This window comes from Choloepus didactylus, chromosome 6 (genome assembly GCF_015220235.1).
Source record: "Choloepus didactylus isolate mChoDid1 chromosome 6, mChoDid1.pri, whole genome shotgun sequence".
NCBI classification, from domain to species: domain Eukaryota; kingdom Metazoa; phylum Chordata; class Mammalia; order Pilosa; family Megalonychidae; genus Choloepus; species Choloepus didactylus.
Window position 1 is genome coordinate 18488415 of NC_051312.1, and position 72089 is coordinate 18560503.

The 72089-nt window shown below is 37.7% G+C and overlaps 1 protein-coding gene and 1 long non-coding RNA gene across 4 annotated transcripts; one reads left to right on the plus strand and one right to left on the minus strand.

The window, feature by feature from the left end:
* The first annotated feature begins 5287 nt into the window (after positions 1-5287).
* GLYAT (glycine-N-acyltransferase) lies at positions 5288-28379 on the plus strand. 3 transcript variants are annotated; one of them, XM_037838336.1, is made up of 6 exons: positions 5288-5434; positions 6977-7071; positions 12036-12143; positions 23982-24108; positions 25926-26097; positions 26549-28379. In XM_037838336.1, the coding sequence occupies exons 2-6, from the start codon at positions 6994-6996 to the stop codon at positions 26949-26951; spliced, it is 888 nt and encodes a 295-aa protein (XP_037694264.1). In that variant the 5' UTR covers positions 5288-5434; positions 6977-6993; the 3' UTR covers positions 26952-28379. The 3 variants fall into 3 exon arrangements, with proteins under 3 accessions (XP_037694264.1, XP_037694265.1, XP_037694267.1); XM_037838337.1 differs by having other exon boundaries at positions 5389-5457; XM_037838339.1 differs by lacking the exon at positions 5288-5434 and adding an exon at positions 5563-5802.
* LOC119535951 lies at positions 8897-14309 on the minus strand. The gene is made up of 3 exons (XR_005217319.1): positions 14260-14309; positions 14104-14174; positions 8897-8967 (listed from the first exon to the last, which is right to left on the minus strand). It is a non-coding gene; the product is annotated as an uncharacterized LOC119535951 (long non-coding RNA).
* Positions 28380-72089: the final 43710 nt, after the last annotated feature.

Here is a 72089-nt window from a genome sequence, read left to right on the forward strand (position 1 = left end):
AGACATCTGAAAAATACTGTCATGGAACATTGACAGTGGCCTTTTCAGGATAATCTTGTCTATGAGTACAGCTGTTAAACTGCAAAGAAATAATATTCTGATACATGTTTCTAAACTAAAATGGCATGACTCATCCATAATTTAAAATATTTGGACCATTACATTCATTAGAAATCTTAAAATGAAGTTTTCCAGAGAACCTCTTGTCTTAGTTTGCCAGAGCTGCTGACAAATCCCATATAATGGATTAGCTTAAACAACAAGAATTTACTGGTTCACTAGAGGCTAGAAATCAAAAATCAAGATGTCAGCAAGGCCATGCTTTCTCTCAGAGACTGAAGCATTCTGATGATGGCAGTCTTCCATCGCATTGCAATGTCTTTGGTCTCCTCCTGTGTGTTTCTCTGACTTCTGGATTCTTTTTATAAGGCCTCTGGTGATAAGGATTAAGACCCACACTGATTTAGTTGGCCATACCCAAACAGGGTCTTCAGAGATCCCAATGATAAATGAGTCAACACCTTGGTTCGCTTGGACATATTTAAAAATGCATTTACAAATGGGTTTACAACCACATCGATTAAGACTTATTCATATCTTTTGTGAGGTATGTGATTCAATCCCCAACACCTCTGAAAGTGGACAGTCCATAGAAATTGATTGCAGATCCAAGACACCTACAACGTGCAGGTGAGCTAGAGAGACTCCACCCAGAACTAGATTATTCCAGGTGCCTGGAACCACTGATTGTCATAGTCTCCTTTCACACTTTTGGTTTTTATCCTTTAAGTCTTTTTTCCTCTTTTATGGGTTTAGCATTACGCAATTCTAATTTATCTTCTAATGTTACTCTCACTAATATTAATGACCTTGATATAGCTAGTCTATAATTTAGATATCCAAAGCTATTGCTATTAAAGCAAATTTAGAGAATTATTAAAAACCTGTATTAATGCCAAACCTACAATAGATGCTTTTAAAATGAATTTTGATCAAGGATATTGTACTAAAAAATTGTCTTTGGATAATTATAGATACAGATTCTGGGTAGGGTTGCTACCACTCCACATATGTAAAGACTATGATTCAACCTTAACATATGAATCAATCCAACTTCAAAATATATTTCCCTGTTGTCAGTTGCCAATAATGATTTCTTTTTAGTAATACTGTACATCAGATAACAAAGAGACTCTAATGTTTGAAACCATGAATTATTCCTAACAAAATAAAAAGATGGTCAACAATTTAGGCACATAGAAAACTGGGGATTGGATAATGGTGTATTACACTCATATCATCAAAATGTTACTTCTTGTAATTAATATATTAATGAAGCAAACATCCTTGTGCTGAAATTGGGAGACACACATATTCTTGGGCTATAACTAAGACTATTACTATGTCAAAACCCAGACAAAATAAATCTACAGCTCTACTAAAATTTATCACACCTCTTGTGGAGTTCCTGGCTTCATTCCCTTGTGGGAATCTGACTCTTTTGCACCAATCAAGATTGAAGGTTACTTGCCCTTTGGGGATGTTATTTACACCATTCTAAGTCTTTGGCTCTCCTACACCCTTTAGTGGACTATTTCTCCTTAAAAAGAAGCTGAAGTGAAAAACCTTTCTGGGGTTATAAGTTAAAACTGGTGGAATGGATAATTTACAATGGGTGATGCTACCCATAGGAGATGGTCATGTAAGATGGTCATGTTATAATTATCTTTCAACTTAATTGGCATAAGTAACTCAGGCCATACCCTGGGAGCCAAAAAAATCAGTTTAAATTATTCAATACAAGTAGTTATGTAATGGAACTGTCTTGAATTTTCTTTCGACTGATCATTGCTAACACTTCCTGTTTTATCTAGGTTAGCACCAAAAGTGAGGCGGAACAATGTATATCTATTAAATTAAGAAAAGGCAACCTTAGTTTTTCTTTTGCCTACAATTTAAAAAGCTGGAAAGAGCATTACTTCCACCCTAATGATGAGGAAAAGATGGAAAAATGACAAAATCATAAATTTTCTTTAACTCATTAGAAATCTGAGATTACAGAGCAACCAAGAAGCCTGAATTCCAAGAACAGACTGACCTGTTCAAGGTAAGAAAGAACACACCAACTGGCTCACCTGTAGCAGAGCACAGAAGGAACAAGGTGGCTCCCAGTCCAGCAAGTTAGAAGAAATCAGTTTAAATTTGATAGAATCGATAAGGTTGAGTGTGACCTTGTATGACAATATAGAATCCCTGAGAGCCCCAGACACAAAAGGAGTTCAATTGATTCACAGGCTCATTTCCATGCTTCTCTCTGGTGCTCACAATAAAGATTGGGGAGCAGGGCAGAAGACCAGAGAGCCCCTTCCTTGGTCATGCAGAGACCGTCACTGCAGGCAAGACATGACCCCCCACCCCTGCCTGGATTCTCTTCTCCAGTGGAACAAAACCCATAAGCTGTTGGGAGAGGGGCAACAAATCCTGCCACTCTCATCGCATGAGTAAAGAGTCCCTGTTGCAGGGAAAGGGTTAAATTTTAAAAGCCCTCTATTTCTGCAGAGGAGCAGAAAACTGTGCTGAGTCCAGGATCCTATTCAATGATTATTAAATGTAAACAATCACCGCAGGAATGTAGAGTGGTAGTTAACACTCTTCCATACAACTGCTATAGAGACAAGGCTGAGGTGGGCTGCCGTGGGGACAAGGAGCAGAGATGCTGAGAAAGCCCCTTCCCTAAGGCACACGGACCTGCCTAAGAGGGAAGTCACACCAGGGCAAGAGAGAATTGTACGTCTCCCGCTCCATCAACCTGATAAGCACCACACAGGTAACAAATAACACGGTTTTGTTTCAGATTCTAATTTGTGACAACTTCCTTCAACAAGTCTTCAAGAAACAAGAATTTTGGAAACTCATTTTTCTCACTTTCAAGGTTAGAACTCTTTTCTCTCCAGCATAGAAGGGAAAATATTTTTGAATATTTTGAAGAAGCAAACCTGTTCTATTTTTCTCATTTCTATTGATTTCCACAGGTAATACTGACTTGTACAATAGGAATACCTTCCACTTCAAAATCTGATTCCTGAGAAGATGGAGGTGTTTTGCCTCAATCCCTTTTTCCTTCTGTCAGGCATATGTTGGTATTTGGCTATCTGGCTACATTTTGATAATATTTCACTTTAGGGTAGTACTTATTTGTATCTATCTGGGGGTAATAGGAGTCCCAAACTGAGGCAAACTTCACCTAACACTGTGACATAAGTATGTATAGGATTATAGGATAAACTAAAGTCATGAAAAGTCCAAACTGAGTTAAAATGAGTAACAGATTTAATGAGGGTTTTTTGGTGGAAGATACACACTGTAGTATCATCTACTATCCATGCAGTAAGACAACACGGAATATTTTAAAGAAATCATTCTTTCCATCTTATGAGTATAAACCTTATGGAAAGAGACTGGACCTAAAACACCAGGGAAATAGTTTTTTCCATCAAATATTTTTACATATACATTTGTATGTACAAAATACCCTACATAAGATAATTCCTGATTTGTTTAATAAAATATTTATATATGCTTACCATATACCAGGAACTTAGCTAAACAATTCAAAAATAACTCATTTTCTCCTCAAAACACTACAAAGTAAATAATATTACCTACCCCCCTTTACAGACACAGAAACTGAGGCATGGAAAGATGAAATGATTTCCCAAGGTCACAGAGTACGTAAGTGGCACATTCAGGATCCTAACCCTATTGGTTTGGCCCTATTGTTCACACTCTGAGCTAATAGGCTATGGGGCTTTACCAACATTACGGATGTCTCGATCCATACTCTGGAGGACGGCACTTAGAATAAAGGCTGATGCCAGTGCTTCTGGATCTTTTCCCTTGTATGTGATCCCAAAGTATTCTAGAACCTTTAATTCTGTTAGCTCTTATAAAACAACAAGAATAATAACCACAAAGTCAAAGAAGAGCAGGAAAAATCCTTGGTTACCTGTATGGTGCACTCTTTTTACAGCGGGGGAGATTTCCCACAGTGGTTAAGAGACTACTCCAAGATAAAAGGGGGACAGAGACACCTGAATCCAGATCTTCTACTCCAAGACCTGAGGCCAGTACAATGTTTTGTGCCTGAGTGAGTATGGGGCTGAAGGAAGGAGGGGAGTAGGGGTCTGTTCTCTGCAATCAGGGCACAAGAGGATCCTTTTTTGTTGCAGTCATCCTTCGTGAGAAATGAACCCTTTTGGGGCCAAGGGATCCACTGTGATGAAGTGACAACACAACCCCCAAGGCCTTTGGCTTTGGAGAAAGGGTAATGAGGATCCTGATAACTTCAACCCCAGGAGAAAAGATTGAGCATTAATGTTCTAGGTGAGCCAAGACACCTGGAGAGGACATAGAAAAATATGTGCTAACTGTTGTGCACTGGTCCATTGATTGGAGAGCACATATGCTTTTGCAACTTTCTATCTAGCTGCTAGCTGCCCCTGTCTGATTTCAGGGTTACTTCTTCCCTCCAAAATGGACTTACGGACTAACCTGGTAAACAAGGCAAAAGGACATGATGGAAAGATCAAAGGCCTGGACACAACAGACTTCCCCCCTGGGTGTTTTCAAAGTGGAGTTGGGACTCAAAATATCTTTTCTTGTAATCCTCCTTTTTTGTCCAGGGATGGTACAGCAAGTGTTAATGTAGGATAGGAGGCACTGTGGAATGAAAAGGCTCTGGGTTAAAATATGGTCTTATTCATCCCCAGTGAGCTCAGTTTCCTCATCTAAAAAAGTGAGACTAAGAAGTGTCCTCATCGAATAATGTTTGTGTTATTTAACTGCAGCCTCACGATGGGCAGGGAAAAGGGTGCAAGTTAACCTAAAGAAGGAGACCCTAACAGCTTCAGTCACTCTATGTAACCAATCGCATATGTGTCAGAAAATAGATCAGATTCTCCAAATCAGATCTCATCTGAATCCTTAGCCACTGTCATTCTCCCTTTATAGGAACTTGAAAAGAGGAAGGGGTGGAAAGGGTGTTGCTTATGCAATCTGCCCCTCCTTCCCACTCTCTGGCCTCCTGGTGTCCCATGACTCTGGTTTGCATAGAATTGGCAGGGCCTATGAGGGTGGAGAGCAGAGGGCACACTGCTAGCCTCTCAAACTTGCAGAACCAGCTACCCGAACACAAAATTCAGAGGTGAACCACTGGATTCCGGTAGACCTGATATTCAGGAGTTTTGCCAGCTTAGTGCAAAGTCCACATTATAACCTTGCCTCAGCAATTTCTGGAGAAGATATACCAAAATGTATTCTGGTAAGACCCTGCTGAGCTGACTGCATCACAGGGAGATTACATCTTCTGGAAGTTTGCTGCTCTTCATTTGTTTCTCAGAATATATGTGAATATTCATTGGAGACAGCTTTCCAGGTGAGGACTCATCTTGAAAAAGGGTAATTTATGACACCCACTCCAAAATAGACAAATCAAAATGCTCTTATTGATTTATACTAAAGAATATGCCTGCAAATATTCCGAAAGTAAAGAAATAACTCCAATTTAAGAAACATAAATCTAGCATCTCCTCTGAGGAGGGCACTTTGTTAGATGTTATGAAAAATTCTTGGAGGTTTCCACCCTGAATCATATATTAATATGGAGGAATTATGTGCTTTTTGAAAGCTGATATGTGAACAGAGAAGGAAGGAGGCTGGTCCAAGTAACATTTATTTAGCACATACTGTGTGGAGACACTATGCAAGCATGATCTTAATTAATCCTTCTGGTTACATCTAAAGGTAGGTGCTTTGTTCCTGAATGACTGATAAGCAATCAAGTCAAGCTTAAAGTCAGAGAGGGAATAAGTACATGAATAAGGACAAAAATACAACCAGATTTATAGCTTATTTAAATCATATAAAAATTTATTTTGAAGATTTCATTTATACTACTATTACCCCAACCTGCTTATTTTTGTATTTTGCTGTGTTCTCTTTTATTTATGTTTATATATGTGGTATAGATGAACTGTTTTACTCCCTACCTTTTCCGATTTGATTTTAATGCTCTCCCACCCCTCTACATATACAGGTATTATATTAGTGCCTTGGAGTTGCAGCAGCATCATAGATTTTGTGCCAGACACATAGATTAATAATATAATCATTACTGGTGGCTCTTGAGAGCTGGGTGCAGTGGGAAATAGGAGAGAAAAATAGGATAATGTGGATACAGAGGATAATGGAGGGTGAAGAAGGAGGAGAATAAAAAGAGGAGAATTTATGTCCACGCACACATACTCGAGGATCATTTCACGGCTCAATTCCAGAGGGTACTGTTCATTATGGAAGTTAAAGATATATCCCATTCCTTCAATACAGAAGAATTGCAAGCCATTGGACTGATTTAAATCACAGTGTGGTTGACAGTCACTGAAGATGTTAATAGAAGGAGGAGTGGAAGTAGTGAAAAGTAATATATGTTTAGTGTTTACTGTATGGAAGATGCTCTTTAAAGCACTTTGCATTTTTAATTCATCTAATCCTAACAAAAATTCTGTGAGTTAGATAGTGCCATTATCCCATCCACTTAAGAGGAAACCAAGGTACACAGAGGCTAAGCAGCTTGCCCAAGGTTGTATAGCTTGCTGCCAGTGGAGCCAGGGAGTCACTGATAACAGCTTTAATTTCAAAAAATGCTATATATACTTTTAAGATGTGCTTGTTAATCTAAAAGAGAAAGTAATAGCTGAAATTCATCAAATGTAATATAGGGAACTGAAAAATTCAGAAAGAGACTCCTGTGCTTTCTGCCAGTCTCATTCTTCCTTGGCGTTGGTGAAGACTTCAGTGAAGATGACCTAGTGAAGAGATACTTAAAAAGGCCTGGTCATAAGCATAGATGATGCTACTCACGTTTCTAAATCTCCTCCATCTCTTCTCATTCCTGCCTGTTTCTTGGTCATCTCTCTAGGTAAGGTGTCCTTCAAAATGTTCTCATTGCAAGGTGCCAAGATGCTGCAGATGCTGGAGAAATCCTTGCGGAATAGCCTTCCTGAATCCTTAAAGGTGAGAATGGAAAATTCCGAGGGGAGTAAGGAACAACAGCTTCCTGTGAAAGAGGAGGAAAAGGGTCTAATATTTCTTGAGCATCTGTTCTGTGCCAGGCACTATTTCATGTTTTCTCTCATTTAATTTACATTATGTCTCTGTAAGGTGTTTGCAGAATGTGGAGAAAACGGACGGTCATTGAGTGATTTGCCCAGAATTTCACAAATAGTGAGCTGCAATGCTCTGAGATGGCTAGAAATATGCTGAGACAACACTGCTTTTTGTTCTGAGCTGACTCACAAACAAGTCCCTTGTTTCTTTACCAGAAATATTTCACAATAAACTAGAAATCTGTCCAGAGCTCAAAGTTGACTGAGAGTACATATTAATGTTTAGCTTATTTTCCCTGAAAGAACCCTGTCCAGGTGAGAGATTAACCATCACAAGACTGCTAGAAATGTGGTAATGGGTCAAATTCTATTTCATCAATCTTCAAAGGATTGTGCTTTATAAATTTGTCGCTTAAGGAGACTTCCAAGTGATTACAAAGTGCAGTTCTTTTCATTGCAACGATATGAGTTGCAAGGGGCTGGATTCATGCACAGGTGGTGTGTGTTTGTGTATGGGGGCGTGCATGTGCATGCATATGCATGTGTGTGTGTTTGTGTGTCAGCATTACCAGGGACACCAGCTTATTTGAAGTGCCTTCTTCAGCTAATGAAAATAGATGACTTTTCACAACTAACTACCCAGCTCCAAAACCAACCAGCTTCAGGTCCAGGCATAGCAGTCATGAAGAAGAAGTGGTAATATTGGCAAACATTTATTGCATAATACGTGGTTTCAGATACTGTACTAAGTGCCTTATATTCATTAGCTTATATAAGCATCAAGCCCTACAATGTGGGTACTACTCCAGTCCCCTGTGTTAAAGATGATGGATCTGAGGGTTAGAATACTTGAATAACTTGTCCAGTTGCTCACTGCTGGGCCAAGAATATAAACTAGAAAGCACATTTCAACTCTTTGCATACCTTACTGTTTTGAACAAAATGAGAATCAATATCAGTACCTATAAATTTTTAAACACTTATACTTGGAGAGGATGATCAACAGGAACAGATAGAAATGGCATAATCCATTCTTTTAGTCCACCTGTGTCACCATTCTGGGAGGTTCTCTTGGTCTGGGCACTCCCTTTATAATAAATGTTACCAGTTCTCTTGTACTGGAGTTTGACAGTGAGGTGGTCTCCCACTTTTCAGGATATCTTATTTTTAGGGAGAATTCCTGAGGGATTGAATTGGGCTTAACAGCATATAAATATCCCATGTCTGAGACCGGAGCTTAGACCTTTCATGGAGTCTCACATGAAGACCCTTGTCTTTCACAACAAAGTGAGCTTCTTGGCCACATTCCCAAGGCAATTATTTAAAAAGTGGGATGATGAATTTTCTGTACATATTTCCTTCTATGAGTGTTTAGATGCTATTCATTTAACAAGACCCATTTAATAAGAGAACAAATGAAGACGTTTCTCTCTATTATGAGCATACTGATGAATACATAATTGTCTCTGATCTATGATATAGTTTCAGCCAAATCATATTATCTGGCCTCTGAACTTCAGTATGATCGATGATTTTATTTTTCATAGGAAGGAAAATGATGACAATAACCCTCAATCCAGTACAGAAGCCATGCCCTTTGCCACTGTACTTTGATTTCCCTCACATAGTCTAATCCTTCCAAGCATGCTAATCTTTGATGGAGATGCACATAGATTATGAAAGGAAATCTGAACCTTCTAAAATTAATTCATCAATTGAGGTGTTACCTTACAGCGTCAGAATGTAGGCATTATGTGGGCAGGGACCTTTGTTTAGTTCTCAAGTTGTTCCAAGCACTCAGTCCCTGGAACACAATAGGGACTCAATAAATAAGTATTGAATTTTGAATAAAATCCATGTATAGACTTTCCTTTTTTCATTTCCTTGGAAGTAACTTTCCTCTATTCAGTCAGAAGCACCCACTCCACTAGAGAACAACTAAAATTATTACTTCAAGAATCACAACAAATTAAACAAAAGAGAGACTAACATTCAGCATGTTTTCTAAAATAGTTTCATCAAATTGATTTCAGAATGTATTTCGAGTAGTCAAATCTTCTGAACCATATGGAAGAGCCAGGTTTTTTTGTAGGGGAAAAATTCATTCAACCATACACACATGGAGTACATAGCTAGAAATTTTTGTAAAGTGAGAGTTAAAGGGTCATAGAGCAGGGTGTTAAGTTTATTTCTATCATATATATATATATATATATGTATGTGTGTGTTGGAGGTGACATTATCCAGATGTAGTGTGAGGAGATCCAGGATTCTGTCCTCCTACAGAAAATGTCAGCAACAAATAAGAACTGGAAGAACCATCATTCTCAAAGCTCTAGAAAATAGTTAAAGTGTTGCAGTGACAGGACAAATGCCGAATCAAGAAAAAGACAACTTCAATATAGTAGTATCTCATGGCACCTTTGCTGGCCCTTCCCCTATCCTTGCACCAGCTTGGTATGGCTCTCAACCCTGCTCCCAGTATAGGTTCTTGGTTCTGGTTCTGGAGGGATCATAGTAATCCTTCTGAACATACCAGAGTGCATATATTTCTGTACCAATCTCTCTGGTTGCAGCCTGAAGGACTGAACCAGGACTCTCATCACAGACTCACCATCTCAGAACTTGCCTGCGTGTAGAGGTAGCTCATAGAACCTTCCTACAGAATGTGTAAGAAAATAGGCAAATTGCTGCTGCCTGGGACAAAATATTGCTGACTGTAGGATATATAGTGCAGCCCCTGGGACCCTGAGAAAACACTGTTTTGTTTTGTTTTGTTCTGTTTTGAGAAAGGAGACACTCAGATCCATGCAAATGGGGAAATTCCTAGGACAAGAGACATGCTCAGAAAAGAACTGGGGAAGATGTTACATTTTAGGTTGTTGTCTAAACTCATAGTTAGGCAAGTATGGTAGATTAAATTATGTACTCCACAAAGACATATTCTTATTCTAATCCATATTACTGTAAGTATGAACCCATTTGTGAATAGAACTGTTTGAAAATATAATTTTTAGTCAAAGTGGGCCCAACTGAATCAAGGTGGGCCTTAATCTGTATTAATGGAGTCCTTTACAAGCAAAAGAAATTTGGGCATAGTCAAAGAGGGGTCAGATGCTAGAAGTCAATAGAAAATGGAAGGGTAGACACAAGAGAGAGAGATCACTGTATGATAGCTATGGAACCCCAAGGATTGTGACCAGCCCACAGAAGAATGCTAGAATTCAGGGAAGATGCATGGCCTTGCTGACACCTTGGTTTTTGATTTCTAGTCTCTGCAAACATGAGACAATAAATACTTGCTGTTTAAGCCAACTCATGATATGGTATTTATCACTGCAGTATAAATAAATTATAGGCCCCAAATGCAAATGTGCAAAAAAGTAGCTTCTGTATTTTGCCCTTAACTGAATGGAATTTCCATGTAATGCCTCCTCTCATGGCTGGAAATAAAATAAATTCTTATGAATTCAGTCAAATCTAGAGAGGTTTTTTCCTCTCTTTCTCCACAGTCTAACATCAATACTTCATGTGGTATAGGGGTAGCTGGAGTGATGGATATAAGTGTATCCTTGGTTGTCATCTATCAATGGTAGCAGTCATTAAAGTGTCGGTCATTTAACTTGGGCAATGGTCATTGGTATATTTCCATTCATGCTGCCATCGGCTTAAGCCTCATATTCACAATTGTCATGAGGTCCATAATGATACATTTGCTGCATTCTTCAACCCCAAAACCTCAAGGACACTTACTACAGAGAGGCTATCTTCCTTTCTTCCTCCCTCTCCTAACTTCTCATTCCTCTTGAGGATAGAGTCTTAAACTGATACTTGAAATATTAAACAGCCAGTCCAACATGGTGGGAGTGGGGATCCAAGACTGGACCCAGTATATGGCGCTCCAAAAGCCCTTTCTCATGAGACTAGGCTGTAGTCTATGCTGCTGGTGGGAGTTCATTGAACCTTTCCAGAGGGTAATGTGGAAGTACATGTTAAAGATTTTAACTGTGTATATAGCCTTTGGATGAGTAATTGCCCTTCTAGATTTTCTAAATAAATATCAGGTGCTTATGGAGGATTTCTATTCTTAAATTGAAAACTTGGGAAGAGCTGAAATGGTTATCAATAGGTGCCTTAGTTTATCATGGATGCTATGACAAATACCACACGAGTTGGTTTAAACAATGGGAATTTATTGATACATAGCTTTGGAGGCTAGATGTTCAAAATCAAGGTCTTGACAGGTCATGCTTTTTCCCTGAATCTGTAGCATTTTGATGCTGGCTTGCCATAATTTCTGGGGTTCCTTGGCTTGCCTCTGTCACATGGCTTCTCCTTCTGTTTGATACTTCTCTTGATCAGCTGCCTGTGTCTCTGTATAGATTTACTCTCCTTATAAAACTTTAGCCCTATGAAACTAAGGCCCTCTCTGATTCCATTTAGCCACATCTAAATAGGATCTTCAAATATTCTATTCACAAATGAGTTCACACCTTAACTTATAATGACTCATCTTCAATGGTGCAATTTAGTTATGGGTTCACACACACAGGAATTCAGTTTAAACTTGAACATGTCTTTTTTGAGGGACAGGACTCAATATCAAACAACAGGCAAATGGAAAAAAAAAAAAACTCTTACATCTACATGGTAGAATCCTATGCAGACATTAGAAAATTATGAGTTTATAATAGAAATAGGCCCACATTCAAGGGGAATAAATCAGATTTAAAAATAGTATGTATCAGATATTTTTATTTTTGTAAAACTGGGTGTCTCTATGCATACAAATAAAAGAATATCTGGGAAAGATAATATTAAATCCTTCAATAAAGAGTGGCATTAACCCTCCTATTTCTTGGAATGTTACAGGTTTATGGGACCGTCTTCCACATAAATCAGGGAAACCCATTCAAGCTAAAGGTGCTGGTGGACAAGTGGCCTGATTTTAATACAGTGGTTGTCCGACCTCAGGAGCAGGTAAGATGTCAGTAATGGAATGAAGATGCCTTTATGTTTATATTTGCTGAGTGTCTACCATGTGCCTTGCCATGTAATAGACAGGAATCAGGAATGAATCATGGGGAAGATAAGCAAGTCCCTGTCCTCAAAAAGCTCACAGCCTGGAGATGATATATCAACAAGGTATAATATGGTGTGAAGTATGTAAAAACAGAAGATCTACAAGATACAGAAATAGCTCAGGCATAATCTGATTAAAATCAGATGTGGACTTCTGGTTGCCCAAGATAGCAGCATAGATTCTCTAGGGTTCTTTCCCCCCATAGAATCTTTGAACAACTAGCAAAAACTGGCAGAACCATCTTCCTCAGCACTCCAGAAAAGTTAAGAGCATTGTAGTTATAGGGAAAGCACTGAATCAAGAAAATGCAGCTTAAAATCACTAGAAGAACTTGTGATGCCCTGCTGCCCCTCCTTCAACTCTCCCCTGCATTGTGTACAGCTGGCCTGTGCTCTCATTGTGGAGTGCCTGTGTGCTGTTGCCAGTATAACAGATGAAAACCTGAAGGACCAAACCAGAACATTCATCCCAGGCTTACCTTCCTAGAACTTGCCCTACAGGCAGAAGATCTTGTAGACAGTCAAAGTAGTTTAAGAGAAAAACAACCAAAGTGGATTGGGGTAAAGGATTGCCAGCATAAAGACATACAGTGGAACACCTGGGAGGGGAGAGAAATCTATTTCAAAGGCATTTCTGGAGACATGCAGATACTTGTAAAAGGGGAATTCCTAAGGTTAAGAGTGCATGCCCATATCAGGAAGCGTGTTCAGAAAAGCTATCACCTTGGTCTGATCTTTTGGTAGGAGGGCTAAACTCTGAAGAACAGAAGTCAAAAATAAGCCAATTTTCAAGGACCATGAAAGACATTTATTCCTCTGGACTATTTGTATTTGTAAGCTACTGGCACTCAAAAAAATCACCGTCACATTACTAACTGGATACAAAATTAAGAAACACACATATCAGGGACTAAATTCAGGGGTTAATATATTAATTTATTAAAATGTACCATGTGCAACAGATTACAAAACAAAGAAACAGAAAATCATGGTCAATGCAAAGGAACAAGATAAAACTTCAGAAACCATCAATGAATAAAACCAGACTTCAGACATACCAGACCAGGATATAAAAATGATCTTCAATATGCTCAAGGAGATAAAGAGAAATACTGAGAAAGAACTAAGGTATTGGAAAAATGATGAACAAAAAAAATGAAAAAGAAAAAAAATAGAGAGAGATTATAAAAAGGAACCGAACAGAAATATTACAATTGAAAACAACAATAATTAAAATAAACAATTCCCAGGAGGGTTTCAACAGAAGATAGAGCTGACAGAAGAAAGAGTCAGTGAATTCTAAGATTAAACGACTGAAATGATTCAGGTTGAGGAGCAGAAAGAAAAGAGAATGAAGAAGAGTGAACAAAGGCTGAGATCTGTGAGACAGCATTAAGTAATCAAATATATGCATTATGGGGGTCCTAGAAAAGAGAATATATGCATTATGGGGGTCCTAGAAAAGAGAGGGGGGGAGAGAGAGAGAGGGAGAAGCAAAGAGCAGAAGGAATATTCAAAGAAATAATGCCAGAACAGTTACCAAATTTAATGAAAGACATGAATATACACATTCAAGAATTCCAACAAACCCCCAAACATGATAAACTTGTAGACAACTGTGCCCCAATATATTGTGGTTAAACAATCAAATGCCAAGGACAAGGATAGTGGTCTGAAAGCTGCAGGAGAAAACCAGTATGTCATGAATGAAGTAGCACCAATATGATTAAGTGCCAGTTTCTCATCAGAAACTATGAAGGCAGGGAAATGAAATATTTAAAGTGCTGAAAGAAAATAATTGCCAACCAACAATTTGGTTGACTCTCATTCAAAAAATAAGGGAGAGATTAAGACTTACCCAGATAAAAGCTGAGAAGTTTATCAGTAGTAGAGTTGCCCTACAAGCAATGATAAAGGGAGTTCTTCAAGCTGAAAGAAAAAGACATGAGAGAGTGAATTGAAATGGCATAAAGAAATAAAGTACTCTGGTAAAGGTAATCATATGGGTACTTACAAATACCAGTAGTATTGTATTGTATTTTGGTGTGCAGTTCCACTTTTTACTTCTTGCTGGTCCTAAACTGCAAATGTATAAAAAGTAATGATAAATACCTGTTTTTGGACACACAATGTATAAAGACACAATTTGTAACAAGAAAAACAAAAGGTGAGGGGACAGAGAGGAATATAGGGAAATAGTTGGTGTGTAGGAACACAATTAAGTTGGTATCAAATCAAATATGATTGTCATAGATTTAGGGTGTTAAATTTAAGCCCCATAGTAACTTCAAAGAAAATATTGAAAATATACATGGAAGAAAATGAGAAGAGACTCAAAATGTATCACCACAAAGAATAAAATAAATAAGAAAGTACACAGTAATAGACGAATTGAGGAACAAAAATGGTAGAAGACTTCCAAAACCCAAGGAGCAAAATGGAAGAAGAAAGTACTGCATTGTTAGTTACTTTAAAAGTAAATGAATTCAGCACTCCAGTCAAAAGTCAGACAGGGCAGAATGGATAAAAAGCATGATCCAACTATATATAGTTTACAAGAGACTCACTAAATTCAAATACACATTAGGTTGAAAGTGAAAGGATTGTGTTCTGGTTTGCTAATGCTACCAGAAATGGATTGGCCTTTATAAAGGGGATTTATCAGGTTACAAAGTTACAATTCTAAGGCCATAAAAGTGTCAAAACTAAGGCATCAACAAGAGGATACCTTCACTGATGAAAGGCTGATCACATCCAGAAAACCTCTGTTAGTTGGGAAGGCATGTGGTGGTGTCTGCATTTGCTCTGGGGTTCTGGTTTCAAAATGGCTTTCTCCAAAATGTCTCTGGGGTAGCATCTCCAAATGTTTTCAAGTATCTCTAAGCATCAGCTCCCAATCATCTCTCCAAAAGTCTCTCTCACTTGCTTTGAGTTCCTTCTCTCTGTGAGCTCTTTTATAGGACTCCAGTCATTTAGTTAAGACCCACCCTGAATGGGCAGGATCCACATCTCCATGGAAATAAATTAATCAGATATTTCCACCCTAATCAACAGACTAATCAGTCTGCCCCCACAAGATTACATTAAATAATATGGCTTTTCTGGGGGAAATAATATATCCAAACTGGCACTGATGGAAAAAAAAATATTCCACACATATAGTAATGAAAAGGAATCTAGGTTAGCTGTTTTAATATCAGAAAAATGGACTTTAACTGAAAAACAGTTGCAAAGGACAAAGAAGGATACTAAATACAGGTAAAGGGGACAATTCTACAAGAATACATAATAATTATAAATATATATGCACCTAATAGCAGAGCCCCAAAATATACAGATAAAATTCACAGATTTGAAGGGAGAGATACATAGTAGTATTTTAATAGTAGGAGACATCAATACACCACTTAAAATAATGGATAGAACATGTAGACAAAGGATCAATAAGGAAATAGAAGACTTGAATGATACTCTAAACCACTAGATCTAACAGATGAATATAGAATACTACATCCAACAGCAGAAGACTCATTCTTCTCTAGAGCATGAGTCATTCTACATGATAGCCCATATGTTAAGTCACAAAATAAGTCTCAATTTAAATTCAAATATATTGAAATCTTACAATGTATCTTCTGCAACCACAATGGAATAAAGGTAGAAGTCAAAAACAGATGGAGAACTGACAAATTCACAAATATGTGGAAACACACTCTTAAAAAGCCAATGGGTCAAGGAAGAAAACACAAAGGAAATTAGGAAATATTTTGACAGCAGAACATACCAAAAGTTATGGAATGCAGTGAAAGCAGTGCTGAGAGGGAAATTTCTATCTCTAAATGCTTACATTAAAAAAGGAGAAAGATCTCAATTCAGAGATGTAACCTCACAGCTGGAGGATCTGGAAAAAGATGATCAAATTAAACCCAAGACAAGCAAAAGGAAAGAAATATAAAGATTAGAGTGGAGATAAATGAAATAGAGAACTAAAAATAAAACAATAAGGAGAATCAACAAAACCTAAAGTTGGTTATTTGAAAAGATAAAAAAAAAAAGACACACCTTTAACTGGACAGAGAAAGAAAAAGAAAGAGAAGGTGCAAATAACTAAAATCAGAAATGAAAAGGATTTTGAGAGGATATTAACAAATGCATTCCAAAAAATTTGAAATTCTAGATGAAATGGAAAAATTCCTAGAAACACACAAACTATCAGTATGGACTCAAGAAGAAATAGAAAATATAAGCAGAACAATAACAAGTAAAGTGATAGAATCAGTAATCAAAAACCTAACAACAAAGAAAAGCCCAGGAACAGATGGCTTCACTGGTGAATTTTACCAAACATTCCAAAAAGAATTAACGCCAATCCTGCTCAAGCTCTTCCAAACAAGAGGAGGTAATACTTCCTAACTAGTTCTATGAGACCAGCATCACCATTATACTGAAGCCAGGTTAGGTACCGATACCACAAAGAAAGAAAGTTACCAACCAATTTCCCTAATGAATATGGATGCAAAATCCTCAACAAAATTCTAGGAAATCAAATCCAACACACATTAAAAGCATTATACACCAGGACCAAGTGGGATTTATCCCAGGAATGCAAAGGTGTTTCAACATATGAAAATCAATTACTGTAGTTCACTGCAGAAACAGAATGAAGGCAAAAATACACACCAAAAACATATAAGTATCTCAATTGGTGCAGAAAAGGCATTTGCCAATTCCAGTACCCCTTCTTGATAAAAATCCTCAGTAAACTAGGAATAGAAGGAAATATCCTTAACATGATAAAGAGTTATATATAAAACACCCACAGCTAACATCATACTCAATGGTGAAAGACTGAAAGCTAAAAGCAGAACAAGGTAAGAACTGGCACCACTATTATTCAATATTTTTCTGGAAGTTCTAGCCAGAGCAATTAGGCAAGAAAAAGAAATTAGTCATCCAAACTGGAAAGGAAGAAGTAAAACATTCCCTATTTTGCAGATGACATGATTGTATATACAGAGAATAGTTTAAAAATCAACAACAAAGTTACTAGAGCTAAGAAATAAATTCAGCAAAGTGGCAGGGTACAAGATCAACACTCATAATTCAGTGGTGTTTCTATTCATTATTAATGAACAACCTAAAAAGTAAATCAAGGGAAAGTGTTCCATTTGCAATAACATATATAGAATCAACTAACTATGGGTTAATTTACCAAGCATGTTAAGGGCTTGAACACAGAAAAATACAAAACATTGCTGAAAGCAATTAAAGATGACCTAAGTAAATGGAAGGACATTCTGTGTTTATGGATTGGAAGACTAAATATTTTTATGATGCCAGTTCTACCTAAAGTGATTTACAGAATCAATGTAATTCCAATAAAATCACAACAGTCATCTTTGCAGAAATGCAAAAGCCAATTATCAAATTCATATGGAATGATAGGGAGCCCCAAATAGCCAAAGACCACTTGATAAGTTGGAGGACCCACAAATCTCAATTTAAAAACTTGTACAAGACCCAGGAATCAAAATAGCATAGTACTGACACAAGGTCAGATATATAGGCCAATGGAATCAAATCAAGTATTCAGAAATATTCAAGAATGCCAAGTCCACCCAATCGAGAATGAATAGTCTCTTCAAAAATGGTGCTGGAAAAACTGGATATCTATAAACAAAAGAATGAAGGTGGATCTCTCCCTCACACCATATACAGCAATCCACTCAAAATGGATCAAAGACCTAAGTATAAGAACCAAAACCATAATACTCTTAGAAAAAACATAGGGAAACTTCTCTAGAGCCTCGTGTTAGGCAATGATTTCTTAGACTTTACCCCAAAACAAAAGCAACAACAGAAAAATAGAAAATTTTGACTTCAGAAAAATTAAAAACTTTTGTGTATCAAAAAGTGTCCCGGCCCGCGGGACGATCAACCGAGGCTCCAGCTCCTGCGAGGGAAGAATGGTATGGGACAAGAGACACGAAGAACGACAGCAAGACAGGTTTCTGATCAAGCTGCAAAACTTTATTGAAGAGGCAGGGTATATATACTCTAAGGTAGAGGGAGTGGCTAGTACGAACGGGTGGCGGCCTAGGATTGGTGGCTGCAAAGGCGGGTGGCAGTCTAGGATTGGCTGCTGCTGTTGCTAGGGCGGATGGCAGATGTAAGGCTAGCACAGGATTGGTGGCTACTGTTGCTGGGGTAGAAGGCAGGTAGTAAAGCTAGCACTCTAGGCGCAAATCTTAGGCGCGAACGGCTATCACTTCCGTAGAAGGCTGAGGGCAACTTAAGCCGCTATTGCATCAGCCCTAGCGGTCATGTTGCATATCTCCGGCATCACTGAGGGTGGATTTTATACATGCTATCTTAATCGTCCCCAATAAAAATGCTGTATCAAGGAAGTAGAAAGACAAACTACAGAATGGAGAAAATTTTGGGAAACCATATGTCTCATAAGTGTTTTAGATAGAGAATTTATAAAGAACACTTACAAATCATCAACAAACAACCCACTTAAATGGACAAAAGACTTGAATAGATATTTCTACAAAGAAGATATACAAATGGCCAATAAGCACATGAAAAGTTGTTCAACATTACTGGAATTAAGAGAATGTCATGTATTTGGAGAGGATTTAGAGAAATAAGAACCTTCATAAATTGTTGGCAGAAATGTAAAATGGTGCTGCCCTTATGGAAAACAATTTAACAGTTCCTCAGAAAGTTAAGGATAGAATTATCCTATGACTTAGTCATCCCACTTCTAGGCATATACCTGAAGGAATTGAAAGCAGGGTCTTGAACTGAAATTTGCACACTGATGCTCATAGTGGCATTTTCCAGAATTGCCAGAACCTGGAAGCAACCTAAGTGTCTATCAGCAGATGAATGGATAAAAAAAATGTTGTATATACACATAATGGAATACTACTTTACTGTAAAAAGAAATGCAGTTTTTGATGCATGCAGACACATGGATGAATTCTGTACTATTTGTATGATTTTTCTGTAAACCTAAAACTGCTCTCATAAAAATAAATACATGTACACATACACGTATTCATTCTAGATGTGGTGGAGATTATGGGACATGGTGAAAGGAACTTACTGGTGGAGCTTCCATCTGAACCAATTTTGTAGATAAATATATTTTTGTCAGGCCAATAAGGAAGAGAGGACATTCTAACCAGACAATATAGCAAGGCCAAAGATGTGAAAGTGTGAATCAACTTGGTGAATGAGAGTGACCATATGGGCAAAATCATAATGTTAGAACTTCTGTATACATTTTGGATGAAGACTTAAAACAATTATTCAAACTAAATTCATAATACATTTCAAAAACAAAATTCATATTATCACTTTAAAACACCCAGTAAAATATAAATTTATAAAAATGCAAATATCATACCAATACAAATGAATATTTAAACACACTAAATTAAACAATATTTAAAATAAAGAAATTTTTATTAATACTAAAAGCTGAAAATATTATAAAATTATGTGCTTTTTATTTTAAATGTGATCAGTGTTATTACTGACAAGTATATTTTTGTGCAACATCCTCTAACTTTTAAAATAAGTTTTCTGATTCTGTACTAATTGGGGTAATAATATTTTCCTCTGCCTCTTTCCTCCAAATAATCTGTTAATTAATAATCTGAGGGGAGCTTTCTGAATAAGTGGTGTGTTCGTATTTCTGGAAATACAATTTAACTACGGTATTTTTTAAAGAAAGCCTTTTTAATTGGGATCTTCCTTCTCTTTGGTTTCATTATGTGTAGACAGAGAATTTTATCCAGCTATTTACATAAAGTTTAATCCCATTATGTTCATAGTCAGTGTGTTCTGCAATTATTTGAAATCTAGTAAAATTTTTCCTGAAAGGTGGGGCAAGATTGTGACATACAGAGGTGTGGAATTTAGTTAGTCCTCTAGAGCAACTAGTAAATAGCCAGGAACAACTGTTGAGGGACATCTGTGACTGTCCACACATTGAACAACAGGCTGGAATGGGTGGAATGGCTGAGATCGCAGCATAAAAGTTGTAAGTAAAAACTGCAGAACTGGTGCCCCTTCCCCCCATGGAAGGCTAAGCTGCAAAACTTTGCTGCTGTGAGAGAAAGAAGCAGTCCCTGCCAGGAGCAAGTGATTATAGATCAACCATGCTCCAACTGGGATTTTTATTAACAAATGTGGACTGCTGAATACAAGCTACAAACACAGACAAACCCCTAGCAAGCAGCAAAGTACCTTGAGGTCATTCCCAGTGGAAAGGAGGTGGTGCTGACGGAAAAAAATATAGAGACTTTTGGAGACAGCTGAGTGTAGAATACTGTAAAATGGCTGTGTCCCAAGAAAAGGAGCACAGAGGACTGGGTACCATCTCTGGCCAATAGGCGAAACTGGGGGCCTGGGACTGGCTTTGTAAAGGGGCTTTCTCTGTACTCCTTTTTTACTTTCTCAATCAGAGTGGCTCAGTGGAGAAAGCCTCAGGCATTTTCAGTTTTCAGCAGGCTGATTCAGGCAAGGGTAGAGTTAACAGAGTCAGAGAGACAAAGAAGTAATTCAAATGTAGACGATAATTCCCTAGGGGGTGTATCTTCTCTAAGAGTAAGGGGGAGGGGCCCAGCTCAAGGTGCAGCCCTTCCTCAGAGAGTTCAGACTCCAGGGCCTGGGGGATAACAAACAAACATACCAGAAACAATTTAAGCTTGGCTTCTGACATCCTCGGTTTCTGGCCATGACTGGGTCCACTGTGAATTAAAGGGACTGCACCTCTTTACACCAGTGGGGAGTGACAGGCTGACAGGAGCTATCTGCTAGGTCGGTTAGGAAAAGCACAGCAGCTAGAGGCCTCACAGGAAAGTCTGTCAATCTTCTAGGACACACCCTCAGGGAAACCTGATACTGAATACAGGCCCCTCCTGAAACCTGAACCCATTTTGTTCTGGGAAAATCTGATTGGGGTAATCAAGGAAACCAGATGCCTAGACAACAGAAAACTATGAATCACAGTAGGAATAATGAAGATATGGCCCAGTCAAGGAACAAACTTACACTTCACCTGAAACACAGGAATTCAAACAACTAATTAAAGATCTTCAAATAAATATGTTAAATCAATTCAAAAATCAATTTGACAAGTTGAGAGAAGATATGGCAAAAGAGATGAGGATATAAAGAAAACATTGGGCGAACATAAGGAAGAACCTGAAAGTCTGAAAAACAACTGGCAGAACCTACGGAAATGAAAGGCACAACATGAGCGATGAAAAACACAATGGACATACAACAGCAGATCTCAACAAGCAGATGAAAACATTCAGGAGCTGGAGAACAAGACACCTGAAATCCTATACACAAAAGAACACATGGGAAAAAAATGAAAAGTATGAGCAACATCTCAGGGAATTGAATGACAACAGGAAGTGCATGAATGTACATCTCATGGGTGTCCCAGAAGGAGAAGAGAAGGAAAAAGGGGCAGAAGCAACAATAAAGGAAATAATCACTGAAAATTTCCATCTCTTATGAAAGACATAAAATTACAGATCCAAGAAGTGCAGCATAACCCAAACAGGATAGATCTGAATAGATCTATGCCAAGACACTTAATAATCAGATTATCAAACATCAAAGACAAAGAGAATCTTGAAAAGTGATCCATCACATAGAAGGAAAACTTGATAAGACTATGTAAGGGTTTCTCGGTAAAACCATGGAGGCAAGAAGGCAATAGTGTAATATATTTAAGATACTGAAAGAGAATCACCACCAAGCAAGAATTTTTTATCTGGCAAAACTGTCCTTCAAATATGAGGGAGTGTTTAAAATAATCTCTGACAAATAGACAATGAGAGAGTTTGTGACAAGATACCTGCTCTACAGTAAATACTAAAGGGACCACTACAGACAGATAGGAAAAGAAAAGAATGAGAGGTTTGGAGCACAATTTTGGGTGATAGTGGCACAATAATGTAAGTAAACTGAACAAAGATGACCATGAGTATGGTTGAAAGAGGAAGGTTAGGAGCATGTGGGACACCAGAAGGAAAGAGGGAAGATAAAAATTGGGAAGGTATAACTCAGTGAAACCTAGAGTGTTCAACAATTGTGATAAAATGTACAAATATGTTGTTACATGAGGGAGAAAACATGAATGTCAACCTTGCAAGGTGTTAAAAATGGGGTGGTATTGGGGAAAAATATAATCAATGCAAACTATAGTTATACCAAAGCTAAATGCCTATAAGAGGGGGATATAAAGGAGGGGTATGGGATCCTTGGCATTGGTGATGTTGTCTGATTTTTTTATTGCACTTTATTTTAATTTTATCTTTTCTTTCATTGCTTTTTAGTTGTCATTTTTTTTTCTTTTTTTTTTTTTCCTTTTCTTTTGTCTTCCTACTTTTTTTTGACTCTTCTTTCTTTGAGGATAAATGGCAATGCCCTTATATAGATAGTGGTGGTGGCGCTGGTGAGTGCATAACTATGTGATTATACAGGGAAACAGTGATTGTTTATTTAGGATGGAATGTATGGTGCATGAAGAAAATTGTCTTTAAAAAAACTGGTTGATGGATGAAACTTGAGGACATTATGTTGAATGAAATAAGTCAGACACAAAAAAGCAAATATTGTATGATCTTACTGATATGAAGTAATTATAATATGTAAACTTTTAGACATGAAATATTGGTTACCAGGATATAGAATGAGGCTAAAGAATGGGGAGCAGTTGCTTAATACGTGCAGAATGTTTAACTAGGTTGAACTTTAGTGTTTGAAAATGGACAGAGGTGATGGTAGGAAATTATAGTGAGAATAGTTAACACTGCTGAATGGCATGTGAATGTGGTGGAAAGGAGAAATTTAGAGTCATGCACATCACCAGAAGGAAAGTTGGAGGTTAAAACTTTGGAATGTATAACACAGTGAATCTTGTTGTGGACAATGTCCGTGATTAACTGTACAAATATCGGAAATTTCTTTAATGAACTAGAACAAGTGTATGACATTATAACTAGAAGTTAATAATAGAAGGGTATATGGGGGAAATGTACCTATTGCAAACTACGTACTACAGTTAGTAATATTTTTATATTCTTTCATCAACAGTAACAAATGTACTATACCAATACTATGGGTCAATAAGGGAGGGAGTATTAGGGGTATGGGAGGATTCGAGTTTTCTTTTTTATTTTTATTTCTTTTCTGGATTAATGAAAATGTTCTAAAATTGACAAAAAGAATTAATTGTGGTGATGAATGCACAACTATACAATGGTACCGTGAAAATTGATTGTATAATTTTGATGATTGTATGGTATGTGAATAATCTCAATAAAATTTAATTTAAAAAAAAATTTATTATGGGAGCAGAATTTTCCCTTGTAAATTGCTTTTATCTTCCTCCTGTGAAGAGTTGTGTAAGTATAGTCAAACGATTTCTAAATGGTTTTTCATTTGACTTGAAATTTTAATGCAACACATGGTTAGAGAATAGTATTGTTCTGCAATTTTCCAACATAAATGGAATACTTGACTCTCTTATCTTTATCTTGTGATTGAATATCTGATTCAAATGATTCAGAAATAATTTTATACACCAATAAAAATACCATTATTTTAGTACTTAAAAGTATCACAGTAGAAGAGTCTAAAAATAAGCCTTGCAATCATGAAACACAAGGAATTTTATTTCCCTTTTCTTAATGCAAATAGGATATGACAGACGATCTTGATCACTACACCAATACTTACCATATCTACTCCAAGGACACCGAGAGCTGTCAGAAACTCCTTGGATCAACAGAAGTCATCAATTGGAAACAACATTTGCAGATCCAAAGTAAGAGGAGTGGGATATGCGTTGAATCTGTTCTGAGCAAGTCACTATATTATCTATACTCCCCTCCTCCAAGCTCCAGGCCCTCAGCATTCTGTCCATTTTCTGTCCATCTTTTGATTCGGCTGCAACCATATCTGTAAAGGAAAAAAAACTCAAAGCCTGAAAAGAATGGGTTTCATAGAGGGAACTCATAAAATTACTTGGTAGTCAATAACTTATGATATATTTTGCAGACACATCCAGGATCCCTTAAGATGATTCGGTATGGGAGCAGAGCTTCCCTTTGGCTTTCCAATTCTGGGATAAGAGTGACAGCTTATTATGCATAAAGCACCTTTCAGATCACCAGGGACAATTGCTGTGGTTCTGTGCATGTCCTTTGGTGTCAGATTAACTCTTATGGGAACTTTGTTTTACCTGTCACTTGCTGCATGACCTTGGCCAAGTGACTTTTCTTCTCTGAGACTCATGTTCTTCATACATAAAAATGAGAATAGTAGTAATATCTAAAACACAGGGGCACTGAAAAGATTAAATGAAAACTTGAATAGAAACAGCTTATCACAATATCTGAATGTCTCAGTTAGCGTTTGCTGCATAGCAAACCACCCCAAAAGTTAAAACAATAATCGTCTACTAGCTCAAAAGTCTGTGAATCAGCAAGTAGGGCTGGGCTTTGCAAGACAGTTCTTTTGAAGGTTTTTCCCAGCTTTACTCTTGTAGCTGCAGTCAGCTGGTGGGTGGACTATGAGGGCTGGTTGCTGCAGCATGGCCTCACTCATGTGTCTGAATGACTGTTCTGGCTGACAGTGGAGGGCAATAGGGCCACATGCTACCAGCAGGCTAGCCTAGGCTTATTCACATGGCAGTGAAGTAGAAAGAGAGGACAAGCACCAATGCGCAAGCACGTTTAAACCTCTCCTTGCATCAATTTTTCTCTTGTCTCATTGGTAAAAACAAACCAATGGCCAAGGTTAGATTCATTGTGGGAGAGGATTAACCCAGGTGTCTTCGTTTGTCAGCACTGCTATGAAAAACACCACGAAACTCTTTTGTTTAAACAACGGGAATTTATTGGCTCACAATTTGTAGGTTAGAAGTCCAAAATCAAGGTGTCGGCAGGCCACGCCTTCTTTCTGAAAATTAGCTTCTTGGTTGTGGTTTGTTGGTAATCAGTCTGTTCCTCCATCACATGGCAATCTGTTTCATTGGTCTCTCCCTGAGGCTTTCCACTTCCACGTCCAATTTCCTTCCCTTTTAAGGACTTCAGCCATATGGTATTAAGCACCCCCCTCATTCGGTTTAGTTATATACTAAGTGATAACATAGTCAAAGATCCTATTTACAAATAGGTTCACACCCACAGGACTGGAGGTTAAGACTTGAACATGACTTTTGTGAAGGGCATGATTCAATCCCCATCACCAGGGAATGGATATAAGGAGGTGTCAGCCGTGACTGTTACAATGTGCTATTCTTGGATCATACTAGTGCTCATAAATGTTGGCTATCTTTTATAACTCATAAGCTTGATGATCAAAACTGCTTGGTATGTAGTCTGGACAACTTGGTCCTGGTGTTGCTATTGCTACTAACAGTGTGAGCATCGCTGAATCAACCTGTGGGCATGTTTTCACTTATATGCTACAGGTGAATTTGCACAAATCCCAGCTATGTGACTATGGCCACACAGCACCAGCAGAAAGTCTGGAACTAAGGTTTTCCAACTCGAAATCCCAGACACTTCTTACTACACTAGAGAGTGTCTACCTAGGATATACTTAAAAAATGATGTCTCTCCTTATATTCCCATCTAGGTTCACAACCCTCCCTGAACGAGGTGATACAAAATCTTGCAGCCACTAAATCCTTCCAAGTCAAGCACACACAATGCTTTCTCTTTATGGCATCTGAGACAGTAAAGAAACTGGTTCCTTCCCTTCTGGATGAAAAGAATTTATCACCCAACAGCAGCAAACCCAAAGACATGTGAGTTTGATAAAAGCCACTCTGCACTACTTATATCTCTTCCTAATGAAATAGCCTCCCAACTTCTCTTCCTACTTTCACTCTAGTCGCCCTACAACCCATTTTCTGCAAAGTGGCCAGAATAATCTTTTTTAACAATGTAACTTATGCTATGTTCCTCCCCAGTTTAAGAAACTTTGTGATTTCCCTTCTCATACTGAATAAGATCCAGATACCTCAAGGCCCTAATTTAGGCCTCTGTTTAACTCTCCGATGTAGCTTCTCTTTCCTTTTCACTCCTCCTACAACACTGGCGTTCTTTCTTCTCCTCTCTCATCACAAGCTCATCCGTACTTAAGAACTTTGCATTTGCTGTTTCCTCTGCCTACTCTCTCTCTCAGGACTACAGAGGTAAGAACAAATATAAGGCTTCATATTCATGGATTGTGCTTTTCTCTTGGCCCCTCCATAGCAACCATGAGATGTTTAAACTCTCATCCCTGGATGTCACTCATGCTGCCTTGGTGAATAAGTTTTGGTCTTTTGGTGGGAATGAGAGGAGCCAGAGATTCATCGAGCGCTGTATCCGGAACTTCCTCTCCTTCTGCCTGCTGGGCCCCGAGGGGACCCCTGTGACCTGGAATCTGATGGACCAGACTGGAGAAATGCGGATGGCAGGCACCTTGCCCGAGTACCGGGCACAGGGCCTCGTCTCCCATGTCATCCATACCCAGAGCCAGGTTATGGACAAAACTGGCTTCCCCGTCTATTCTCATGTAGACAAGAGCAACAAAATTATGCAAAAAATGAGTCACACTCTGCAGCATGTCCGCATGCCCTGTGACTGGAACCAGTGGAACTGTGTGCCTCTGTGAAGTTGGTCCTGATATCAAGACAGTGTTGGGTGGGCCTGGGGGTGTGGTTGCAGCAGCTTATGGGTGGACCCAGAGAAGGAATAAACCATAATCACTGGTAAAGGAGTGGGCCCTATTTGGGCTCTGGGGAAGCAGTGATGAATGATGAGCAGGACCACAACTATCCCTGCCCTCAAATCGCTCATGGACTTCCTTTAGGTTCCTCATTATGAAGCAGGACAGCCAACACTGCAGTGGCCCCACATTGTTTATCTCCCAAAACTTCCAAATTTCTGTGACTTTCTTTCATCAGTTACACGTTGCTCCACATTGCTTCTCCTGGAAAACCTAGTGCATGGGTTAGTAGAAACTTGCCAACGTTGCCAGGAGACGATAATATTTTCTGAGCACTATGGCTTGTTCTTTTCTCTGACTTTGGCCTCATTTTTAGTGATCAGAGGGTGAACTCTCCTCAGCAGGTCTTTAGAGACTATCCTTTCCTCTTTGATTGCTGTTTTATAGGTACCTAGAATATACTCGACACAAATATGCATGAGGTATTAATATAAACACACACACACACATATATATATACATGATACAGCAGGTTAATATTACCATTTCCTTTCCCCACTTCCATTCCATGGAAAAGGATCTATTATTGTTTGTAAAGCCTGAGCTTCTAAACCCAATCCCCCATAAATAAAGTTATGTTGTGTTTTACTCCACAACTTTAAGCTAAGTGGTCCAAAAAGGGGAGGCCATGGGGTGATTATATGGAGAGGGGAAAATGGGAGCACCATACCCAGGAAGGCGAGTATTTATTGAGAAGAAATAGGGGTTATGGGGAAGGTGAGTACAGCATGATTAACTCCTGTTCTTCTTGACCTCAGCACACTCTTCCGAATGTCAAAACTTCATGCAGTTTGGACAATCATCTCACGGGAGAGTGTGGTTATTGGTAGAATCCATCAGCAGGGAAATTCATCTTGGTTGGGACAGGTTGGCTGCAAGTTTCCCATCCCAACACTACTAGAGAAACAGCTCTCCACAGTGGCATGGGCAGCAAAGAGAGCCCAAGAAGGAAGATGACCACCCAGATGAAAAATTTGTTCCTTTCTGGTCCCATTTAACCTGAAAAGTAGGAAAAAGGAGCATTCTTGCTTTTGATATTACTACATCATAAATCCTGAGGTTATCAATCCTACATTTGCATGTTGTCATTAAGGATTCTTGGAGGACTTTATTCTTCAGTGCATGGTGCAGGGTTATGACTTTTGCTCTAGTCCACAGCTTAGAAAAATGGTGAAAAACAGTGCATTACACCAATGCTTTCAGCTTGTGAATTCTATCATTCTACTTATAAGTTGTTTAAAAATTTCAGTTTTTAACAATTCTCCTTATTAATTTGTTCTGATTAATAAATGTAATTAAACACCTTAAAATGTTTTAAGTCGTATGTATAAATTTGATTTCTCTTTTAAGGACTTCACTTATTATTAAATACTTATTATTATTATTATATATGAATGAAATATTATTAAATACTTAGTAATTCTTATAATTACAATAAAACCATATTTTAAAAATCACATGTAAGAGACCAATTTTAGATCCATAGATACAAGCATGTTGAAAGTGAAAGGATGGAAAAAGTATTTCATGCAACTAGTGAACAAAAGAGAGCTGTGATGTCTGTATTAATAACAGACAAATAGACTGAATCAAAAGCTGTTACATGAGACAAAAAGGACATCATATATTGATAAAAGGGTCAATTCAACAAGAATATTTAACAATATAAATACATATGTACCTAACTACAGAGTGCAAAAATATATGAAGCAAACATTGACAGAATTGAAAGAAGAAATGGTTCTACAATAATAGTTGGAGATCTATAGATATACCACTTTCAATCCTTTATAGAACTTCTACACAGAAGATCAATAAGGAAATAAAAGACATGAACAACACTATAAGCCCACTAGATCTAACAGATATACACATATTGCAAATCACCCAACAACAGAATACACATTCTTCTCGAGTGCACAAAGTTCATTCTCCAGCATTGATCATATGTCAGGGCACAACAGAAGTCTCAATAAATTTTAAAATATTGAACGAATAAAAAGTAACTTATCTGACTACTTTGGAATGAAGCTAGAAATTAATAACAGGAAGAAATCAAGAAATTTTACAAAGATATGGAAATTAATCAGTCTATAGTAAACAACGAATGGCTTAGAGAAGAAATTACAAGGCAGATTAGAAAATACTTAGATATGAATGAAACAGTAGGAACAGACTGAGCACTTGATCTTGGGGCTTCCTTTTATGGAGCTTGTTTCTGCAAAGGAGAGGCTAAGTCAACATATAAGTGTGCCTAAGAGTCTCCCCCAGAGAACCTCTTTTGTTGATCAGATGTGGCCTCTCTCTCTAAGCCACCTTGACAGGTAGACTTGCTGCCTTCCCCCCTACATGGGACATGACTCCCAGGGATGAGCCTGGACCCAGCATTTCAGGATTGAGAAAGGCTTCTGGCCAAAACGGGGAAGAGAAATGAAACAAAATAACGTTTCAGTAGCTGAGATATTTCAAATTTGGGGTTGAGAGGTCATTCTGGAGGTTATTCTTATGCATTATGTAGGTATCCCAGTTAGTTTTTAGCATATTAGAATAGCTAGAAGGAAATGCCTGAAACTGTAGAACTGCAATCCAGTATCCTTAATTCTTGAAGATGATCATATATCTATATAGCTTACATGATGTAGCCATGTGATTGTGAAAACCTGATGCATCACACTCTGTTTTATTCAGTATTATGGACAGATGAGTAGAAAAATGGGGACAAAAATTAATGTATAAGGCGGGGCGGAGGGGTATGGGATATTTTGGGTGTTCTTTTTTACTTTTATTTTTATTCCTAATTTTATTTTTATCTTTTGGAGTAATGAAAATATTCAAAAATTGTTGTGATGAACGAACAACTGTATGTTGATACTGTGAACAACTGATTGTACTCTTTGGGTGATCGTATGGTTATATGAATATATCTCAATAAAATTACATTAGAAAAAACAGTAGGAGCAGCTCATGGAGCCTTTGCCGACTCATCCCTCCACCTCTACCTGGTGTGGTGTGGACCCAACTGTGATTCTATTGTGAGTCCCTTGCCCTGTACCAGAGGGAGCAGAGTAATCCCTATGCACATACCGGGGTGTCTGTGTGTCAGTGCCAATCTATCCAGTGGCAGTTTGAAAGACTGAAGAAGGAAATGTGTCTCCCTGGCCCTCTTGAACTTGTCCTGCAGGCAGAAGTGACTTGTGGACAGCTAGAGCAGTGTAAGAAACAATTAATTCAAAGTGGCCTGGTTCAAGGGATTACAAGTTTAAGACAACCCATAAAGCACCCTGAAGGGGTGACAGTCTACTACTAGGAAATATAGGTGACATTTGGATTCCAGTAAAGGGGGAATTCCTAAGCCCATGAATGAGCACAAACCAAACCCAGGACAAGTGGCAGGCCCAGAAAAGATGGAGAGGACCCTGCCCTTCACTTTTGCCTCAGTCCGTTCTGATCTTCATAAAGAAGGGCTAAAGCAAAGCAAAGCACTAGCCAAAGCAGAGCCAACTTGCAAAGAATGGGAAAAGTGTTTTGTTTTGTTTTTGCATTGGTTTGTTTGTTTTTCTCAGTTCTTGGCACTCAAAGAAATCTCTGTCATATCATTACCTGGTAACAAGTTTGGGGAACAGTCAGCTCTGGAGCTAAATCCCAGAGCTAACACATTTGAATATTAAAAGTTACCGTGTGCAAAAAAAGTTCACAAGACAAACAAATAGGAAAAGTAACAAGATGGAAATTCAGAAACCATCAATGAAGAACACCAGACATTGAATTTACCAGATAATGACTTCTAAAATGATCTTCAATATGTTCAAGGAGGTAAAGGAAAATACAATGAAAAAAAAAACTAAAGGATACCAGAAACATGCTGAATGAACAAAATAGGACTCTCGACAAAGAGTTAGAAATTTTAAAAAGGATAAAAACAGATACTGGAGTCAAAGACCACTGAATGAAAAATTCCCTAGAGGGTTTCAACAGCGTGATTGAAGCTAGCAGAAGCAAGAATCAATGAACTTGAAGACAAGATAATTGAAAAAATTCAGGCTGAATAGCAGAAAGGAAAAAGGAATTTTTAAAAGTGAACATAGCAGAAGAGACCAGTGGGCCACCACCAAGCATAGCAAAATATGCATTATGGGGATTCCAGAAGAAGAAAAAGGAAGCAAGGGGCAAAAGGAATATTCAAAGACATAATGGCAGAAATCATCCCAAATTTAATGAAAGACATGACTATCCACAGTCAAGAAGCTCAAAAAACCTCAAGAGGATAAACTCGAAGAGAACCAAGTGCAGACAGAGAGTGGTTAAATTTCAAAATGACAAGAATGAAGAGGAGTAGTAAAAAGCTGCAAGAGAAAAGCAATGTGTTAAGTAAAAGGGGCCCAATAAGATTAAGTGCCATTTTCTTATCAGAAATCATGGTGGCAAGAAGGCTGTGGGATAAAATATTTAAAATGTTGAAAGAAAACATCTGTCAGCCAAGAATTTTTATCTAGTGAGACTACCTTTCAAAAAGGAGGAAAAATTAAGATATTCCCAGATAAACAAAAGCTGAGGGAATTCATCACCATTAGACCTGGTAAAGGGAATTCTTCAGACTTAAACGGGAAGGGCAGTAGACAATGGGTCAAAGTGGCATTAAAAAATGAGGCTTTCCAGTACAAGTGACCATATGGGTAATTATAAATACTCACTAGTGTATTGAGGTTTTGGTATGTAACTCCACTTTTTACTATTTAGAGTTTCTAAAATGCAAATGCATTAAAAGTATGATAAATCTGTGGTTTTGGATAAAGAACTATAAAGGTAGAATTTGTAAAATCAACATGTTGAGGGTAAAGAGCCAGGCATAAAAGGACAAATACTGTTGTATGATCTCACTGATAAGAAATAATTAGATTAAGTGAATTCATAGAGTCAGAAACTAGAATAGAGATTACCAGGGCCTAGCACAGGGGTAGGGAATGGAGAGTTAATGCTTAATTGGAACAGAGTTTCCTTTTGAGTTGGTAAAGAATTTTGGTAATGGATGGTGGTGATGGTAACAAAACATTGTGAATAAATAACAGCCCTCAGATACATATTTGAATGTGATTAATACGGGAAATTTTAAATTGTACACATGTTACTGGAATAAAACTTTTAAAATAGGACTTTACAACACAGACAGTAAATCCTAGTGTAAACTATGGACTATAGTTAATAGTACAATCATAAAAATATTCTTTCATTAATTGTAACAAAGGTACTGCACTAATGCAAAATGTTAACAATGGGGAAAACTCTATGTATGGGGGCAGAGGTATATGGGAACTCTGTATTTTCTGCATGATTGTTCTGTAATCCTACAACTTTTCTAATAAAAAAACTAAATTAAATTAAAGTAGAATAATGATCACCATCTACTGAGGAAGCCATGCCAATGCAAACAGAAAGAAAGGGAGAGGAGAGAGAGAGAGAGAGAGAAAGCATCTGACCTGAATCAAACCTCTAGACTAGCTACCAAGTTTCAAAAGCTACAGTGGACTTAGGGGTATGTTAAATAACCCAATGGTGATGCAGTTACAAAAATTCAGATTCTGGGAAACTCTACAGGACCAAAGACCCAAATTTAAAGGAAATTAAAAAAGATACAAAGGGGCAATCCATGAACTAAAAGACATTTTAGAAACATATCAACTGATTGGAATTTGGGCCATATTTGAATCTAAAGTCAAAACCCAAGAGAATAAAGTATAGGGCAACTGGGGAAATGTGGACTTTCATTAAAAATTTCATTACTTTAAGAAACTACTGTTAGCTTATGAGGGGTGACAGTGGGATTGGGAATGCCATAAGGACCAAACTCCACTTTGTCTAGTTTATGGATGGATGTGTAGAAAAGTAGGGGAAGCAAACAGACAAAGGTACCTAATGTTCTTTTTTACTTCAATTGCTCTTTTTCACTCTAATTATTATTCTTGTTATTTTTGTGTGTGTGCTAATGAAGGTGTCAGGGATTGATTTAGGTGATGAATGTACAACTATGTAATGGTACTGTAAACAATCGAAAGTACAATTTGTTTTGTATGACTGCGTGGTATGTGAATATATCTCAATAAAATGATGATTAAAAAAAAAAAAAAAAAAGAAACTACTGTTGCTTTTTGCATGTAAGAATGGTATCATAATTATGTTTTCTAAAAAAATCACAGTTCTTATCCTAAGAGATACTTACTGAAAAGGTTATTGATGAAACTGTGTACCTGAAGTTTGATTCAAACTAATGAGTGAAGACAGAAAGAAGATGGGGATAATGATGAACTAAGAATGGCTAAGTAAACTTCACCTTCTGTGTGAAACCAAAGGAAAAGATGTTTAATTTGTTCAAAATTTAAAATTTCTGTAGCAAATAATCTAACTTAACCTGTCTAGCCAGTACATTTAAACAACCTAAACATAAGGAGCATAGAATAGGGAATGAAATCTTGTAATTCTGTATAGCTTAATGTAATACCCTGATCCTTTCCAGAGTATGTTGGGCAGATAATAAAAAAGTATTTTCAAGGTCCCTTGAGGGATGGAAGAAAAAATACGGGACTAATAAACTTCCCTGCTTGGAAAATTCCTGATATTCTCTCAAGCATTATGGAGTCACAATTTAATAATCCAAGCCCTTGACCTTTTTTTTTCTTTTTAATTTGTTCCAATTGTTGTTTTGTTTTGTTTTGTTTTGATACTCCAATCTATTTTTTAAAATTTTTCTTACACCAGAAAGAATAAGAATACAAATTTAAAAAAAAGTAGAAAAGAACACCCAAATCATCTCCCCCATCCCACCCTATTTTTCATTTAGTTTTTGTTCCCATTTTTCTACTCATCTATCCATACACTGGATAAAGGGAGTTTGATCCACAAGGCTTTCACAATCACACTGTCACCCTTTGTAATCTACATTGTTATACAATCGTCTTCAAGAGATCAAGGCTACTGGGTTGGGGTTTGATAGTTTCAGGTATTTGCTTCTAGCTAATCCGGTACATTAAAACCTAAAAAGGATTATCTGTATAGTGCATAAGAATGTCCACCAGAGCGACCTCTTGACTCCATTTGAAGTCTCTCAGCCAGTGAAACTTTATTCTGTTTCATTTCACATCCCCCTTTTGTTCAAGAAGATGTTCTCAATCCCACAATGCTGGGTCCAGATTCCTCCCTGGGAGTCATATTCTGTGTTGCCAGGGAGATTTACACCTCTGGGAGTCAGGTCCCACATAGGCGGGAGGCAAGCCCTTGATCTTGAGGCTTGTTCTTGTAAAACTTATTTCTGTAATGGGGAAGCCTACTAGTAATTATGCCTAAGAGTCACTTCCAGAGAACCTCTTTTGTTGCCTAGATATGGCCTCTCTCTCTAACGCCAACTCTGCAAATAAACTCAATACCTTCCCCACTACATGGGACATGAGTTCCAGGGATGTAAGCCTCCCTGGCAATGTGGGACATGACTGCCAGGGATGAGCCTGGCTCTGGCATCATGGGATTGACAATCCTCTCTTGACTGGCAGGGGGAAAAGAAATGTAACAAAATAAGGTTCCAGTTGCTAAGAGTTTTCAAATAGAGTCAAGAGGCTATTCTGGAGGTTGCTCTTATGCAAGCTTCAGCCAGAAATTGCATATTGCCATGGTATGCCAAGTCCCAACCAGCAGTATTCTTGAAAACCCTAAAGAATACCCCAGGGCTCTAGCTGAGATTCTATAAAAGTTTCGCTCACTATGTTTATTTATCAGAAACTTTAAGCCTCCAGATTGTTCCTATGCCAGATAAGCTCTGAAATTCAGAAGTACCAGTCTCTCCAAGAACATCAATCAGTTGCATCCCCCTGCCTCATAATGTCAACACCCAATTTCAACATGAAGAATTTAGAATGGTCATTGCCCTAATATCCCTGAAGATTGAGAGAATGATCTAATGAGAGAAAGGAGTTGTAACAGAGAAGATAGGATTTAACAAATGATTATGACTACTGACTCATTATATAGATATTTCTTTTTAGTCCCTAATGTCTTAGAACACATAGAAGGAAATATCTGAAATTGTTGAACTGTAACCCATATTGTGCTGGTTTGAATCTATTATGTCCCTCACAAAAGCCATGTTCTTTAATGCAATCTTGTGAGGGAAGACTTATTGGTCTTTTGATTAGGGTGGGATGTTTGATTAGGTTGTTTCCATGGTGATGTGACCCACTCAACTGTAAGTGAGACCATTTGATTAGATCATTTCCATGGAGATGTGACCCCACCTTTCCATTAATTAGTTCACTGGGGTACTTTAAGAGAGCTCACGGAGAGGAGAAGCTCAGAGATGCTGAGATAGACATTTTGGAGAGAAGCCAAGCCTACATGGATGCTTGGAGATGCTGGGAAATGCAGACAGAAGGACATTTGGAGATGCTAAGAGATGAGGCCCAGAGTATGCCCTGGAGAAGCTAAGAGAGGACTCCCAGATGCTTAGAGAGAAATGCCCAACAAGAGCCAAGCAGGGATCTGAGAGAAGCTAAGAGAGACAGAAGCCCAGAGACATTTTGGAGAGAGCCATTTTGAAGCACAACCTGGGAACAAAGGACTAGCAGATTTCAGCACATGCCTTCCCAGCTAACAGAGGTGTTCTGGACGCCATTGGCCTTTCTTCAGTGAAGGTATCCTATTGTTGATGCCTTACTGTGGACATTTCATGGCCTTAGAACTGTAAATTTATAACCTAATAAATCCCCTTTATAAAAGCCAATCCATTTCTGGTATTTTGCATTTTTAACAGCAGCATTAGCAAACTGGAACATATACCATCATTGAAATTCGCTCCCTAACTACTTGTTAAGCTGTATTTTATAATTTATCACTCTTCTGCATATATATTATATTTCACAATCAAAAAAAAGGTTTTTAAAAAGAGGAGGTGGGGCTGGGGAAGGATACATAACAACAACGACAACACCAAAGAATGGCCAAGTATTAAAAATTGTTGAAGCTTTGTGATGGGTACATCAAGTTCACTGTAACAGTCTATTTCCATAAAGGTTTTTCAGAGTAGAAGGCTGAGCATGTTTTATCATATGAATGTAGTAAAGAAAATAAAACAATATTTACAAAGTAAAAAATGCTTTCTACCAAAGAAAAGTCTGGAATTTGATGGCTTCACAGGTGAATTTTATCAAACATTCCAAGAAGAATTAACACCAATCCTTTTCAAACTCTTCGAAAGAATTCAAGAGGAGAGAACATTTCCTAACTCTTCCAATGTGGCCAGCATTACCTTTATACTAAAGCTTGGTAAGGATATCATCAAAAAAAGGAAATTACAGATCAATTTCCCTTTTTAATATAGATTCAAAAATTCTCAACAAAATACTAGCAAAACAAATCCAATAGCATATTAAAAGAATTATACATCGTGATCAAGTGGGATTTACCCCAGCTATTTAAGGGTGGTTCAACAGAAGAAAACCAATTAATGTAATACACCACATTATAGAATGAAGGGAAAAAAGAACATATCCTCTTAATTGATACAGAAAAGGCATTTAACAAAAACCACTGCCCTTTCTTGATAAAAACACTTAGAATAGGAATGAAAGGAAATTCTTCAACATTATATGGAGCATATATGAAAAACCCACTGCTAACATTATAATTAGTGGTGAGAGATGGAAAGCTTTCCCCCTAAGAGCAGGAAAAAGACAAAGATGTCCACTGTCACTGCTGTTATTCAACATTGCATTGAGTGTTCTAGTCAGAACAATTATGCAAGAAAACAAACTAAAAGACATCCAAATTGGAGAGGGAGAAGTAAAACTATCTCTATTTGCAGGTGACATGATCTTATATTTAGAAAATCCAAAGGAATCCACAAAAAAAAATTATTATAGTTAATAAGTGAGTTCAGCAAAGTGGCAGGATAAAAATTCAATATGTAAAACTCAATTGTGTTCCTATACACTAGCAATGAACAATCCAAAAAGGAAATTAAGAAAACAATTCCACTTATAATAGCATCCAAAAATAAAAGATCTAGAATTAATTTAACTAAGGTACAAAAGACTTTTATACCAAAAACTACAGAACACTGGTGAAAGAAATTAAAAATGACTTAAATAAATGGCAACATCCCATATTCATGGATGGGAAGAGTTAATATTGTTCATATGTTAATATTATCCAAAACAATATACAAAGTCAATGCAAAGCCTATCACAATGCCCGCAGCCTTTTTTGTAGAAATGGGAAAATCAGATCCACAACTATATGTGGAACTGCAAGGGGCCCTACAAAACCAAATAGTTGTTGGAGGACTCACACCTCCTGATTTCAAATTTTAGTACAAAGCTACTGTAATCAAAAGAATGCATGCTGGCATTAACATACTCAAATATATTAATGGATCATAGTTGAAAGTCCAAAAATAGACCGACACATCTATGGCCAATTCATCTTCAACAAGAGTGCTTAGTACATGCAGTGGGAAAAGAATAGTCTCTTCAACAAGTCATACTGGGAAAACTGGATATCTGTATGCAAAGGTATGAAGCTAGACCCCTACCTCACACAATATACAAAACTCAACTCAAAATGAATGAAGGGCCTAAATACTAGAGCAAAAACTATAAGAACTGTAGATGATAATAAAAGAGCAAATATTTATGACCTGGGATTCAACAATGGATTTTTAGATATGACATCAAAAGCACGAGCAACAAAGTAATGAACAGATAAATTTCATTTCATTAAAATTAAAAGCTTTTATTCATCAAAGGACATTATCAAGAAAGTGAAAAAACCTACAGAGTAGGAAAAAAATGTTGCAAGCCATATATTGGATAGGGGCTTACTATCCAGAATATATAAAGAAATTCTAAAACTTAACAAAAAAGACCAACAACAGGATGAAAAAGTGGGCAAAGGAGTTGAATAGACATTTCTCCAAAGAAGATATACAAATGGCCAATAAGCGTAGAAAAAGTTGCTGAATATTATTAGCCATTAAGGAAATGCTACTCAAAACCAAAATGAGATACTGTTTCACACCCCAAGGATGGCAATTATTTTAAAAATGGAGAATAACAAGTGTTGGAGAGGATTCCAAAAAAGTGGAACGATAGTGCATTATTGGTGGGAAAGTACAATTATGCAGCCACTGTGGAAAGCAATATGGTGGTTCCTCAAAAAGTTAAATATAGAATTACCATATGACTCAGCAATTCCACTTATTGGTACATACCCAAAGAAAGTGAAAACAAGGTCTCAAATAGATACTTGTACATGTTGCATGTTGATAGCAGCATATTCACAATAGCCAAAAGCTGGAAACAACCCAAGCAGATAAACAAAATGTACATACACATTTTGGAATATAGAAGTCATGAGACATGCTGCAACATGGAAGACATTTGAAAACATTATGCTCAGTGAAATAAGCAGGGCACATAAAGACAAATATTTGTGGTATCACTTATTAGAGTTGACTTGAAATAGCAAATATACAGAGATTGAAATCAGATTTGAAGGAAGTTACTTAAGGATGGGGACGAGGTCAGGGGAAGAGTTTTCTACACAATAATATTTTTAATTAATAAAAAAAGAATTGTCATGTATTTCATTAATCCAGATCAGTTTAAAAGCTAGTTGTTAATTTTTGGAAGGGAGTTTTTTTTTCAAGAAATTATCATTTCACATGAGAGTTGAAAAACTCTCATAAGCCACGTTATTCACTAAATTTAAACAGGAATGGACCTTTGTGATCACTTATCTTCATCCAAAAACACTAGACACTTTGGTCCTTCAAATGTGAAAGAACTTTACTTCTTTATACTTCTGTTAGTACTGCTTCGAGGGAGTCTATACTCTGAAGAAGAAACTAGATCCTCTGAGAAAAACTAACAAAACAAAACAAAACAAAAGCTACACAGATGGAGAACATAAACTTTTATGGTTCTTCTAATACTGGGGCAGAATCTTAATAAGAATTCCAATTAAAGTCACAAATCTAAATCAATTATCCATTTATGCCTTTTAAGTTAGAGTTCAAGGTTGTTACTTTTAACAGGCAAAATCTCTCGCATATTCCAAGTCTATAAAATTCTAAATAGTCATAACTTTCTCCTTAACTCAAACATATATATACAATGAGTCTCCATTGGCCATTTTGCTCCCCAAGGATATCTGCCAATGGCTGGAGACATTTTGGTTATCACAGCTGGCAATGGAATGCTAATGGCATCTAGGGATGTTGCTAAACATCCTACAATGCACAAGGTAGTGCTGACATTGAGAAACCCTGCTCTAAACATTTGAATATTCAATTCTAAATCTTCCAAATGCTATAAGATGCTTGTCTACTTAAAGAAGATATGTATCATCCCAGGTTATTTACTGCCAGATAATTACTTAAGCTGACTACATTATTTTTCAGGAAATTGATAAAACACGGTGAACACCAGTGTTAATGTTACGTCAAAAATTTTATAACTACAAGGGGGAAGTGATAATTTAACCCACTTCCCTGGTTTGTTATTATTTTCATGTCTTAATTTTTCTGTCCATTCATAAAAGTCTATAACTCCTATCTTGATTGCTCAATTGCTTGGATCTTATACTTCTCAGGTTAAAACTATAGATCAGTAGACCATTGGACCTGATGGTATCCTAAGACTTTGGTAACTGAGGGACACATATTCTTTCATATCCTTAGGACATTACGACTCCTAAGAATATTTAAAGTGACAGGCAATTGAATTTTAGAGGTTTCATATGGCTTTGGAGCCTGCAGTTACAATTTACTAGTTTAAAAATGCCTCCTTAAACAGATGGTCAAAGTTAACATCACCAGAAATGGGATCCATCATGCATCCATGGATGTAATGCACTGACAGAGAACAAAACTGTCAATGTAATATTTCTACAAAAAATGCATACCCTGAGTATAGTCATCAGGAAAAAAGAAGTAAAACATCAGAAACAATAAAACAAACCAAATTCGATGGATATTCTACAATACAACTGTCCTGTACACATAAAAAATATAAATGCCATAAAAGTAAAAGAAAGATTAAAGAACAATTCCAGATAAAATGAGTCTTAAAAAAAATGACAATGGAAAGCAATCTGTGTTTCTGTATTGAATGCTGGATCAGAAAATAAATTTCTATAAAGGTATCATTGGGATAATTGGAAAAATTTATATACTCTCTATACATTAGTAACTAATTGAAAATCAGTTTTAAATTTTCTAAATTTGATCAATATTGTGGTTATGTGAGAGAATGTCCTTGTACATTTGCAATGTATGCTGAAACATTTGGGGTTAATAGTCATAATACCTGCAAGCTTAAAAAATGTGAAAATTATATATGTAGATATAAAACAAATATGGCAAACTATAAATAATTGGTTAATCTATGTGAAGAGTATACAGGTGGTTTGATGTGGTATAATTGCAGTTTTTTTGTGGTTTGTAATTTTTTAAAATAAAGATTCAAATAAAAAAGAAACAGCTTCTAACTGATGTATTTAGGATTAATTTTTGTATTTTTAATGAGCCAATAAACAAGCCAATAATATCACACGACTTTTGGGGGACTTCATTTTAATTTTATCTGAGTATCTTTTCAGGTGTCTATCATTAAGGACTCGTGGCTCTTAGATTCAGTATGTTTCATTATGGTCATTACCTTCCATTATTACAACTTTGGCCAGTAGAAGCCCCTATTTAGTTGGTTTCTGTATTCTTTGAACATGACATCATTAATCTTTGAAATCTTTATTGCTTTCTGACACATAAAATGGCTCAAACTTACTTTATATCTCCCATAGGAAACATGGTACCAGTCATTTCTTCAAGTCTTGGTTACTTTTAGCAAAAAGACAGTATTAGAGATAAGGATCTCTGTGGCTTAAGATACTTCTATGTGGAATGAGAAGAACAGTACATATTGAATGAATTGGTAGGATTAAATGCGATGATTCATTTAAAGTGCTGTGCATACTGTCTGGCCCACAGTAGATAATAAGTGTTACCTACCATTGTTCTATTACTAAAATGGAAAAGAAAATGTAATGGATTATCTGATTATTCCAATTCTACTTCCAGAATTGGCAAGAAGTTTGTTGACTTCTGGTTAGTTTAATAACTGTAGAGAAAGCTCAGGCCACTTATCCACAGCAGTCATTATTTTTATTCCCCACCAAGCTCCTCTCACATTTTTAATATTTGTTTAGTCTTCCCTGAACTGGAGTTGCCCACAAAGTTACACATTTTATGTGTCTCATGGATACTGAACACAAAGGAATTTCTTAAAAAAGGAATTTCTTAAGAAGGAGCAGCCCGGTGTCCTCAAAGATTGGGTTAAGATATTTTATGAAAAATAAAATTTCCAGACTTTGGTGAGTTTATTTTTGTATCCTTTCAGCATGCAGATTTGCTTATTTTTAAATACATTTATTTTTATTAGAGAAGTTGTAGGTTACAGAAATTCATGCAGGGAAACAGAGTTCCCATGCCCCTCTATTATTAATGTCTTGCATTAGTGTGGTATTTTTGTTGCAATTGATGAAAGAATATTATTGTAACTATTATTAACTATGGTCTGTAGTTTACATTAGGGTTTACTGTTTGTGTTGTGCCATTGTAAGGTTTTGATGCTTATTTCTAATTTTAGCAACATATATGCAATCTAAAATTTCCTTTATAAACTACATTTGAATATACAATTCAGCACTGTTAAGTACGTTCACAATGTTGTGCTACTATCACCACCATCCATTACCAAAATTGTTCATCACCCCAAAAAGAAACACTGTACCAATTAAGAATTAAGTTTCCTTTCTCCACCCCAGCACCTGGTAACTTCGATTCTAGTTTCCGATTCTATGAATTTGCACATTCTAATTATTTTGTATCAGTGAGATCATACCATATTTGTTATTTTATGTCTGGCTTATTTCACTAAACATGAAGATTTCACAGTTCATCCATGCTGTTGCATGTTTCAGAATTTCATTCCTTTGTATGGCTAAAAAATATTCCATTATATGTATACCACATTTTGTTTATTCTTTCAACTGTTGATAGGAACTTGGGTTGCTTCCATCTTTTGACAACTGTGAATGACACTGCTATGAACATTGGTGTGCAAATGTGTGTTCCAATCCCTGCTTTCAATTATTTTGGGTATATACATAGAAGTGGGTCATATGGTAATGCTGATGAACCACCAAACTACTTCCACAGAAGTCCACCAATAATGAAAGAATATTCCCGTTTCTCCACATCTTACCCAGAACTTGTTATTTTCTGTTTTTTTGTTTTTTTGTTTTTTTGTTTTAAGTAGTCATTCTAGTGGGAGTGAAATTGTGGTTCTGACTTACATTTCCATAATGGCTAACAAATGATGTTGAGCATCTTTTCATGTGCTTTTTACCCATTTTAAAAATTGGGTTGCTTCTCATTTTGTTCTTCAATTGTAGGATTTCATTATATATTCTGGATATTAAAGCCTTTTTAGATATGTGGGTACCATATTTTCTCCCATTGTGTAGCTCATCATTTTGCTTTCAGGATGAAATCTTTTGAATCACAAAAGATTTTAATTTTGATGAGGTAACATTTATCTGTTAAGTTTCTTTGCTTTTAGTGTAAAGTCTAAGAAACCATTGTCTAACACAAGGTCCTACAGGTGCTTCCCTGTTTTCTTCTAGAATTTATAGTTTTGGTTTTTATGTTTAAGTCTTTGATTCACTTTGAGTTCATTTTCTGTATATGGTGTGAGGTAGGGATCCACTTTGTTCTTCTGCATATGGATATCTAGTTTTCACAGTACCATTTATTGAAGAGACTATTATTTCCCTTTTGGGCAGACTAGGCACCCTTATGGAAAATCAGTTGGCTATAGATGTAAGGGTTTATTTCTGAACTCATAATTCTGTTACCTTGGCCTTTATGTCTGCCCTTGTGACAGTACCATGCTGTTTTGAATGCTGTGCCTTTGTAGTAAGTTATGTAATCAAGAAATGTGAGTCCTCCAAATTCATTCTTCTTTTTCAAGATGGCTTTGGCTATACAGGACCCTTTATCCTTTCATATAAATTTCATGATTGATTTGCAAAGAAATCCGCTGGAATTTTCTTTGGGATTGTGCTGAATCTATAAATCTCTGGGTAGAACTGACATCTTAACAATATTTAGACTTCCAGTCCATGAACACAGAATATCCTTCCATTTATTTAGGGTTTCTTTGATTTCTTTTAGCAATGTTTTGTAGTTTTCCATGTACAAGTCCCTTATCTTCTTGACTAAATTTATTCCCAGACATTTTACTCTTTGAGTTTCTATTGTAAATAGGTTTTTTTCCTTATTTCCTCTTTTGATTGTTCATTACAAGTGTATAGAAATGTTCCTGATTTTTGTGCATTGATCTTGTACCCAGACACTTCTCTGAATTCATTTATTAGCTTAACCTAAAATGTCAATAGTCCCTAGGCTGAGAAATCCTGACTTACTCTAGAGTTTTGGGCTCATCCATGCTGTTGCATATATCAGAGTAGTTCCTTTTCATTGCTGATTGGTATTCTGATGAATAGATATACCACCACCTGTTTACAGGTTGTTTGCAAATACCACAACTTACTTACAAGTTGATGGACCACTAGGTTATTCTCAGTTTCTGATTGTTGTAGAAAAAAAACGCCACTATAAATGTTCATTTATATTTTTTGGGTGAAAATAGGTCTTCATTTTAGCAGATTTCCTTGACTCTGGGGACCTTTTGAGTATTTGTTAATCTATTTTGATTCTGCTCTTAGTCCTAGCTGTGATTCTCACACCTCATTTCAAAGGGAAACCTGAAGTGTTTACCAAGTCCCTCTCATTTAGCAAAACTTGTATTCCAGCTCAGCATTCCAGCAGCAGGAAGATGTTGAGATCCCTTATAGCTCTTTCATCCTCCAAGCTCTGGATATCTGCTTGGATCCTTAAATGTAATACCCTCACATACATCACATCACTCAGGACTCAGCCAAGGATTTAGAGGGAGGTTTTTGAAGACTTTGACATTGCCACATATGTGGCTCCCTCTTTTCCCTTCTCACTCAATGCCCAGCCACTCCATTAGCTACCAACTCTGGTCTCTGACTTCTCTGCCCAGGAACCCTGTTGCTTGAGTTCTATCGTCTTTCCATGTAAGGTTTGGTGTACAACCAGGGAAAAGCCAAATATAAGCATATTTCATAAATGCATTTTCTTTCTTATATACCAGATATGCACTATCTCCTATTTGTTTTGTTTGCTTTATTTTCAAACATTTGTTTATATATTTGTCCATATTTAACTGTTAGCAGCAGAATGATTAGTTTACCTACGCCACCAGTGCTTACAAACTTTTCAGACTCTACTGGCCTCTTTCCTGTTCTACGTGGCTTGCTCTATATGTTTTGACTAAATCAAACTTCTCAAAGTCACTTCTATGAAACAGAGAAACTAAGAAGGCCTTCAGGAATCTACAGCCATACTTTCAGTGGCCACCTAAGATAGATCTCTCCTATTACCATAAACCTTCTTTTGAATTGACATGAAAGATTGGTGCATTATAGCTTATCCCTTGACCCATCAGCTATGAATTTTCCTCTTTACCTCAAAGCAATTTCAACTTCAGCTAAATTAGTTAAAGCATCCTGTGTACTCTATTCAGGTCATCTTGAAATCTAATGGCACAGCATGCATTAGAAAACTTAACGTTAACTGAAAACAGCCAAAATTGTTCTACCTGTCAATTAATTAATTATGAAAAACTCTTCCTTAGGTCTCATATTATGTGCAATAGTGTAACAGGCTCCAACTGATTACACTCAAATGGATTTCAGACTATGTTTCTGTATTTCCAGAAGTGTCCAGGTCCAGAAAAGAAATTTAGATAGTCCCATGCCAAATTCTGACTTTATGCTACTTGTCTTTAGGTCTTATCTTAAAAATAAAAATGGATGATATCAGGTTGATCATGAAACAATGACTCCAGATTCCTTTGCAGAATCTAATCCTTTACCAGGTACCACACTTGTAGCCATCCTTGGAAATGTCAAATTAGTATTAATATATGCACTGAGAGCAAAAATGCTTTTGGAGAAGTTCATGAATAGTTATATAACAACAAACAGGTTTCTTACAAACTCAGGTACTATCCTCCTCAAAATGGGCACAAAAAACATGAATTGATTCCTTGGAACTGCCCAGAGTTGTTTCATAAAGGTGGAAACCCTCAGTAAAGCAGATACCATAGAAGATGGAGGAAATGTTTACTCAGATCCTTATGCCAAACAGGATGCTCTAACATCTTTATCCAAGAACATTTTGTAGTACAGAAAGAAAAATTCTTAGAGTAATTTAAGGATTTCAACACAGATGCACAAAATTTGCCTGCTAATTCTAAAGAGAAAAACTGAAAACGATTAAGTTATAGATCCATGAAAATAAAATCTGGCATAGCCATAACAGCTACCTGTTATTACCATAATACTTCAAATAGATGCTTGCTACAATTCTCCAAAAGACAATCCATTACAATAAGGACAAATCAAGGGTGATATTAAGCAATGACTGATGCAGAATAATTTTTCTAATAGGAAAAGGCAGGTACATTCATGTCTCACCTGTACCCAACAAAATCTGAAGAAGTTCAAAGGTGAAACATGGACTTGAGCTATGTCCTAAGAGTCCCCTGAACATCTCTAAATGGTTTGCATGTAATTGTCTCATTCTGTGGGTAATGAATGTATCTCTCTATCAATATGTTTCTTTAATAGATGGGTTGAAACATTTCTCTTAAAAATGCACAGCCCACAATGTGACTTGAAAATTATTAGATTTGTTTTCCCTACATGCACATTCCTTCTTATTTATCCAGTGATACGAAAAAATTTTTAACAGTTTAATTATTTATGATTTATTCAAGATTTTGCCCCTAATTCAGAAATCTCACTTTTTAGCACTAGTCCTTTGGAAGAGTGGAAAAAAAAAAAAAAAATAGAATATTAATACCAAAAGTAGCTAAAAGGAATCAAGTTCTAACACATGCCACAACATGCATGAACCTTGAAAACCTTGGGTTGAGTGAAGTCAGCCAGATACAGAAGGACAAATATTGCATGATCTCATGTATATGAAATGATTAGAATATGAAGAAATTAGAATACAGGTTACAAGGGCAGGGGTGGGGCTGGGAAACGGGAAGGTAATACATAATTGGTACAGGATTTCTGTTTGGTATAATATAAAGGTTTTAGTACAACATTGTGAATGTAATTAACACCTCCAAATTGTTTACCTGTTACCAGAATATTTTTTTTAAAAATACCATAGATCTGTATAACACAAAGACTGAACCCTAATGTAAACTCTGGGCTAGATTTAATAATACAATTAGAATAACATTGGTTCATCAATTGTAACGGCATTGCCACACTAATCCAAAATGTTAATAATAGGGGAAACCATGTGTGTAAGTAGGGGTTTATGGAAACTGTGTTCTTCCTGATAATTTTTCTGTAAACGTATAACTGCTTTAACTTTAAAAAAAAATCTCAAAGTAGCTGATTTATCAAATATTTTTAACTCCTTTGGAATACTACCCTTAGCCTTTATGACTTGGCAGTATTTCTTTTCTCAAAGTTATATATTGTCTTCCTCACAAGCAGGCCCTCATCACAAGGAATATCTCCATCAATACTCATTCCAGTATTTTGCAATTCCATCTAAATGTTGAAAAAAGTCTAATCAAATATATGCTGTGCTATTATCACAGGTATAAGCTGCTTTTCCTCATCAACCACATGATCAATCCCTACATGACATAAAAGCAGGTAATTCTGGGAAAGACATCAGAGAAGATAGTCCTAGAACATTGCCCAAAGGGACCCTCTCAGTGCTCCTCCTGAAGACCCATACAGTTGTAAGTTTATAAGAACTTACGCTCAGATGATAAGAATTGTAAAGTTATACACATTAAAAATCTTAACAGGTGGTTTGCCAAAGAACCTCTGAAAGAAGACAGTCTGTAGAGGTAATTACCAAAGCAAACAAGCAAAACGAACAAGTACACACCAAGAAAATACCAGAAATCTTCATCAGTTAATCAGCTTGTACCCAAGATTACTGAAACAAGATTATCCTAGATATCTAGAACCACTGACAGTACCACTCTCCTTTACATACTTTTGTTCATTATTATTTTATTTTGGTTGTATTTTTCCTTTATATCAGTTTAAGGCTATACAATTCTGAGTTTCAATAAATTGCTCTTCTTGCTACTAATAATAACTTCTTTGGGTACTAGAAGCAATCCTGCCTTAACTCTACAATTTACTTCTTCCAAGCTGTTGCTGGTGCAGCCAACTGAAAGAATTACACACATTCTAGTTCCTGAATAACAATTAAAAAAAAAAAAAAACAGAACTAATGACCTTGCATTAAATTGACTCTATTAAAGTGAAATTTGAATGATGATACTGTGATCAACAAAAACCCTTTAGAGTGGCAAACAGATAGATACTATTGATAAACATGCAAGACATGTTTGCTGCAATAAATTTTTGTAAAGTCTTGTTGATAAAAATTGGTCAAATTTTATAAGAATTATCAAATCTTATTACTCAACCTAATCATATGAATCAGTCTAACCCTCAGCCATACTGGCCTTTTGTCAGTGTTCATAGGTAATTCCTTTGCAGTAACTACAAATAAAATGCCAGAAACTCTGACATTTGAAACCATGAGCTATTACTGATGAAAAGATAAAAGATTTAAAATTTGTAGGCACAGAAATAACTGAAGCTGGTATCTCACTGTGTTCCCAACCAATGCATGTCCAACAAAAGGCATGTTTAGGTCCCAATTCATGGTCTCGTGGTTGTGAACACATTTGTAAATATGATCTTGAAGATGTTATCAGTTAAGGTGTGCCCAAACTGAATGATGGTGGGCTCTAATCCAATATAGCTAAAATCCTTATAAGCAGAGGAAGTAAGACATGGAAGGAGAAGCCACAGAGAGCAGCCCAGAAGATGGGAGTCAACAGAACCCAGAGGAGAAAGGAGAGGATGCCACCATGCGATGCCACATTGTATTGTCATGTGATGAAGAAGCCAAAGAACTCCAAAGATTACCAGCCAACAGGAAGATTCTGACCATGGGAGAAAGCAAGCTTTCTAGCCTCTGAAGCTATGAGCCAGGAAATTCTTGTTGTGAAGCCAACCCATTATATGGGATTTGCTTTAGCAGCTAGGAAAATAAAACAGCATTCTTTTTAGCCAATACATAAAAGAAGAAAAATGTCCTGTGCTGCAAAGATGATGACAGACATATTCCGGAGTCATATCAGAAACTGTTTTTTCAAAAAAAAAATCCAGACATGATAAATTTATGGCATCAGTAGATTAGACCAAGCCTCTTGTGGAGCTCCTACCTTCTTTTTCTATGTGGGAATCAGGATTTTGTAAGACAAACCAGGACTGTGGGGTCTGAGTTAGATCATTCCAGGGTATGACTCTCCAAATACTTCAGAAGAGAGTTCAAAGAGTGTCCTTTCAAAGAGTCCAAAAGTATAAAGTATACATGTAGTTATACCTTGGAGCTGATGGAACTGACTCCTAAGAATTTGAATTGGAAAGCTCAAGGTGGCCATCTAAACTTGTCCCTTGTGCTGGCTATCATAATAAACAGCACAATTCAAGTTGTGTAGCAACAACAAACCAGCTTAAATTCTCAAGCCCAAATAGTTATGGGTAATGGAAATGCTTAGATTTTCTTTGATTAACTAGTGGGATTCTATGTAAACACATCATGATGTACCAGGATTAACATCAAAGTTGAGCCGGAACAATCTATAAGTAAAATAAATAAAAGGCAACCTGCCCATCTGATCTTTTACAACAGGAATTTGTTTCTTCCACTCCTAAGTTAGTTCCTTGATAAGATGGAGGCATTTTACCCTAGTACATTTATCTCTGTTCTCAGGAGACATTACCTGTGCTTGGCTGCCTAGCTATATTTAGATAATGTTTTAACATTCTTTCTTTTATTCTTGAATTGTAGGAATCCCAAGTTAAAGCAAATTCGTACCTAATAATGCGTCTTAAGCACATCCACATATATATAATGAACTAGTAAAGAATGGCCACCTTGAGTCAACATGAATGAGGATTTGAGTAGGGTATTTTTGGGGGGAAAGGCACATCTTTATCTGTATAAGACAATGTGGCAACTTTTGAAAATTATTCTTTCCATTGTGTCTCATTACCATTAGCATTTTGAAGGGGCCAGATCTGGAAACTGAGAGGAAAAAAATATTTCTCTGAATAGCTTAAAGTTGCATTTGCATATTCAGTTTACCCTAAATTAGGGTAATTTTTTTGGTTTCGTATCATTCAAGAAGCATTACCATACATTTACTATTTGTCAGGTATTTGTCTAAGAATTTCAAAAATGTTAGTCCATTTATTTAAAATAAGAGGCATTATCCTCATTTTTCTGGTAGAAAGCAGGCACAGATGATGAAGTGGCTTGTTAAGTTCAAGTGGATAGTTAATGGCATTACTGGGGCTTGAGGTTAGATCTTCTAGTTGCACATCCTGGGCTTTTCCTGGAAGCCTATTTACACCATTGAAGAAGACTTCAGATTTCAGTGTTCTGTAATTCCGGGGATATCTGCACTTCATGCCACCAACCCTCTCCGGACTTCAGCTTTCTCATTCATTCAACATGGGGGCCAAAGCCCTTCTGACACCAACATCCTAAGATTCTATGATTCTAAGCTCTGACTTTACTGTAAGTTTTGGGGCACTCATCTATCCATTTTCCTATCTGTGAAATGAGGATGCTATCTATCACCTGTGATGTCTAGCTTGCAGAGTCAGAGGCCAAATGAAATGATTGTAGCCAATTTTTATGTAGTGCCTACTACCTACTAGACACTAGTTTTGAGTATCAACAAACAAGTCACACAACGGTTCTATACAGGACATGTGATTATTATCCTTATTTTATAGATGAGGAAATGGAGGAAGCAAGAGATCAAGTGATCAACCAAAGATCATACAAGTAGTCAAGGTATGAGTGCAAGTGGTCTGGCTACAGAGCATATACCCTTATATATGCTCCTATTTGTCTCTCAAAACAATTTGGGGAAAACAAATATAATACTTCATCATATGTGTGAGATTATGGACTGTCCTTTTTGCTTCTTCACAACAGTAAACATCCCTGGATGTCACCCATACTGGCTTGGTGAATAGATTTTGGCATTTTGGTGGGAATAAGAGGAGCCTGAGATTCATTGAGCGCTGTATCCAGACCTTCCCCACCTTCTGTCTGCTGGGACCTGAGGGGACCCCTGTGTTTTGGACCCTGATGGACCAGACTGGAGAGCTGTGGATAGTAGGCAGGCTCTGGAGAAGCAGTGTGAATGATGAACAGGAGCTCCACCATCCCAGTCTTCAAATTGCTCATGTACTTCTCTGAGGCTCCTCTGCAAGAGCAAGCCCAGGCATTCCTACCCCCAGGAAGTAGGGTTAGTGCAGCTCCCCACCTCCAGATCCTTATGATGCTGTGTAATTAGTTGCATGCTTTTCTCTGTTGTTCTTCCTAGAACTGCTCCCTCACTGACCTTTGCCAATTTTTCCAGGAGGCAGTAATATTTGTGGGTTCTATGGCTTCTCCCTATGCTTCTATGGCTTCTCTTTTATTGGCCAGAGAATGGCCTCTCTCTTTGGATCATCATCCTTTCCTAGGTCAGTTTCCTGGCCTGTATAATTGTCATGTAAAATATCACACACACATGCCCATGATCCAATATGTTATCCATAATATACACGATACAGAAGGGAGAATTATTAAGAAAAGGACTAACTAGTGTTGATATTTTCTTTCCTAACTCTATCTCAGGAAAGAGATAGTGGCACTGCTTCTAAAGGCTGTTTCCTTAACCTCTACACCCCCACCCACATCCGCATTCTGTGTTTGGTTGTGGAAGTTTAATCTGTGTGGTGAGTGTGTAGAAAGGGGGAAGTGAGAGCCAGATCAGGAGGTGCATATCTGTTACTCAGGGACAAGGGCTACGGGGAGGCTTTGTCCAGGGTGGAGACAGTGAGTCCCACTTGGCAGCAACACTCTGCATCAAGATACCTGAGCAAGAATTTCTAGGGAGACTGGTTGATGGAGGTGACCACCAGAGGAGTCATGCCTGAGTCTCCCCAGGAAAACTGTCCCCAAAGTGTTGCAGAAATAGCACAGACATGAAGGAGTAAAGGAAGAAGGGGAATGTTGCTAGGTTGAGCCCTGGGAACACCACAGCCCATTCCTTAGCACATCAAAATAATAGGCACACTTTTTATGTATGAAACAAGCTAAAACTCCCTCAGAACTGCCCTGAGGCCAGCAAGGAAAGAAGGGCTTCATGACACTGACATGGAGAAAGGAGATCTTGTGACACTCAGAGAAAAAGGGACTTGGAGAGAAAGGTACACTTTGTATAAGGGGACAAGCGGGGGGAGAGGAAGGGAGAAAAAGGTCATGTGGCTCCTGTGATAAAGATTAGCCTAGTAGTTCTAGTCCAAACCATAAATCCTAAAATGATTTGCTCTGTCGCTCTGTGCAGTTCATTTTAGGTTCCTTCAGGTCTTCATTTTGTCTGCTGTGATTGACAGAGATCCATTTTCTTTTCCCTCTAGGCTAAAGCTACAAAAGGATGGTGAAAACATAGGGGTTCCCTTCTACCTTACAGTTGGTTGCTCAGTAAATGGGGTTATGTGAATATTGGGGAAGTGACAGGAAAGTGACACACTCCTGCATTGGTCAAAGTTCCTACGAAGGGCACTCAGAGAACCATAGTGATGTGCACATTCCCTTTTGCAACCAAAGACTCCAGGTCTCAGAATTCAATATTAGGGAATATTCAAAGGAATCAAAAATATCACAGTAAAAAAATTTAGAGCAGCATTGATCTGTAGCAGGAAAGAGCTCTAAACAATAGCAATATCTAAGATTAGAGGATGTAATCATTATTTCAGCAACATGAAAATGAGGAGTTAGAAAAGATTAGTTTTCCGGTTGGTTGCCCAATTCTAAGTCAGAGAAATTTGGGGTGCTCATGGAACGGAAGGCACTGGGGCTTGCCTGCCTACCCATTCAAAGGTAGATGGACTCTGCCTGATCCAGAAGGCCCAGTTTTTACTCATTGAGCTGTTGGGGCTCTCCATTATTCATTGCTTGAACTTTGCTTTCGTTCTCAGATTCACCTAATATATTAGTCAGGTTTTGCTACATTAATTCTGTTAATGAAAAACTATAAAAGCTAAGAGGCCTTCGACAGCAAACATTTATTTTTCTGCTTATGGGTCTGCAGATGGGGGAAGCACAAGAGTTGTGTGTGGCCCCTGCTTGGAACAGGCTGCCCACATTTCTTTTGGCCAAGGAAAATCAAATGACCATACCCAACATCAACAGTGTGAGGAACTGTATTCTCCCTGCTATAGTGGAAGGCCCAGAAAAGTCACATGGCAGAGGGTGTACATGTATAATTCTATTATGAGGAAGAAATGAGAAATTAGGGGGAAAAAAACAATCTACCACACCAACTTGTGACATAAACTTTTTTATCTTCTGGAGTACCATAGTCTTGATATTCACTGCCACCTACTGCCAACAGTACTTCATTTGACCACTTATAACTTTTTCCAGAATGAAAGAATAGACAAACAAATACAAATAAACCTATATACTCATCACTCAAAAGTTTTTATACAAGAAAGTCAACACGCTTAGCACTCTCCAGGTTGAACCCACCTGTCCCACCTTTCCATGTGTCCCTCCAACAAGGTAATGTGACAGTTTGAATGTATTATGTCCCCCAAAACACCATTATGTTTGATGCAATCTCATGTGGGCAGACATATTAGTGTTGATTAGATTGTAATTCTTTGACTGGGTGTTTCCATGGAGATGTGACCCACCCAACTGTAGGTGATATCTCTGATTGGATAATTTCCATGGAGGTGTGGCTCTGCTCATTCAGTGTGGGCCTTGAGTAGTTTACTAGAGCACTATATAAGCTCAGACAGAAGGAGCGAGCTTGCTACAGCCAAGAGGGACACTTTGAAGAATGCACAGGAGCTGAGAGGGGAGCTGTAGCTTACAGAGACATTTTGGAGATGGCCTTTGAAAGCAGACTTTTGCTCTGGAGAAGCTAAGGGAAGACAAGTGCCCCAAAAGCAACTAAGAGTGACATTTTTGAGAAGCTGCAGCCTAGAAAGGAATGTTCTGGCAGAAAGCCATTTTGAAACCAGAGCTCTGGAGCAGATGCCAGCCATGTGACTTCCCAGCTAACAGAGGTTTTCAGGACACTATTGGCCATCCTCCAGTGAAGGTACCTTATCTTGGACACTTTATGGCCTTAAGACTGTAACTTTGTAATCAAATAAACCCCCTTAATAAAAGCTAACCCATTTCTGGTACTTTGCAAAAAGGCAGCATTAGCAAACTAGTACAAACCCCAACATACTTCCAATCTCAGAGGAAGCGTCAGTTGGCTTACAGTTCCACTGGTTCCAGATGCAGGGTATGTGCACATGGTCCATTTTCAAAAGCACATTTTCATGACTTGATTAGTTTTTTCTAACCTACCCATGGAAATATATAGGTAGGTTGAAATTCTCCATATTATGAGCATAATATATCCAGGGATGTTTCCTTAAACATTTCTTGGTTGCTATAGGGAACAAGGGAACAAGATATATGAAATATAAGCTATTAATCCCTTCCCCTGGTACTTGGGCCCAGTGCCTGCCATCCTTTTGGAACCTCTTTGGTTCATCAAGACCCAGGACACAGTCTTCCCCTCTGGGACCAGGAGACAAATGTTAGGAAAGTCTTAGATACAGAGCAGGATGAATTTCAGGCTCCTTTCTGTGCCACCAAATTCCAAATCTGACTGACCAACTCAACATGGCTTATATCCAGGGATGTTTCCTTAAACATTTCTTGGTTGCTATAGGGAGCAAGGAAAAGGCAATGTGCCAAATGGCATCAAGTTGCTTCCAATGGGCAGTTACTCTGTGGTTTTGTTTGATCTTTGCCAAAACCCTCTGGGTAGGTAGGACAGGAATTTTGTACCTATTTTGTAAATGAGGAAACCCAAGACACAATTTCCGTTTTTTAGATAGTAGATTCAATACTTGGATCTTTGAAGTCTTAATCTTTTGGAGTTCAAATGGGACTTGAGATTACCTAAGCCAATGGACTTATTTTACAAACGGGGAAGCTAAGGTCCACAGAGGTAAAACAGCCTGGACATTCTTTCACAAAGGTAGCTTAAAGCACAGGTCAAATTAGTACAGACCTCTTCGTATCCCCACGTTGGTTCTCTTTGCCCTTTATCCTTTAATTCAGACTGTCCATAAACATACTGACTTTTTTTATTTAGACCACATGTGGTCAGTGGGGCCTGTGATTTAATTATTTACTTTGGACATAAGATCCACAGTGTGTGTGTGTGTGTGTGCGCGCGCGCGCATGCATTTTTTCCCATTGTTATTATTTTTTTTTTATTTTGAAATAAATTCAAAGTTACATGAATAGTTGCAAAAACAATACTAGCCCCATACACGGAATTCCATCATACCCTGACCCCCTCCCCCGATAGCTCAATCCACCAACTTTAACATGCTGTCACATTGCTATTTCTTTCCCTCCCTCATCTATTGCTCTGTCTTCTGAACATATGAGAGTTAGCTGCACACATCCTTGAACATACACTATAATTCGCATGTGTACTTCCCATGAACAAGAACATCCTTTTATGTAAGTCCATTAAGTGCAGCTAAGAAGTATAAGAGATTCAACAATGATACAATGCTTACATTCTATATTTCCTTTTCCTTATGTCTCAACTGTGTCCCTTCGAGTCACCTGTCCTCCACCCTCCAATCCCATCCAAGTTCATCCTTAGCATTCAATTGTCTTCTATTTAGACTGTCTTTTTTTTTTCTTTTTTCAATTGTAGAAACATATATACAGCCTAAATCTTCCCATTCCACCCCCTCCCTAGCCTTCCACTAGTGGGATTAATCACATTTAGAATGATGTTATGCTCTTTCCCACCATCCATTACTAGAAATTTCCCTTCACCTCAAACAGCAACTCCACCCTCATTTCTTAACTTCCCATTGCCCCTTCCTCCATTTCTCTTAACCCAAACTCTACTTTTCATCTCTATGGTTATATTCTCTGATAATTTCTTTGTGTTTACTGTGGGGCTTAAAATTAACCTCTTAAATCCCTATCAATCTTGTTTTTCTTTGATATCACCTTCACTTCAATAGGGCACATAAACTATGTTCCTATATTCCTTCATTCCCCCACCTTTATATAGTTGTCTAAAATTACATATTTTACATTGAGTTCAAAACCACTGATTTGTCCTTAAAGTTTGTGTATTTTTTATCATGTAGAAAGTAAATAGTGGAGTTATAGTTCAAAAATTAATGACTCTATTTGTATTCCATTGTGGTTGGAAAATGTGCTTTGAGTATATTCAATTTTTTTTTTTTTTTGAATTTCTTGAGGCTTGTTTTATGTCCCAGTTTATGGTCCCTTCTGGAGAAAGATCTATGATCACTAGAGAAAAATGAGTGTCCTGGTGCTTTGGGATGTAAAGTACTATATATGTCTGTTAAAATTCTCTATATCTCTTTCTCCTTTCTTTGTCTCTCTGTTGGTAGGGCTTCCTTTAGAATCTGAAGGAGGGCGGGTCTTTTTTTGGCAAAGTCTCTCAGTATTTGTTTGTCTGTGAAAAATTTAAGCTCTCCCTCAAATTTGAAGGAGAGTTTTGCTGGATAAAGTATTCTTGGTTGGAAATTTTTCTCTTTCAGAATTTTAAATATGTCATGCCACTGCCTTTCTCACCTCCATAGTGGCCGCTGAGCAGTCACTACTTAGTCTTACGTTGTTTCCTTTGTATGTGGTGAATTGCTTTTCTCTTGCTGCTTTCAGAACTTGCTCCTTCTCTTCAGCATTTGACAGTCTGATCAGAATATGTCTTGGGGTGGGTTTATTTGGATTTATTCTATTTGGAATTCACTGGGCATTTATGCTTTGTGTGTTTATATTGTGTAGAAGGTTGGGGAAGTTTTCCCCAACAATTTCTTTAAATACTCTTTCTAGACCTTTACCCTTCTCTTCCCCTTCTGGGACACCAATGAGTCTTAAGTTTGGACATTTTATTTTATCTATCGTATCCCTGAGATCCATTTCGATTTTTTCAATTTTTTTTTCTCCATTCTTTCTTTTGTTCTGTCATTTTCTGTTCTGTGGATTTCTAGGGCACTGAGATGTTGTTCAGCTTCCTCTAGTCTTGTATTGTGAATATCCAGAGTCTTTTTAATTTGGCCAACAGTTTCTTTTATTTCCATAAGATCTTCTATTTTTTTATTTACTCTTGCAATGTCTTCTTTATGCTTTTCTAGGGTCTTCTTTATGGCACTTATATCCTGGGCCATGGTCCTCTTGATGTCCTTTAAATCCTTTGCCATGTTTTCATTCTTCGATTGTAGTTCTTTGATTAATTGTGCAAGGTAAAATGTTTCTTCCAAAATCTTGATTTGTGTGTTTGGAGCTGGATTCTCCATATTGTCTGATTTTATCATATGCATTAAGATTTTCTGTTGTTTTTGGCCTCTTGGCATTTGTTTTGCTTGATAGGGTTCTTTCAAGTTGTAACAAAAAAAAGGATATTGATCTAATTTGTCAGAGACACAGTTTGGTGACGTACACTTTCTCTAACTAACCAGCAGATGGCGTCTGTGAGTCACCTATATCCCTCAAGTCAGTTCTCAACCTTTTTTTCCACGTTGTGTGGGGAAATGATTCTTGTGGGTTCAGTTGGAGAATTCAGTTTGGGTGTGTTGCTGGAGCCATCCGCCCTGAATGTGGGGCGTGTGTACGGGTGGCCAGGGAGGAAGGGCAGTTCTACTGTTCAAATCTCCCAGGTTCCAGGAGATTCAAGGCTGCCACAAGAGTCTAAGCCTTCATTTCAGTTCAGCCCCAGACCCTCTCTCTCGCTGTCCCACAAACCACCGGACTTGGCGTAGCACCCCTGGGTTCTCCGAGCGGATCCCCCCTCCCAGCCACGATCCTCCCTCAGCCAAGGGAATGCCGTGCTATGTCATCAGAGTGCGCTGCCCCTCAAGGGAAGCCCTGGGCCACTGGGCTGTGCCATGGGGCTCTCAGCTCATTTCAGAATGCAGAACGTCTGAGGCTGTCTTTACTGCAATGCCTTGCAGGCTAAGAATAGCTGAGGTTTTCTCCACAGAGAGAGAGCAAGGGACAGAAAAACTCCCAGGTTCACCCATCAGCCAGAGATAGCACCCGATCCTCTGGGCTCCCTGTCCTGCGATTCTCCCAAGGTCAGTTGTCTCCAAAAGCCTCTGTCTGCTTGTTGAGGATTCGCTGTCTGTATTGAGCAGTCAATATTAAAACCTCACTTGGAGCTGGGCTGAGAAAGTGCACGGCGCGGCTTCCGTGAGGGAGGGGCTCTCAGTTCTAGGCTCTCAGCTCTCAGGGCAGGTCCACAGTTTTACTTACAGATTTTATGCTGTGATCTCGGGCATCCCTCCCAATTCATGTCGGTGGATGTTGAGTGTACAGTCGTGTTTGTCTCCCTGCAGTTATTCCAGGTTATTTACTGGTTTTTTGTTCATTTATGAATTGTTCTGGGAGAGACTAAGTCTTCCACTTCTTTCTATGCCACCATCTTCCCAGAATCCCTGCAGTTTTTAATAAATGAAAATGTGACCCAAAGCTTTAACAGAAGAAAAAGTTATATGCACACAAACAAGCTTATTGAAGCACTGTATATAATTGTTAAAGTCTCAAACCAATCTAAATGTATGAAAAATGGGTCAAATAATGAGATAGTACAGAAAAACACCAGCATGGCTAAAGAAGAAACGTGAGTTTAGAGCAGGCAAACTTGAATTTACATCCAAGCGTTCTCTCTTAGCGGTTGAATGACCTTTGCCAAGTTAATTACTTGGCTTCCATTTCTTACTCTATGAAATTAATGAATTTGAAAATCCTTTGAAATTTGTAACATTTTGGACAAATTATAAACAAGACATACAGAGGGATAAAAGCACTTCTGGTGATATAAACCAAAGGCGGTTTCTGGAGTACCAGTGAGTGTTAATTATCTTGACATAAAATGAAGCTTAAAATCCTGAGCTCTAGAAGCAGACAAATATGACTTCAAATCTCACTCTGCCTCTTGCTAACTCTGTGACCTCAGGCAAGTTCCTTTCCCTCTCTGAGCTTTGTTTTGCACATATACAAGGGTTTGTGAGGATGAAATAAGTTAATACATGCATAGCACAGAGACCTAGTGTGTATTCAGCAAATGATTAGGTTCAATGTTATTAACCAGTTAGATGGGGATCTTTTCACACAACAAGATAAAGCAGTGGGAAAACAGAATTACTTTTATAGTGCCTCTCTTCATTTCCAGCTCTACTGGGACACGTATAACATGGAGGATGTTTGTGTATGTGTGTGAGTTTGAAGTAGAATTTATGTCACTCACATGTCCTTGGGTTTTAGCAATAGCGGTGTTATTTTCATTTCAATGAGCAGGGAAGGAAGCAGTTTCTTCACTGTTTTCAGGGACATATACATGAGCCATTCTGTTCGTGAGACAGTGAAAGACTTGGAAGCAGTTCCTGGTTAAATAATAGAAGACCTAAATAGATGGAAATACATACCATGTTCATGGATTAGAAGACAATGTTAAGATGGAAGTACTTCCCAAATTGATTTACAGATTCAGTACAATCCCTATCAAAATCTCAGCTTCATTTTTTGTGCAAATCAACAATCTGATCTTAAAATTTATATTGAAATGCAAGGGACCCAAACTAGCCAAAATAATCTTGCCAAACAAGAACAAAGTTGGAGGACTCACACTTCACAATTTCAAAGCACTTTACAAATTTAACTAATTATGACATTGTGGTATTGGCCTAATTATTTGACTGAATAGATCAGTGGAATAATATTGAGAGCTCAGAATTTATCCCTTAGAATTTCAGTCAATTTTATTTTGACAAGATGCCAAGATTATGCAATGGGGAAAGAATAACTTTTTCAATACCTAAGCACAAGCAATTAAAGGAAAAACAGATAAATGTGATTTCATAAAAATTAAAAACTTCTGTGCTTCAAAGGACTCTGTCAAGAAACTGAGGGAACAACCCACAGAATGGGAGAAAACATTTGCAAATCATGTATTTCATAAGGGATTAGCATCCAGAATATGTAAAGAACTCCAATAAATTAACAATACAAAGAAAAAGAATCTAATTAGAAAATGGTCAAAGGAACTGAATACAACTTCTCCAAGGAATATACAAATGGCCAATAAGCACATGAAAAGAGGCTCACCATCATTATTCATTAGCAAAATGCAAATCTAAATCAAATGAGATAACAATCAAACACAAAGGCCACATATTGCATGATTCCAATTGTATGAAATGTCCAGAAAAAGCAAATCCATGGAGACAGAAAGTTAATGAGTGGTTGCCAGTTGCTGTGGAGAGGGGAATTGAGAGTGACTGTTAATGGGTATGAGGTTTCTTTCAAGGTTGATGAAAATTATCTGGAATGAGAGTGGTGATCGTTCTGTAACTTTGTGAACATACTTAAAACTACTAAATTGTATACTTTAAAAGGATAAAATTTATCATATGTGAATTATATTGCAATAAAAATGAATATAATACAAATCCATATGCAAAAGATAAATAAGCCAAAGCCATAATTTGCAAAGGTGTAATTGGCAATTCATAGGAGGAATATTGGTAGCCAACAAACATGTAAAGTAAACATACGTAATGATCTTTAATCTTGGAAGGAACTGGTAGTTCCTATTAAATGAGATAAAAATGAAAAAAAAATTGGATTTTGCTCCCTGATCCTGGCCCTGGACCAAGCCAGAAGTTTTATTCCTCCCTGCAGAATGTAATTTGTGATCAAGGAAGGCAATAATAATCTTATGTTGCTCACAACTTTGCCCTTTGACCTTATTTAAAAAACTTGTTACCTACAAAATGCCCTTGCCACAGGTTGACTGAGATAATTGCCACACATAACCTAGCTTAGTACCAGTGTCTTTCCCCTATCTTGGTTACCAAGGGCACTGCTCCCATCAGAACTCATTCCCACCAGTGGCCCCAAACATGCCCTCTCCTTGAATCTGCAAATGCTGCTTCCAGTTGATGATGCCTGGCAAACCAAAGACTTCTCATAAATGCCTTAGATTCTTAGTATAAATTTGGTAAGTATTGGTGCAATGATCAAGGTCATCTGTCATCTCCTAGATGAGTTGGTAAAAGAAATATTTTTAAAATAGACTTTGGAACACTGGGGAATCTATGCAGACATAAAACTTGTTCATCCCAACTCCAACACAAATATCACAGGGGAATGAGCTCAAATCCCAATAAGAGAATAGTCACTCCTACCTGCTCCTGTGGCCAGATGATGACTGTGTTAAAATTAGGCCACCTGTTCACCTGAACCTTAGATGAATTCCTCTAGTTTACATGCAAGAGGGTACTACAAGCCCGTAGCAGTCAAAAGATTTGAGAGGGTCAGGAAATTGGGAGAGGGCATGAGAGAATTCCTTGTTTGTGAATAAATCTTCCTGAAATAAATGCATAGACTCTTTAGGGATGGTGGAGTTGATATACAGGCTCTATATATAGCATGTTGACCAAGAGGTGTCTGCTTGAATAGCTTGAGTGATAGGGAACTTACTATTTTCAAAAACAACTCGATCTGCATTTGGTCAACTCTGACTATCAAAAAAGTTTGCTTTCTGATGTACGATAATCTGTCTCTTCCATGATTTCCCTTTTCAATATCACAATGAACCCATGCAGAATCATTCTTCATTTCCCCACTACAGAACTTAATGTTATTGAAGGCTACTGCCTTGGTATAATTATGACTATTTATTAAGCATCATAATAATTATGATTATTTATTAAGTTAAGTGTTCAGGCACTTAACTTACATTATCTGATTTAATTCTTATAAACATATTATTTCCACTTCAGAGTTGATAAAACTGAGGCTTAGAGACATTAAGTACCTTGCTTAAGTTCACATGACCTGAAAGTAATCTCAGATTTATCCAACTCACTGTCCCATGATCTTTCTGCTTCACCATGTTACAATTTATCTAATATAATAAAAGTTAGGAGAAGGGTGTAGGGCAGACATTGATAGTAAAAAGCAAGGGGACTTATTTGATGGAAATGTGGTGAGATGAAAGATTGTCTGCTTTCCTTTTGCAGACTAGCTTGATTGCCTTCAGATCCAATCCATGGGCAAATGGATTTGAGAGACGGAGGGATGGTGAGTTGCTGACATAGCCTCTTAGTGCTTCAGCTCCTAACCATTATGCAGGCAACCCGGGGGAGTGGGTGCAAGTATGGACACCAGAGTCTGAATGAAGGCTCTACCACTCATTTATAAGCTGTGAGAATTTAAGAGCTTAGTTAAATTCTTGGTGTCTTAGTTTTCTTACTTACAAAATGGATAAAGAATAGTATTTTCCTGGTGTAAGCATTAAATAAGATAATAAACATAAAGTAAAAATTTAGAATTATATCTGGCACATGATAAGCACTCTATAAATGTTTATCTACTATTATTATTCCCTCTCCAAATTAGTGGCAAAGCCAATTACAAAAGCCAGGGCTTTAGAACCAATTTCAGTGCTTTTATCATCATGCATAGGGCTAGGTTTGGGTCAGACAATAGAAGGAAAAGTAACTTAAATTTCAGAAGCTCTTGGCATATCACAAACTACTTGTGCCTATATTAAGGTATCTAAGCTCAAAATCAAAAACAAAAACAAAAACAAAACAAAACCTTCACTCCATAGATGCAGTGCAGCCTTCTCTATAAAACGGAGGCTTCTGGAGGGCAGTAAAATTACCTCAGTTACCTAGAGGAAAAGTATTAGGTAATCCAGGGTTTTGAATTTTTCTGCAAACTGATGAACAAATATTCCAATGCTCAGAATTTTCTGAATATCTTGTAGGAATCAGGAACCTCTTATTTCAGTTTTCTGACTAATACTATATTAAAAGAAACCCATTAATACTCTTCCTGAATCAACACAAGCACATACACATGGTTTTCAGGAGCTGAATCTTGCAAGTTCAAGAATGTTTTTGACTCCTTCCCTTCCCCTCACCTTCCAGACACCTCTGGAATCCTTGTCCCAGAGACTCTCCCATGGTTACATTCAGGAAATCAGAGAGGCTATTCTTCGGGGACTTCTCCAGGATCTGAAGCAACTGGAACAACAGTGTGACAGGGACTTTAACCTAGAGGAGACCCAGAAAGAGCAAGGAACCTTTTTCGGTGTCTGATGTTTTAAGAACTAAAAGGAGGTAGGCTGACTTACGGCCACAGACCATAAGTGTTCCTAAAGATCTATTTACCTCTTGGTGGCTTCCATATGAAGAGGGCTTGAATACATATTACTTTCTTAAACTGGATGGAGGCTTTTGTCAGACTATTTGGAACAGGCACACATACACAAAGACATTTCCATCTCAGCAGGATCCTCAAAGGCAGACATGAGGCTTCAGGAAGAGGGGACCATATCACAACATCTTGACAAATGCACTGAACCCTAGAGCTCTTTTCATATTGGCAGGCTGGCAAATTCTCTTTCATCCCAGCTTCTGCTGAGTCCCTCATTCCTGAGAACTCACTTTGGGGAGGAAGTGGATGTTTCACAGAGTTTACAATTGTAACATCAGGGAACTTGCTTCTTGAACTTAAAATTTGCCTAAGCTGCCTGCTACAGGGTCTGAAGATTTGAAGAAGTGCAAACAAAATGTCAGCTGACTGCGTTTAACATTCCCACTCCCACTTCAGAAAACCCCCCATGTTGCTGGGTGGACAAAAACTAGCTTGGTGGAGCCACATCCCAGGAGCATCCATGTACGGCCCTCTCAGAAATAAACTGTCATGGCAATTATGTGTGTAGAACAAGCTGGTGCAGAAAAACCAGCAGCAAACCTATGGCACATTGTGGTGCAACCACCACAGATTTTTATGGGGATTTGACCACCAGGAGTTCCTTTTCAGGAGCAGTCTTAGATTATGTGATTCCACCTTTTATCATCCCTTCATGACAGGTGGCACTGCAGATTGTCAATTTTTTAACTGAAACTCAGTGGTTATATATCTTGTAGATAGATTTCCTTATGTAAGAACTAGATGGCATGAGTTGTTAGAAAAATGTTTGCAACTGAATTCTACCAATGAATAAAACGTACAGTCTGCTCTAGTTCTCCTTCGTGCCTGGAGTGGAGAACCCAACCTTAATTAAGCTGGGGAATTTGGTGTTCCCCTACTCTCAGGGACAGTGGGATAGGGAATTTCCCACTCTCTGTTTCTATAATGAGAACTTCCACTGCTGTTCTTAACTTCTTTACATTCAGGTTCTGAAGACCACTGTAGAGACCAGTAAGAAAAAATAAGAAGGTAGGTGAAAGGAAACAATAAAATAAGAGAACAAATGTTCTAGCAAATTGTTTCAGTTTGCTAAAGCCAACAAAATGCAATATACCAGTAATGGACTCGCCTTTAACAATGGAGATTTATTAGCTTACTCGTTTACGGTTCTAAGGCCATGAGAATGTCCAAATCAAGGCATCAACAGGGCAATACTGTCTTCCTGAAGAAATGCTTCTGGAGATCCTCAGCTCCTCTGTCACATGGGCAGGCACATGGCAACATTTGCCGGTCTCTCGCTTCTGTCTCGTGTTTCTTTTCTTCCAGTTTCCAGTTTCAGTGGCTTCCTCTCTGCTTTCTGTGATTTCTCCCTATTTTCTGTGTGTCCTTCTCTCCCAGCTTCTCAGGCTTTTCTCTCTGAGCTTCTCTGTCTTTTTTCTCTGAGCTTCTCTGTGTGCTTCTCTGAACTTCATCTCTTATAAAGGTTTCCATCTTTAAGAACTTTCATCTCTTATAAAGGTCTTAAGAGGATTAAGACCCACCTGGGGCATGCCTCAAGTGAAATAACCTAATCAAAAGGTCCCCCTACAATAGGTCTTTACCCACAGGCATGGATTAGCTTTAATAACTTGATCTTTTCTGGGCTACATATAGCTTCAAACTGTCACACAAACTAAATAGAAATTGATATAGAGACTAATAAATTAAACAGGATTTGAAGTAGAATTTATTTAAAATAGGATAAAAATATTTAGGATAGTTTCAGTTTGCTAAAGCTGCCATTATGCAAAGTACCAGAAATGGATTGGTTTTTATAAAGGGGATTTATTAGGTTACAAATTTATACTTCTAAGGCCATAAAAGTGTCCAAACTAAGGTATCAACAGGAGGATATCGTCAATGAAGAAAGGCCGATGGCATCCAGAACACCTCTGACTGCTGGGAAGGCACATGGCTGGTGTCTGCTGGTCCTTTGCTCCCAGGTCACATTTCAAAATGGCTTTCTCCAAAATGTCTCTGGGCTTCTGTCTCTCTTAGCTTCTCTCAGCTCTCTGCTTGGTTCTCCTGGGGCATTTCCCTCTAAACATCTGGGCTCCTCTCAGCTTCTCTGGGGCAAACTCGGGGCTTCATCTCTTAGCTTAGCATCTCCAAATATCCTTCTGTCTACATCTCCCAGTGTCTCCAAGAATCTGGGTCTGTATCGGCTGTTAGGTTCTCTGGGGGCAAACTCTGGATCAAATATCTCAGCTTCTCTCAAAAATGTCTCTCTGAGCTTCTCTGAGCTTCTCCTCTCCGTGAGCTCTCTTAAAGTACTCCAGTGAACTCATCACTGGATGGGCAGGGACACACCTTCATGGAAATGATCCAATCAAAATGTGTCACCTACAGATGAGTGCTTCACATCTCCATGGAAACAACTTAATCAAAATGTTCCCCCAAACAAGACTGGAATAAAATATGGCTCTTCTGGGGTCCATAACAGTTTCAAACTGGCACAAGGATTATAGCAGTTTATTTTTTTAATCAAAGATAAGGTTAAGTTTTTTAGAAGTGGAATAAGTAAAATAAAAGCAATAATATATTCCTAATAATAATAAAAATAAAATTTAGCTAACATTTATTGGTTTGAAAGCAGAATTAATAGCTGAAAAAAATGATAAATTTCAGTTAAAGTTAATGAAAATAAATATGTGATTTATTTTTAACCATCCAAGTTCATCATCCTTCTCAGTTCTATCTACATATACCTGTGGGCCTACTGATCTCCATTTAGGAACCCCTAAAATTGCAAAATCACCAGCAAAATCGCAAAATCTCTCCCCATCAAAAGATGATTTCTTTTAAAAATGAAATATTGAGAGGAGAAAACATGGTGGCATAGAGAGAAGTGGAAAACTGTTAGTCCCCCCAAGAACAATTCATAAATGACCAAAAAACTAGTAAATAACCAGGAATAACTGCGGGGAGACAAACGTGACTGCCTACTCATCAACCACCAACCTGCATTGGGAGGAATGCCCGAGATCACAGCATAAAATCTGTAAGTAAAACTGCAGACCTGCACTGAGAGCCGAGAGCTGAGAGCCCCTCCCTCACAGAAGCTGCGTGGTGCTAGAGAACAGCACTCTGAACAAGCTAGCATACCACAGCCCAGCTCCATCTGAGATTTTAATGTTAACTGCTAAATACAGACAGTGAATCCTCAACGAGCAGACAGAGGCTTTTGGGGACAACTGACCTTGGGAGAGTCGGGGGACATATCTGTCTCAGGACGAGAAGCCCAGAGGCTGAAGGGTGAACCTGGGAGCTTTTCTGTCCTTTTTGCTTTCTGTGGAGAAAACTGCAGCCGCTTTCAGCCCGCAGCACTTTGCAGTAAAGACAGACTCAGCTATTTTAAAATCAAAATACTTTGATCAGCAGAGTCAAAGAAACAAAGAATTTCCTGATAGGCAGTGACCTCTTTGGAGGGGGCATAGCTTCCCAAAGGAAAGGGAGGGGCCCAGCTTTACTGCCCGCCTTTCCGGAACCAGACCCCAAAGCCTGGGGGAGGAGAGCCACAGGCCACACCCCCTCACACAGGCGGTGACAGACTGTAACTGCCAAACAGAAAAGCACAGGTGTTATTAATCCCCTAAGAAAAACCATCAGGGGAACCAGATACTGAATATTTCCTCCTTCTGTGACCTGAACCTGTTCTTATCTGGGAAAACCTGATTGGGGTGGCCTAGGAGGTCAGATGCCTAGACAACAGAAAACTACAACCTACACTAACAAAAACGAAGCTATGACCCAGTCAAAGGAACAAACATACACTTCAACTGAGATACAGGAATTAAAACAACTAATGCTAAATCAATTCAAAAACTTTAGAGAATATTTCACAAAAGAGATAAGAGGCTGTAAAGAAAACACTGAGCATATATACGGCAGAAATTGAAAGTTCAAAAAAACAACTAGTAGAATCTAAGGAAATGAAAGGCACAACACAAGAGCTGAAAGACGCAATGGAAACATACAACAGCAGATCTCAAGAGGCAGAAGAAAACACTCAAGAACTGGAGAATGAAACACCTGAAAGCCTACACGCAAAGGAGCAGATGGAGAAAGGAACAAAAAAATATGAGCAACATTTCTGGGAACTTAAAGATGAAACGAAATACAAGAATCTATGTATCATTGGTATCCCAGAAGGAGAAGAGAAGGGAAAAGGGGTAGAGGCAATAATAGAGGAACTAATCAATGAAAATTTCCCATCTCTTATGAAAGACATAAAATTACAGATCCAAGAAGTGCAGCGTACTCCAAGCAGAATAGATCTGAATAGGCCTACGCCAAGACACTTAATAATCAGATTATCAAATGTCAAAGACAAAAAGAGAATCCTGAAAGCAGCAAGAGAAAAGCAATCCATCACATACAAAGGAAGCTTAATAAGATTATGTGGAGATCTCTCAGCAGAGACCATGGAGGCAAGAAGGAAGTGGTGTGATATATTTAAGACACTGAAAGAGAAAAACCTCCAACCAAGAATCCTATATCCAGCAAAGCTGTCTTTCAAATATGAGGGAGAGCTCAAAATATTTTCTGACAAACAGTCAATGAGAGACTTTGTGGACAAGACACCTGCCCTACAGGAAATACTAAAGGGAGCAATGCAGAGTGATAGGAGAAGACTGGAGTGTGTGGTTCAGAATACAATTTTGGGAGATGGTAGCACAGCAATGTAAGTACACTGAACAAAGATAGCTATGTATACGGTTGAGAGAGGAAGGTTGGGAGCATGTGAGACACCAGAAAAAAGGAGGAAAGATAAAGAATGGGACTGTGTAACTTGGTGAAATCTAGTGTTCTACAATTGTGATAAAATGTACAAATATGTTCTTTTACGAGGGCAACAAGAAAATGTCAACCTTGCAAGGTGTTAAAAATGGGGAGGCATTGGGGGAGGGATGCAATCAATGTAAACTAGAGACTGTAACTAACAGAATCATTGTATTATGCTTCCTTTAATGTAACAAAGGTGATATACCAAGGTAAATGCAGATAAGAGGGGGGGATAGGGGAGGCATGTTAGACACTTGACATTGGTGATGTTGTCTGACTCTTTACCCTACTTTGATTTAAGATTACTTTTCCTTTTGCTACTTCCTAGCTGTCATTTTTTTTCCTCTTTCTTTTCCCTCTCTACCTTCTTTGATGCTCCCTCCTGCCTTGTGGAAGAAATGTAGATGTCCTTATATAGATAGTGGTGAAGGTGGTGAACACATAAATATGTGACCATACAGAGAACCATCAATTGTTTACTTAGGATGGAATGTATGGGGTGTGAAAAAATCATCTTAAAAAAAAAATGAGTTGATGTCAAAACCTCAAGGGCAATATACTGAGTGAAATAAGCTGGACACAAATGGACAAATATTGCAGGGTCTCACTGGTAAGAACTAATTATAATATGTAAACTCATAGACATGAAATATAAGGTACCAAGATATAGGATGAGGCTTAAGAATGGGGAGTGGTTGCTTAGTATGAGCAGAATGTTCGACTAGGACGAACTTAAATGTTTGGAAATAAACAGAGGTGTAGGTAGCAAGATGTGAGAATAACTAACAGTGCTGAATGGCATGTGAATGAGGTGGAAAGGGGAAGCTCAGAGTCATATATGTCACCAGAAGGAAAGTTGGAGGTCAAAAGCTGGGAATGTATAAAACTGAATCCTATGGTGGGCAATATCCATGATTAATTGTACAAATATTAGAAAACTCTTCTATGAACCAGAACAAATGTATGACAATACAACTAGAAATTAACAATAGAGGGACATATAGGGAAGAAATATATACCTATTGCAAACTATATACTACAGTTTGTAGTATTTCAACATTCTTTCATAAACAGTAACAAATGTACTACACCAACACTACAAGTCAGTAATTGAGGGGGTTTGGTTAGGGATACAGGAGGATTTGAGTTTCCTTTTCTTTTCCTGTTTTTTTTTTTTCCCCCATCTTTCACTTTATTTCTGGCCTGGAGTAATGAAAAGTTTCTAAAAATTGAACAAAAATTAAGTGTGGTGATGGATGCACAGCTGTAAGAGGGTACCAGGGGCAACTGATTGTACACTTTGGATCTTTGGATAATTGTCTGGTATCTGAACAATCCCAATAAAAAAAAATGAAATATTAAAAATTATAGGCTTCCAAATGAAAGAAACCTCTCCTACCTCTGGTTTCCTACAACTCCTTATTTTCATTCATTCTTTCATTCATTTGCAGAAGGAGGACAGTAACTCCAAATTACAATTTTATGTTAAATTATCTTTATCTCCACCCCTTCCCACCCTCCAACTGAGTGCTCTGATGTCAAACGCTACACCATACTTCTGTCTGTGCTCCTGTAATCGTTGTGTTAGGCATGTCTGTCGCATGAAGCCATCATGTTTAAAGAATGACAGCATTATTCGTTTCAGACCCAATTCTGAGAACACATACCTAGAGAGACAGTAGCATCCCACTTGATATTTTTCCCTTGCAAGTGTTACGGCCATAATGTCTCAAGGCCACAATGTCTCCAGAAGTCAAGTTGTAATAAAAGAAAAGCAACATCTGTTACATATATGCAGTAAGCTCAAGTCACCTGAAATCCCAAACAATCTCACCCAGAGACTCACTTAACATTCTGAGCCACTTAACTTTTTAAAAATTTTTTAATAGACTTTATTTTTCAGAACAGTTTTATATTTACAGAAAAATGAGCAATAGCACAGAGAATTCCCCTGTACCTCCCTCACCAGCACTCATATCCTCCTATTATCAGCTTCTTGGATTAGTGTGGTACATTTGTTATAATCGATTAACCAATACTGATACATTATTATTAACTAAAGTTCATAGTTTACATTAAGGTTCACTCTGTTTTACAGTTCCATGGGTTTTGATGGATGCATAATGTCATGATTTCACCATTATATTATCATATGGAATAATTTTACCACCCTAAAAATCCCCCGTTTCACTTGTTAATCACACTCTTTTCCAAACCCCTGGCAACCACTGCTCTAAAGTTGATTAAAGGAATGGAGAAGAGGTAAGTATGTAACAGCAGCCAAGCCCTTCTTTTTCTCTACTTCGACAACCACGTGGATTTATTTTTTTTAACTTTTATAATTGTACTATTAACTATAGTCCATTGTTTACAATATGGTTCATTTTGTTGTACTGCCCTATGTATTTTTTTTAAATTTTTTTCTAGTAACATACTTACAACCTAAAACTTCTTCTTTTAACCATATTCACATATGTAATTCAGTGCTGTTAATAAAATTCACAATGTTGCGCTACCATCACCACCATCCATTACCAAAACTTTACAATCAACCTAGTCACTTAAATTTTGAAGTGAGGAATTTTCGTTCTGTATGACTGAGCCACCTCTGCTGCCCCCTGCTGGCTAAGCTGGAAACACAGTTTGAAGCATAAACTGCCTTGGAAGATCCAGTAACAACCAGCATGGGTGCCCTGCTCACGGTAAAGCACCTTCTACAAAGCCATACGGATGATACAGATTCAAATCATCCATGGGATGAATTGACAGATTGGGGGGTGGGGTGGATCATTTGTAAATTTGTTTAAGTTATTCAAGTCTTAGCATATGACATCTCCATACCTCTAGTTGTTCAGACCAAAAATCTGGGTGTCATTCTTAAACCTTTCACATCCCACATCTCCCCCACTTCTTACCATAACCACTTGGACTCCAAAGTTTGAGCCATGGTCATCTCTTTTCTGGAGTATTAAAACAGCCTCCCAACAGGTCTCCCTACCTTGGTTTATGACAAATGTATTACAGCCACGAGACTGCTTATGTCACTCCATTGTTCAAAACTATCCTGAGAAGTAAAAGATTATCTCTGTATCAATTAAATAGCTTTATAGCTATATCTAATCAAGATGTTGAATATTGTGACTAGCTCTATATCTATTAAAGAAATGGAGTATGTGAAAATGTCATGTAACCTAGAAACACCTAATTGAAAAGCTGCTAAAAGAAAAGCTAAAAGAAAAAACCTAAAATAGGAAAAGCTGCTCTTTTCTTAAACTAGTAAAAAAAAAAATTAAATATATATATATATATATATATATATATATATATGCCATAAGACTTTCCTTTTTCCTTCTCTCACTCCCCTTCTCTCCTTCCTCTGGAATGCAGGGCACAAAACTGAAAAAGAAATTGGAAAATAAAGCTTTCGTCCAAATATATTTCTCATTGTTCCCTGACAAGCAGCACACTATTCTACTTCTCTCCTTGTGCTTTACTCCTCCTTCTTCCTGTCTCACGTCTGTCTCACGTTTAAGGAGCCATCTCAAATGGGATCACCAGCATGATATTTTCCTTGATTTCTCTCTCACCTAACCTCTTAAACAATACTCTTTAACTTTCTGTTGCTTTATTTTTAAAATATCACTGTATCTGATACACTTTGTGATAAGTTTCCAGGGAAACTCATGAAGCTTAAATTTCAAGGTCGCTCCCTCCTGCCACACTTCCACTCTTGTTAGGTGACAATGGAGTTTTCATGGGAAGTTTGGAGATCCAGCTTAAGGAAATGGCAAATCAGGATATTTGTGGCCACAGTTATTTAAAGCACCTTCTACAAAGCCATATGGATGATACAGATTCAAATCATCCATGGGATGAATTGACAGGTTGGGGGGTGGGGTGGATCATTCGTAATTTCTTTACATCATCTCCACTATCCGCATTGCTTATTCTGCAGTTTGAACTCTGGCCCTGCCTGCCCTGAAAAACTCTCCTAAGCAAATGCTTCTGAAGGAAAGTCTGAATTCTCTATCTGATCTCTGTATATAAAATTATTTTACAACATATTCAGCATATGAGGAGGCTGTCAAAGACTATACAGCCAAAAACTAGGGAAAAAAAATTATAAGAGAGGTTTGTCAGGCAGTTAATAATAAAGTTATGTTATTTTTCTGTATTTTGAAACATTTATGATAATATGTTTAACTTCACAATTTGTTGTAATTTTTTCCATATTCAAACAAATTTTTAAAGTGGGCCCCCTGCAAAAAAAAAAAAAAACTGATTAAGCTTCAGGGCCCCAAATCTTGAATCTTCCCCTGCTTACCTGCGTCCAGGCACTTCAGTTCCTGGCATCTTTTCAGCCATGAATGCCACCAATTACTCTGTGCTGGCCCCACCCAAGTACAGCCAGCTGCACACCCGGGGTCTCTGGCTTTTCCCTGTGCTTCTGGACTTGAATAAAATGACAGGAATCAGGGTATGGGCTTTGGCTTCCCAAGCTGCTACCCAAGAAGCTAAGTCCACAACCTGGAAGTACAGGGGAATTAATGCCCTGTGGGGCAAACTGAAACTAATGGGAAATAAGGGACAGGAGAAAGCCA

What these genes read in the sequence shown, in the direction of transcription:
- GLYAT (XM_037838336.1), top strand. Translation starts at nt 6,994, where the DNA reads ATGTTCTCATTGCAAGGTGCCAAGATGCTGCAGATGCTGGAGAAATCC. An exon ending in GCCTTCCTGAATCCTTAAAG is followed by an intron (nt 7,072 to 12,035) that starts GTGAGAATGGAA and finishes GGAATGTTACAG; the next exon opens with GTTTATGGGACCGTCTTCCA. An exon ending in TTGTCCGACCTCAGGAGCAG is followed by an intron (nt 12,144 to 23,981) that starts GTAAGATGTCAG and finishes TAATGCAAATAG; the next exon opens with GATATGACAGACGATCTTGA.